The 72,089-nt window shown below is 35.2% G+C and overlaps 3 protein-coding genes and 1 non-coding gene across 4 annotated transcripts; 3 read left to right on the top strand and 1 right to left on the bottom strand.

The window, feature by feature from the left end:
• Positions 1 to 17,719: 17,719 nt before the first annotated feature.
• On the top strand, positions 17,720 to 17,827 carry LOC148561930 (small nucleolar RNA R71). Its single transcript, XR_015887375.1, has one exon. It is a non-coding gene; the product is annotated as a small nucleolar RNA R71 (small nucleolar RNA).
• Positions 17,828 to 29,482: 11,655 nt separating this feature from the next.
• LOC110264036 (uncharacterized) lies at positions 29,483 to 30,885 on the bottom strand. Its single transcript, XM_088491943.1, has 4 exons — positions 30,820 to 30,885; positions 30,591 to 30,701; positions 29,997 to 30,090; positions 29,483 to 29,514 (listed from the first exon to the last, which is right to left on the bottom strand). The coding sequence occupies exons 1-4, from the start codon at positions 30,883 to 30,885 to the stop codon at positions 29,483 to 29,485; spliced, it is 303 nt and encodes a 100-aa protein (XP_088348069.1).
• A 24,353-nt stretch (positions 30,886 to 55,238) lies between these two features.
• LOC107604640 (uncharacterized) lies at positions 55,239 to 55,947 on the top strand. Its single transcript, XM_016306271.3, has one exon. The coding sequence runs from the start codon at positions 55,324 to 55,326 to the stop codon at positions 55,816 to 55,818; it is 495 nt and encodes a 164-aa protein (XP_016161757.1). The 5' UTR covers positions 55,239 to 55,323; the 3' UTR covers positions 55,819 to 55,947.
• Positions 55,948 to 58,055: 2,108 nt separating this feature from the next.
• LOC148561929 (uncharacterized) lies at positions 58,056 to 59,023 on the top strand. The gene is made up of 2 exons (XM_088490805.1): positions 58,056 to 58,508; positions 58,883 to 59,023. The coding sequence occupies exons 1-2, from the start codon at positions 58,056 to 58,058 to the stop codon at positions 59,021 to 59,023; spliced, it is 594 nt and encodes a 197-aa protein (XP_088346931.1).
• Positions 59,024 to 72,089: the final 13,066 nt, after the last annotated feature.

Genomic DNA, 72,089 nt, shown 5'->3' with positions numbered 1-72,089 from the left:
AAGAGGTCAGGCTGGACAGCTTAGCAATTTCTCCAACTTCTTGTATTCCTTCCACTTTTGCATGCTTCCTTTCCATCCTCTGAGCCAATCCTGCCCTGTAATCTCTGAAATCACTTAACACGCATATCAAGGCATCTAATGGTAATAAGAGAGGATTTAAACATAGGAAAATTAAGGCCAAAGAAACATGTTTTCAATCAAAGCACATAATTAGGAAGGCAAATGTAAAACCATGCAAATAGTATGAATAAGTGGGTGAAGAGTTGATAAAAATCACTCAATTGAGCACAAGATAAACCATGAAATAGTAATTTATCAACCTCCACACACTTAAACATTAGCATGTCCTCATAATAAGCTCAAGAGAAGCTATAAAGAAGTGAAGAGGAATGATAGAGAGTATGCAATGCAACCTATCTATGTGAATGTAACTACATGCAAAATGCTTTTACTTACTTGGTTAAGAGTAAATAGGTTCTTCCAGACAAACATAAGTTAGATTCCACTAATTTAAATCATACAATAAAAGACAAGTAAACTTGTAAGAAAACAGCTTATGAAAGCAAGGAACATAGAATCAAGCATTGAACCCTTACTGGTAGTGTATATCACTCTAACTCTCAAGTGTCTAGGGTAATTCACTCTACTCTTCTCTAGTCATGCTTTCTAAACTTTGTTCTTCATCTAACCAATCAACAAATATTTAATGTACCAATGCAAACATCATGAGGTCTTTTTAGGGTTGTAATGGGGCTGAGGTAAAGGTAAGGATATATGTATGGCCAAGTGAGCTTTATAAAGTGAATCTTTGATTAGTCTAAAATCTCACCTAACATATACATACTTTATACAATTTTAAAATACTAGGTAGCTACCCAAATTTTTCCCACTTTTGTATTACATGCTCATGTATCAAACTTATTTTTGAATTTTTGTCCCATGTGCATTGATTCTTTTTATTTTGCATTTGGGATAATATTATTTTTCTTCTTTTCTTCTCTTTTTTTGTATCCCCTTATTTAATTACTTAATATATATTTTTCTTCTCTTTTTTTTTTCTCTTTTTAATGTACATGGTAATTTAATTATTTTGATTTCACATGAGCATGCTTCCCAAATTTTCAAATAATTTAATTCCCTACTTTTTCAGGTCATCCCATGTTCCCATAAAATTTTTCACACTTAAATTATACACAATCCCTATCTTAAACTAACTAAAGATTCAATTGGGATATTTAATTATTTTTTTGCTTAAGGCTAGTGATGTGGTTATAGAACAGAATAAATGGGGATAAAAATGATCAAAAGTGGCTAACAATGGTGATGTAAAAGGTAGGCTTATTTGGGATAAGTGAGCTAATAACAAATAATGGCCTCAATCATATGCACGCATGTAAATATATTAAATATTAGACATATAGAATGGAACAAAATCTAGATTGCAGTTATAGAGAAGTGAACACACAAGAATAAATATTATGGTTAAATAATGTAACCATATAAATAAGCTCAAAATCTCATAGGTTGTGTGTTCTTTGGCTCAAAAATCATGTTCCAAATACAACTTCAAACAAATTTAACACATAAAATTTTTTTTATTTTTAATTTAAATTAGTGAAATACTATAAAAATTTCTTGAAAAAGAAAATATTACTTCAACCAAGTAGTAAATAAATGCATAAAATCAAATAAACATGCAATTAAACATGCAAATGCAACAATGAACTAACAAATAAAGTAAAATATTGGTGTTTGAGAAGAGAATAACTAACCCATGGAGATCGGTATCGACTTCCCCACACTTAAAGATTGCACCGTCCTCGGTGCATGCTAAGATGTACAAGTGGACGGGTCTCTCCAACTGATGCTTTTCTCCAAGGATTGTGCTGATGGACTTGTTTGTCTCCCTATGTAAACGTCTTCCGGTTCCTTTCCGGGTGGCCATCCTGAAAGAAAAAAGGGAAGAAAAGTAACCCAGAAGTAAAGATAAGAAAATAAATGAAGTATGGGTGGGTTAATGCCAATTGATAAGGGTCTCATTTACATGAAAGCTTCAACATGTACGTGAAAAAATAATAGAAGCACATGGCATACCAATGGTGCAGAATTTGCAACAATGGGGAAAAGAGTGGGGAAGGAGAGATAATATAAATTTATGTCAATGCAAAAGTAATACAGATATAAAAGATTGACATTGATTTAAATAATATTACCCAATCAGAATAAAACAAGTCACTAAGCACCCAAAATAATTCAAGAGAAGATGCAACAGTTAAATAAGAAAATTTTAACACCAAAGGAAAAATAATGAATTTAGAAAAGAAAATAAAGATATGCACAAAGTTAAGATGCAATGAATGAAATATGCAAATAAATTAAGTAAAATAAAATGAAAGATAAGAAGAATGGAAAAGGAAAGAAGGGAAGAAGAAGTAAGTAAAAAAGAAGGGAGGAAAAATTAGGATTGGGGAAGAAAAGATAAGATTTTTTGCGCTAATTTGGATAAGCTGTGCGGCGCAGGCGACGCGGACGCGTGAGTGACGCGTTCGCGCGGATAGCGCTTTCATGAAGTGACGCGGACGCGTGGGTCACGCTTTCACGTGGAGTGATTTGTGCCATTAGCGCGAGGGCAGCCTCGCGGTCGCGCAACTCTCTGTTTTAAATGTATTTTGCCAAAAATTTGGGTGACGCGGTCGCGTCGTTGACGCAATCGCGTGGATGGCCTTTTTTTGAAAACGACGCGGCCGCGTGGGGAACGCGTTCGCGTAGGAGGGCTTGGGCATCCAGCACGAGTCCGGCCCCATTCCAGCCCAACATTCTGCCATCCACCCCTTTTTACGTCGATTTTGGAGAACGCGTTCGCGTGGGTGACGCGGACGCGTGTGAGGCATTTTCCCGTATGACGCGGACGCATCAGCGACGCGGTTGCGTGGAGCAATTTGTGCCAAAGGCATGCCTCCAGCCACGCTTTCACATGACTCTTTGTTCAATTTCTTTTCTTCCCAATGCACTGGTGATGCGGACGCGTCGGCGACGCTGTCGCGTCGCGTGCGAAATTTTTTTTTATTTTTAAATCATATAGTATGCAGAATGCAATGCTAATATGAATGTTATGCAAAACTCCAGGTTCAATACAATAAAATAAAATAAAACTCGAAAACGAATAAAACTAAATAAAAATAAAAAAAGGAACGATCATACCATGGTGGGTTGTCTCCCACCTAGCACTTTTAGTTAAAGTCCTTAAGTTGGACATTTGGTGAGCTCCCTATTATGGTGGCTTATGCTTGTATTCATCCAGGAACTGCCACCAATGCTTGGACTTTCAATGGCCTCCGGGGTCCCAAACTAGGCGCAGAAAGCCTTCAAGCAAGTTAAAGCAAGTGACAAGGCCCCAAGAGTGTTGATTGCCAGAATGAATTCTGGGGTCCCAAACCTTGCTTTTGCACCCGTCTTCTTGTTGAGCAATATTGTTCCATCCGGGTGGCAGGCAATCTGAATTCTCACTAAGGTGGCCAAACAACTTCCTAGACCCATTCAGTTAAGCTCTACACCAACCTTTGCGTGTAAACTTAAAACTTCCAACCATAATGAACCTTGCAGGACAAAATTTACCACTGACCATCTTCCTCTTACTCTTAATGCCACAAAGAGCTCTAAGCTGACCATCCGTCTCTAGTAGCCCATATTCAAGTGGAATTAAAAAGCTAAGGGATATGAATTTTACCCACTTGAATGTTGTGAAGAATGATGGCAACTTAGGGGGAGGGTTTCTAATGAACTTGCAAGCTCCACTCCTTTGTGTTCTTCTTTGACAACTACCACCTCTTTGCAAGCTTCTTCAATATCAACCTCTTCCTCTTGATAGCTTTCTTCCAATTCAATCTCTTCTTTATTGTTTACCAAGGGCATGGGAGGTTGTGCTTCTTCTTCCTTAATCTCCATCTCTTGACCAACCTCTTCCAAGTCTTCAACTATGATATGCCTTGGAGGTTGTACACCCTCCTCAACATCAAATGCTACCGTCTTGGAAGGAGGTTCTATGTCTTGACTTTCCCATGGAGGTTCAGCATCTCCTAAGTCTTCAACCAATTCTTCTTCTTCGATAATTACAGCTTCCTCCACTTGTTCCAGCACAAAAGTATGTTCCTCATTGTCCATTGGAGTTTCTAGTGTCTCTTTTATGCTACGCTCTTTTATTGATTCTCCACATGTAGCCATGGGAGCACTTTGAGTGTCTGAGCGTTGGGAAGCTAATCGACTTATCGCTTGATTTAGTTGATATAGAGTTGCATGAAATTGATCTACTATTTTCTTGAGACGATCCGTTGATTCTTGTTCCGCTTGGGTATCATAAGTAGGACCATAAGGCTCTTGGATTGATGGATATGGATATGGTGCATATGGAGGTGGTGGTTCTTGAGAGTAATTGGGTTGGAATTGGGGTGGTTCTATATATGGTTCACATGGTTCATAAGGTGGTTGGTATGGTGGATGAGGGTTAGGATCATATGAGGGTGTTTGGTGGTAAGGGGCTTGTGAGTATGGTGGTCCAAAATGATGTTGAGGAGGTGGGTCATAGGTATATGATGGGGGTCCACCATATCTATCGTCTTGGTATGCACCTCGGAATGGCTCTTGACTATAGCAGTTAGGTGGGTGTTGGTTGTCACGGAAGGGTCCACCATAACTGTTGTTTTGACATGCATTGTGGAATGGTCGTGGTCTATGGAGGGTGTTGTTACCTAAAGGGTTGATCAGATCCTCGTGGCTCCTTCCATCTCTGATTGTTTTGACCTTGATGCATGTTCCTGTTATAATTTCCATTCCTTGCAACAGCATTGGAACCAAACTCAAAGCGAGAGGGGTGAGAACTCATAATAGTAAATAAAAATTAAAAACGAAAATAAAACAAATTTTAAATTAAAAGGTTATTGAAATTTAAATTTTTGAATTTGAAAATTAAATTTTAAAATTTAAAAATTAAATTTTTAAATTTAAAATTTGAAATTTAAATATTGAATTTTGAAATTTGATTTTTGAAATAAGATAAGATAAGATTTTGAAAAAGATATGATTTTTTTTTGAAAAAGATTTGAATTTTGAAATTTAAATTTTGAAATTTTAAATTTTGAAATTTGAAATTTTAATTTTAAATTTTTAAATTTGAACTTTGAAAATTGAAATTTGAAATTTGAGTTTTAAATTTTTGAATTTTTGAATTTAATGAGAAAAGAGAAAAACAATAAAATGACACCAAACTTAAAATTTTTAGATCAAAACGAAGAAAACAACTAAGAACAACTTGAAGGTCAAGATGAACACGAAGAACAAATTTTAAAAAAAAAATTTAATAACTAAATAAAACCAATAACCTCTTAATTTATGAAAAAGCAAAAATAAAAACCAAAAATAAAAATAAACAAGCAGAAAGTAAATATTTACAATAACCAATAATAAGGCACACGTTTGCAATTCCCTAGCAACGGCGCCATTTTGATGAGAGAACTTTTGCATGGTCTAGAAATTCGCAAATAAAGCCTCATTGCAGGTATAGCTTCTAAACCAACAAAAGTCCTTTCATACAAACATTTTGGTTGTCACAAGTAATAAACCCCTAAATAAATTGATAACCGAAGTATTTAAACCTCGGGTCGTCTTCTCAAGGAACTGCAGGGAAGTATGTTCTTATTATTGGTTATGAAGATTGTAAATTGGGGTTTTGAAAGTAGGGAGCAAGTAATTTAAATTGCAATTAAAATAAGTAAATGACTGTAAAATAAATAAATAACTGTAAAACACACTTTTGGTAAGGTATGAAAAATTGGAAGTCCTATCCTAGTTATCCTTATCAATGGAGATGAGAATTGAATCTTAATCCCACTTAGTTAGCCTTTACTAAAGCAAGGGAAGATCAAGTGGATTAATTAGTCTGACCTTCAGGTTCAAGTCAATTCCTAAGAAAGGACCAGAATTATTAAAGTTCAATTCAATTAGCAAAGATAACAATTATCGATCACGTTGAGTTTGATAACTCCTGAGTTACTGATTTCTTAACCAAGACCAAAAGGGGAAAAGTAAATCTACTAGAATAAAAATGTCTTTAGATTGGAAGCAATAGTAACATAAATAAAAGAGAGCAGTAATAAACTAAAATACCTCAAATAACATTAATTAAAAGAATCATCTGTAACATAGAAAAGTTCATAAGTTAAATTGGGAAGATAATAAATTAAAAGAAAAATTGAACCTGATAAAAAGAAACAATCCTGAAAGCAAAGAAATCCTAAATCCTAATCCTAAGAACTACATCTAAAACTAAAAATTATGAATTGTGAGCTGGTTATTATGAATGAATGGATTTTCCCACCTTATAGCCTCTAATATGTGTTTTCTGGGCCCCAAATTGGGTCGAAAAAAGCCCAGAAATTGCTGGAGAAGAAAACTGCCACGCTGATTTTTGAAACTGCGACGCGTCCGCGTGGAGCGCGCGTTCGCGTCATCTAGCGTCAGGGAAACTATGACATATTATATATCAAATCGAAGCCTCAGACGTTAGCTTTCAAACGCAATTGGAACCGCGTCGTTTGGATCTCTGTAGCTAAAGTTATAGCTATTTGAGTGTGAAGAGGTCAGGCTGGACAGCTTAGCAATTTCTCCAACTTCTTGTATTCCTTCCACTTTTGCATGCTTCCTTTCCATCCTCTGAGCCAATCCTGCCCTGTAATCTCTGAAATCACTTAACACGCATATCAAGGCATCTAATGGTAATAAGAGAGGATTTAAACATAGGAAAATTAAGGCCAAAGAAACATGTTTTCAATCAAAGCACATAATTAGGAAGGCAAATGTAAAACCATGCAAATAGTATGAATAAGTGGGTGAAGAGTTGATAAAAATCACTCAATTGAGCACAAGATAAACCATGAAATAGTAATTTATCAACCTCCATACACTTAAACATTAGCATGTCCTCATAATAAGCTCAAGAGAAGCTATAAAGAAGTGAAGAGGAATGATAGAGAGTATGCAATGCAACCTATCTATGTGAATGCAACTACATGCAAAATGCTTTTACTTACTTGGTTAAGAGTAAATAGGTTCTTCCAGACAAACATAAGTTAGATTCCACTAATTTAAATCATACAATAAAAGACAAGTAAACTTGTAAGAAAACAGCTTATGAAAGCAAGGAACATAGAATCAAGCATTGAACCCTTACTGGTAGTGTATATCACTCTAACTCTCAAGTGTCTAGGGTAATTCACTCTACTCTTCTCTAGTCATGCTTTCTAAACTTTGTTCTTCATCTAACCAATCAACAAATATTTAATGTACCAATGCAAACATCATGAGGTCTTTTTAGGGTTGTAATGGGGCTGAGGTAAAGGTAAGGATATATGTATGGCCAAGTGAGCTTTATAAAGTGAATCTTTGATTAGTCTAAAATCTCACCTAACATATACATACTTTATACAATTTTAAAATACTAGGTAGCTACCCAAATTTTTCCCACTTTTGTATTACATGCTCATGTATCAAACTTATTTTTGAATTTTTGTCCCATGTGCATTGATTCTTTTTATTTTGCATTTGGGATAATATTATTTTTCTTCTTTTCTTCTCTTTTTTTATATTCCCTTATTTAATTACTTAATATATATTTTTCTTCTCTTTTTTTTTTCTCTTTTTAATGCACATGGTAATTTAATTATTTTGATTTCACATGAGCATGCTTCCCAAATTTTCAAATAATTTAATTCCCTACTTTTTCAGGTCATCCCATGTTCCCATAAAATTTTTCACACTTAAATTATACACAATCCCTATCTTAAACTAACTAAAGATTCAATTGGGATATTTAATTATTTTTTTGCTTAAGGCTAGTGATGTGGTTATAGAACAGAATAAATGGGGATAAAAATGCTCAAAAGTGGCTAACAATGGTGATGTAAAAGGTAGGCTTATTTGGGATAAGTGAGCTAATAACAAATAATGGCCTCAATCATATGCACGCATGTAAATATATTAAATATTAGACATATAGAATGGAACAAAATCTAGATTGCAGTTATAGAGAAGTGAACACACAAGAATAAATATTATGGTTAAATAATGTAACCATATAAATAAGCTCAAAATCTCATAGGTTGTGTGTTCTTTGGCTCAAAAATCATGTTCCAAATACAACTTCAAACAAATTTAACACATAAAATTTTTTTTATTTTTAATTTAAATTAGTGAAATACTATAAAAATTTCTTGAAAAAGAAAATATTACTTCAACCAAGTAGTAAATAAATGCATAAAATCAAATAAACATGCAATTAAACATGCAAATGCAACAATGAACTAACAAATAAAGTAAAATATTGGTGTTTGAGAAGAGAATAACTAACCCATGGAGATCGGTATCGACTTCCCCACACTTAAAGATTGCACCGTCCTCGGTGCATGCTAAGATGTACAAGTGGACGGGTCTCTCCAACTGATGCTTTTCTCCAAGGATTGTGCTGATGGACTTGTTTGTCTCCCTATGTAAACGTCTTCCGGTTCCTTTCCGGGTGGCCATCCTGAAAGAAAAAGGGAAGAAAAGTAACCCAGAAGTAAAGATAAGAAAATAAATGAAGTATGGGTGGGTTAATGCCAATTGATAAGGGTCTCATTTACATGGAAGCTTCAACATGTACGTGAAAAAATAATAGAAGCACATGGCATACCAATGGTGCAGAATTTGCAACAATGGGGAAAAGAGTGGGGAAGGAGAGATAATAAATAAATGACTGTAATTTAAAATAAGTAAATGACTGTAAAATAAATAAATAACTGTAAAACACACTTTTGGCAAGGTATGAAAAATTGGAAGTCCTATCCTAGTTATCCTTATCAATGGAGATGAGAATTGAATCTTAATCCCACTTAGTTAGCCTTTACTAAAGCAAGGGAAGATCAAGTGGATTAATTAGTCTGACCTTCAGGTTCTAGTCAATTCCTAAGAAAGGACCGGAATTATTGAAGTTCAATTCAATTAGCAAAGATAACAATTATCGATCACGTTGAGTTTGATAACTCCTGAGTTACTGATTTTTTAACCAAGACCAAAAGGGGAAAAGTAAATCTACTGGAATAAAAATGTCTTCAGATTGGAAGCAACAGTAACATAAATAAAAGAGAGCAGTAATAAACTGAAATATCTCAAATAAAATTAATTAAAAGAATCATCTGTAACATAGAAAAGTTCATAAGTTAAATTGGGAAGATAATAAATTAAAAAGAAAATTGAACCTGATAAAAAGAAACAATCCTGAAAGCAAAGAAATCCTAAATCCTAATCCTAAGAGAGAGGAGAGAACCTCTCTCTCTAAGAACTACATCTAAAACTTAAAATTATGAATTGTGAGCTGGTTATTATGAATGAATGGATTCTCCCACTTTATGCCTCTAATATGTGTTTTCTGGGCCGCAAATTGGGTCGAAAACAGCCCAAAAATCGCTGGAGAAGAAAACTGCCACGCTGATTTTTGGAAATGCGACGCGTCCGCGTGGAGCGCGTGTTCGCGTCACCTAGCGTCAGGGAAACTATGGCATATTATATATCAAATCGAAACCCCAGATATTAGCTTTCCAACGCAACTGGAACCGCATCGTTTGGACCTCTGTAGCTAAAGTTATAGCCGTTTGAGTGCGAAGAGGTCAGGCTGAACAGCTTAGCAATTTCTCTAACTTCTTGTATTCCTTCCACTTTTGCATGCTTCCTTTCCATCCTCTGAGCCATTCCTGCCCTGTAATCTTTGAAATCACTTAACACGCATATCAAGGCATCTAATGGTAATAAGAGAGGATTTAAACATAGGGAACTTAAGGCCAAAGAAACATGTTTTCAATCAAAGCACATAATTAGGAAGGCAAATGTAAAACCATGCCAATTGTATGAATAAGTGGGTGAAGAGTTGATAAAAACCACTCAATTGAGCACATGATAAACCATGAAATAGTGATTTATCATTGGACCAAGTCCTCATGGACATATGTGTGGAAGGACCTCAATGGAAAGTTGACTCAAGAGGCAAACCGGTTCAATTGAGAAGACCGGACCTTAAGCCTGTAGCTAGAGGATGGTTGGAGTTCATTCAACGCTCAATTATTCCTACTAGCAACCGGTCTGAAGTTACTGTAGACCGGGCCATCATGATCCATAGTATCATGATTGGGGAGGAAGTGGAAGTTCATGAGATTATACTTCAAGAATTCTACAAGGTGGCTGACAAGTCCTCCACTTCGGCAAGGTTAGCCTTTCCTCACCTCATTTGTCACCTCTGCAATTCAGCTGGAATTGACATAGAGGGAGACATCCTCATTGATGACGACAAGCCCATCACCAAGAAAAGGATGGAGCAAACAAGAGATCATGGACCTCAACAAGAGTATGAGGAAATTCCTCACCATGAAATTCCTGGGATGCCTCAAGGGATGCACTTCCCTCCACAAAACTATTGGGAGCAAATCAACACTTTCCTAGGAGAATTAAGTTCCAACATGGGACAACTAAGGATGGAGCACCAAGAGCACTCCATCATCCTCTATGAGATTAGAGAAGATCAAAGAGCTATGAGGGAGGAGCAACAAAGACAAGGAAGAGACATAGAGAAGCTCAAGAACACCATTGGTTCTTCAAGAGGAAGAAGACGCCACCCTCACTAAGGTGGATCCGTTCCTTAATCTCCTTGTTCTTATTCTTTTGTTTTTCGTTTACTGTGCTTTATGTTTATTTATGTTTGTGTCTTTATTACATGATCATTAGTGTTTAAGTGTCTATGTCTTAAAGCTATGAATGTCCTATGAATCCATTACCTCTCTTAAATAAAAACTGTTCTAAAAACAAAAGAACAAGAAGTACATGGTTTTGAATTCATCCTTGAAATTAGTTTAATTATTTTGATGTGGTGACAATACTTTTTGTTTTCTGAATGAATGCTTGAACAGTGCATATGTCTTTTGAATTTGTTGTTTATGAATGTTAAAATTGTTGGCTCTTGAAGAATAATGAAAAAAGGAGAAATGTTATTTGATAATCTGAAAAATCATATAATTGATTCTTGAAGCAAGAAAAAGCAGTGAAGAACAAAGCTTGCAGAAAAAAAAAGAAAAAAGAAAGAAAAAAATTGGCAAAAAAAATTTTAAATTATAAAGAAAAAGAAAAAGAAAAAGCAAGCTGGTGCACGAAATTGTGATGTCCAGGCTCAAACAATCCCTGGTAATGGCTCCAAAGCTTGGTGCTCTGATTTTAATTCATAATTTGTCACAACTTCGATACAACTAACCAGCAAGTGCACTGGGTCGTCCAAGTAATACCTTACGTGAGTAAGGGTCGAATCCCACGGAGATTGTTGGTATGAAGCAAGCTATGGTCACCTTGTAAATCTCAGTCAGGCAGATATAAAGTGATAATGGTGCTTTCGAATATTATATTAAAATAGAGATAGAGATACTTATGTAAATCATTGGTAGGAATTTCAGATAAGCGAATGGAGATGCTTTTCGTTCCTCTGAACCTCTGCTTTCCTACTATCTTCATCCCATCTGTCTTACTCCTTTCCACGGCTGGCTGTATGCAAGGGCATCACCGTTGTCAGTGGCTACATCCCCTCCTCTCAGTGAATAATATGCTCACGCACCCTGTCACGGCACGGCTATTCATCTGTCGGTTCCCGATCATGCTGGAATAGGATTCACCCTCCTTTTGCGTTTGTCACTAACGCCCAGCACTCGCGAGTTTGAAGCTCGTCACAGTCATTCAATCATTGAATCCTACTCAGAATACCACAGACAAGGTTTAGACCTTCCGGATTCTCTTGAATGCCGCCATCATTCTAGCTTTCGCCACGAAGATTCTGGTTAGGAGATCTAAGAGATACTCATTCTAGCTTATTTCATGTAGAACAGAAGTGTTTGTCAGGCACGCGTTCATAAGGGAGAAGGATGATGAGCGTCACACATAATCATCACCTTCATCACGTTCTTGGGTGCGAATGGATATCTTAGAAGAGAAATAAGAAGAATTGAATAGAAAACAGTAGTACTTTGCATTAATCTTTGAGGAACAGCAGAGCTCCACACCTTAATCTATGGAGTGTAGAAACTCTACCGTTGAAAATACATAAGTGAAGGTCCAGGCATGGCCGAGATGGCCAGCCCCCTAAAACGTGATCAATAGTCTCCTAAGATGAACAATGGATTAAAACTGAGACCAAAGATTGTCAAAAAGACTAGTAAAAGGTCCTATTTATAATAAACTAGTCACTAGGGTTTACATGAGTAAGTAATTGATGCATAAATCCACTTCCTGGGCCCACTTGGTGTGTGTTTGGGCTGAGCTTAAGTGTAACACGTGCAGAGGCCATTTGTGGAGTTGAACGCCAGTTTCTGTGCCAGTTTGGGCGTTCAACTCTGGTTTTGGATCCTTTTCTGGCGCTCGACGCCAGATTTGGGCAGAAGGCTGGCGTTGAACGCCAGTTTACGTCATCAATTCTTGGCCAAAGTATGGACTATTATATATTGCTGGAAAGCCCTGGATGTCTACTTTCCAACGCAATTGGAAGCGCGCCATTTCGAGTTCTATAGCTCCAGAAAATCCACTTTGAGTGCAGGGAGGTCAGAATCCAATAGCATCAGTAGTCCTTTTTCAACCTCTGAATCTGATTTCTGCTCAAGTCCCTCAATTTCAGCCAGAAAATACCTGAAATCACAGAAAAACACACAAACTCATAGTAAAGTCCAGAAATGTGAATTTAACATAAAAACTAATGAAAACATCCCTAAAAGTGACTAGATCCTACTAAAAACATACTAAAAACAATGCCAAAAAGCGTATAAATTATCCGCTCATCACAACACCAAACTTAAATTGTTGCTTGTCCCCAAGCAACTGAAAATCAAATAGGATAAAAAGAAGAGAATATACTATAAATTCCAAACTATCAATGAAACATAGCTGTAATCATATGAACGGGACTTATAGCTTTTTGCCTCTTGAATAGTTTTGGCATCTCACTTTATCCATTGAGGTTCAGAATGATTGGCATCTATAGGAACTTCAGATTTCGAATAGTGTTATTGACTCTCCTAGTTCAGTATGATGATTCTTGAACACAGCTTCTTTATGAGTCTTGGCCGTGGCCCTAAGCACTTTGTTTTCCAGTATTACCACCGGATACATAAATGCCACAGACACATAATTGGGTGAACCTTTTCAGATTGTGACTCAGCTTTGCTAAAGTCCCCAATTAGAGGTGTCCAGGGTTCTTAAGCACACTCTTTGTTTTTGCTTTGGACCTTGACTTTAACCGCTCAGTCTCAAGTTTTCACTTGACACCTACGCGCCACAAGCACATGGTTAGGGACAGCTTGGTTTAGCCGCTTAGACCAGGATTTTATTCCTTTAGGCCCTCCTATCCACTGATGCTCAAAGCCTTGGGATCCTTTTTATTTGCCCTTGCCTTTTGGTTTTAAGGGTTATTGGCTTTTTCTGCTTGCTTTTTCTTTTTCTTTCTATTTTTTTTTTCGCCTATTTTTTTTTTCTTTCTCTTTTTTTTTTTCCTGCAAGCTTTGTTTTTTTGCTGCTTTTTCTTGCTTCAAGAATCATTTTTATGATTTTTCAGATTATCAAATAACATGTCTCCTAGTCATCATTCTTTCAAGAGCCAACATATTTAACATTCTTAAACAACAACTTCAAAAGACATATGCACTGTTCAAGCATACAATCAGAAAACAAGAAGCATTGTCACCACATCAATATAATTAAGCTAAGTTCAAGGATAAATTCGAAACTCATGTACTTCTTGTTCTTTTGAATTAAAACATTTTTCATTTAAGAGAGGTGATGGATTCATAGGACATTCATATCTTTAAGACAAAGTTACTAACTACTAATGATCATGTAGTGAAGACACAAACATAGATAGGCACATAACATAGAAAACGAAAAACAGAAGAAAGAAGAACAAGGAATGAATCCACCTTAGTGATGGTGGCGTTTCCTTCTTGAGGAACCAATGATGTCCTTGAGCTCTTCTATGTCTCTTCCTTGTCTTTGTTGCTCCTCCCTCATTGCTTTTTGATCTTCTCTTATTTCATGAAGCATGATGGAGTGCTCTTGATGTTCCACCCTTAGTTGTCCCATATTGGAACTTAATTCTTCTAGGGAGGTGTTGATGTGCTCCCAATAGTTTTGTGGAGTAAAGTGCATTTGAGGCATTTCCGAAATCTCATGGTGATGAGCTTCATACGCCTCTTGAGCTCCATGAGTGGGCTCTCTTGCTTGCTCCATCTTTTTCTTAGTGATGGGCTTTTCCTCTTTAATGAGGATATCTCCTTCTATGTCAATCCCAGCTGAATTGCATAGGTGGCAAATGAGGTGAGGAAAGGCTAACCTTGCCATGGTGGAGGACTTGTCAGCCACCTTGTAGAGTTCTTGAGGTATAATCTCATGAACTTCCACCTCTTCTCCAATCATGATGCTATGGATCATGATGGCCCGGTCTATAGTAACTTCAGACCGGTTGCTAGTGGGAATGATTGAGCATTGAATAAACTCCAACCATCCTCTAGCTATAGGCTTGAGGTCCAATCTTCTTAGTTGAACCGGCTTGCCTTTGGAGTCAATCTTCCATTGAGCTCCTTCTACACATATGTCCATAAGGACTTGGTCCAACCTTTGATCAAAGTTGACTCTCCTTGTGTAGGGGCGTGCGTTTTCTTCCATGTATGGCAAGTTGAACGCCAACCTCACATTCTCCGGACTAAAATCTAAGTATTTCCCCCGAACCATTGTAACATAGTTCTTTGGATCCGGGTTCTTACTTTGATCATGGTTCTTGGTGATCCATGCATTGGCATAGAACTCTTGAACCATTAGGATGCCGACTTGTTGGATGGGATTTGTTAGAACTTCCCAACCTCTTCTTTGAATTTCATGTCGGATCTCCGGATACTCATTTCTTTTGAGTTTAAAAGGGACCTCAGGGATCACCTTCTTCTTGGCCACAACATCATAGAAGTGGTTTTGATGGGCTTTAGAGATGAATCTTTCTATCTCCCATGACTCGGATGTGGAAGCTTTTGTCTTCCCTTTCCCTCTTCTAGAGGATTCTCCGGTCTTGGGTGCCATCAATGGTAATGGAAAAACAAAAAAGCTATGCTTTTACCACACCAAACTTAGAATATTGCTCGCCCTCGAGCAATAAACAAAAGAATAGAAGAAGAAGAAGAAATATGGAGAGGGAGAGGGAGATGTGGTTTCGGCCAAGAGAAGTGTAGAGGGGTGTGTTGTGTGAATTTGAAGAAGAATGGATGGCTTTATATAGGGAAGGGAGGGGGGGTTAAGGTTCGGCCATATGGGTGGGTTTGGGTGGGAAATTGGTTTTGAATTTTGAAGGTAGGTGGAGTTTATGAGGTAGGTTTATGGGGAAGAGGAGATGGATGTGAGTGGTGAAGGTTTAGTGGGGAAGAGAGATTGAGGTGATTGGTGAGGGGTTTTTAGGGAAGAGTGTTTGTGGGGTTGTGTGAAAGAGAGTGGTGAGAAGAAATGAGTGGAGGTAGTGGGGATCCTGTGGGGTCCACAGATCCTGAGTGGATCCTGTGGGGTCCACAGATCCTGAGGTGTTCAAGGATTTACATCCCTGCACCCATTAGGCATGTAAAAATGCCTTTGTACCCAACTCTGGGCGTTCAGCGCCAGGTTGGTGGCCATTTTGGGCGTTCAGCCCATCTGTGTGCCATTTCTGGCGTTGAATGCCAGAACCATGCTCTGTTCTGGCGCTGAACGCCAGACAGATGCTCCTCCAGGGTGTAGTTTTTCTTCTGCTGTTCTTGATTCCGTTTTCAATTTTTATATTTTATTTTGTGACTCCACATGATCATGAACCTAAGAAAACATGAAAAATAATAAAAACAAGAATTAGATAATCATTGGGTTGCCTCCCAACAAGCGCTTCTTTAATGTCAATAGCTTGACAGTGGGCTCTCATGGAGCCTCACAGATGTGCAGAGCTTTGTTGAGACTCTCCAACACCAAACTTAGAGTTTGGATATGGGAGTTCAACACCAAACTTAGAGTTTGGTTGTGGCCTCCCAACACCAAACTTAGAGTTTGACTGTGGGGGCTCTGGTTGACTCTGCTGGGAGAGAAGCTTTTCCTGCTTCCTCTCCATGGTTGCAGAGGGGGATCCTTGAGTTTTGAATACAAGGGAGTTCTCATTCCATTGAAGGAATATTTCACCTCTGTCAACATCAATCACAGCTCTTGCTGTGGCCAGGAAAGGTCTTCCTAGGATGATGGATTCATCCTCTTCCTTTCTAGTATCCAGGACTATGAAATCAGCAGGGATGTAAAGGCCCTCAACCTTTACTAATACATCTTCTACTTGTCCATAAGCCTGTTTTCTTGAGCTGTCTGCCATCTCTAGTGAGATTTTAGCAGCTTGCACCCCATAGATTCCCAGTTTCTCTATTACAGAGAGGGGCATGAGGTTTATCCCTGAACCAAGGTCACACAGAGCCTTAAAGATCATGGTGCCTATGGTACAAGGGATTATGAACTTTCCAGGATCCTGTCTCTTCTGAGGCAATGTCAGTTGATCCAGATCACTTAGTTCATTGATGAACAAGGGAGGTTCAACTTCCCAAGTATCAATGCCAAACAATTTAGCATTCAGCTTCATGATTGCACCAAGAAACTTGGCAGTTTGCTCTTCAGTAACATCCTCATTCTCTTCAGAAGAGGAATACTCATCAGAGCTCATGAAGGGCATAAGGAGGTTCAATGGAATCTCTATGGTCTCTAGATGAGTCTCAGATTCCTTTGGTTCCTCAGAGGGAAGCTCCTTATTGACCACTGGACGTCCCAGGAGGTCTTCCTCCTTGGGATTCACGTCCTCTCCTTTCCTCACAGGTTCGGCCATGGCGCTTATGTCAATGGCCTTGCACTCTCCTTTTGGGTTCTCTTCTGTATTGCTTGGGAGAGTACTAGGAGGGATTTCAGTGATCCTTTTACTCAGCTGGCCCACTTGTGCTTCCAAATTTCTAATGGAAGACCTTGTTTCATTCATGAAACTTACAGTGGCCTTAGATAGATCAGAGACTAGATTTGCTAAATTAGAAGCATTTTGTTCAGAGTTCTCTGTCTGTTGCTGAGTTGATGATGGAAAAGGTTTGCTATTGCTAAACCTGTTTCTTCCCCCATTATTAAAGCCTTGTTGAGGCTTTTGATCCTTCCATGAGAAATTTGGATGATTTCTCCATGATGAGTTATAGGTGTTTCCATAAGGTTCACCTAAGTAATTTACCTCTGCTATTGCAGGGTTCTCAGGATCATAGGCTTCTTCTTCAGAAGATGCCTCTTGAGTACTGTTGGATGCAACTTGCATTCCATGCAGACTCTGAGAAATCATATTGACTTGCTGAGTCAATATTTTGTTCTGAGCCAGTATGGCATTCAGAGTATCAACTTCAATAACTCCCTTCTTCATAGGCCTCCCATTGCTTACAGGATTCCTTTCAGAAGTGTACATGAACTGGTTATTAGCAACCATGTCAATGAGTTCTTGAGTTTCTGCAGGCGTTTTCTTTAGGTGAATGGATCCACCTGCAGAGGTGTCCAGTGACATCTTTGATAGCTCAGATAAACCATCATAGAATATATCCAGGATGGTTCATTCTGAAAGCATGTCAGAAGGACACTTTTTGGTCAACTGTTTGTATCTTTCCCAAGCTTCATAGAGGGATTCACCTTCTTTCTGTCTGAAGGTTTGAACATCAGCTCTAAGCTTGCTCAGCTTTTGAGGAGGAAAGTACTTGGATAAGAAAGCCGTGACCAGCTTATCCCAAGAGTTCAGGCTGTCTTTGGGTTGAGAATCCAACCATAATCTAGCTCTGTCTCTTACAGCAAAAGGGAAAAGCATGAGCCTGTAGACTTCAGGATCTACTCCATTAGTCTTAACAGTATCACATATCTGCAAGAATTTAGTTAAGAACTGAAAAGGATCTTCCAATGAAAGTCCATGAAACTTGCAGTTCTGCTGCATTAGAGAAACTAATTGAGGTTTCAGCTCAAAGTTGTTTGCTCCAATGGCAGGAATGGAGATGCTTCTTCCATGTAAATTGGAATTAGGTGCAGTAAAGTCACCAAGCATCTTCCTTACATTATCATTATTTTCGGCTGCCATCTCCTCTGCCTGTTCAAAAATTTCTGAAAGATTATCTCTGGATTGTTGTATTTTAGCTTCTCTTAATTTTCTCTTCAGAGTCCTTTCAGGTTCTGGATCTGCTTCCACAAGAATGTTCTTATCCTTGCTCCTGCTCATATGACAAAGAAGAAGGCACAGAAAAATAATAATAATAATAGAGATCCTTTATACCACAGTATAGGGATCCTTTTGTGAGTGGAAGAAAAGGGGGAGACAAAGAATGTAATATAAAGGAAGAAACACAACTGTGAGAATGGAAGAGATGTGAGATGAGATGTTAGGATATGAATGAATAAATAGAATAGGATGGGGGAGGTATAATTTTCGAAAATTATTTTTGAAAAGGAGTGAGTGATTTTTGAAAAATGGTTTTTGAAAAATGTTAGAAATTTTCGAAAAATTTTTAAAATTTAAAAATAAAGATAATTAGTTAATAAAAAAAAAGAAATTTTTGAAAAAGAGGGGAGATATTTTCGAAAATTAGAGAGAGAGAGTTAGTTAGGTAGTTTTGAAAAAGTTAAGAAATAAACAAAAAGTTAGTTAGTTAGTTGAAACAATTTTTGAAAAGATAAGAAGTTAGGAAGCTAGAAAAGATATTTTGAAAAGATATTTTTGAAAAAGATAAGATAAGAAGATATTTTTGAAAAGATATGATTGAAATTAGTTTTGAAAAAGATTTTATTTTTAAAATTTCAATTAATGACTTGGTTCATAAGAAATCACAAGATATGATTCTAGAACTTAAAGTTTGCATCTTTCTTAACAAGCAAGTAACAAACTTCAAATTTTTAAATCAAAACATTAATTGATTATGTTATTTTCGAAAATTTGATATAAAAATAAGAAAAATATTTTTGAAAAATATTTTTGGAATTTTCGAAAATAACTAAGAATTTTGAAAAAGATTTGAATTTTGAAAAAGATCTGAAAAAGATAAGATTTTCAAATTGAAAATTTGATTTGACTCATGAGAAACAATTTGATTTTAAAAATTTTTGAAAAAGTCAATCCAAATTTTCGAATTTGATGAGAGAAAAAGGGAAAGATATTTTTTTGATTTTTGAAATTTTTATGAAAAACATGAAAAATATGCAATGCATGAAATTTTTAGATCAAAACAATGAATGCATGCAAGAATGCTATGAATGTCAAGATGAACACCAAGAACACTATGAAGAACATGATGAACATCAAGAACATATTTTTGAAAAATTTTTAATGCAAAGAAAACATGCAAGACACCAAACTTAGAATTCTTTAATGCTTAGACACTAAGAATTCAAAAATGCATATGATAAACATGAAAAGACACAAAACAAAAAATCATCAAGATCAAACAAGAAGACTTACCAAGAACAACTTGAAGATCATGAAGAACACTATGAATGCATGAAATTTTCGAAAAATGCTAGATGCATATGCAAGTGACACCAAACTTATGATATGACTCAAGACTCAAACAAGAAACAGAAAAATATTTTTGATTTTTATGATTTTCTAATTTTTTTTCGGATTTTTTTTTTCGAAAATTAATTGAAAAAGAAAAAAATAAGGATTCCAAAATTTTTAACATGAATTCCAGGAATCTTGCCATGTTAGTCTAAAGCTTCAGTCCAAGAATTAGACATGGCTCACTAGCCAGCCAAGCTTTCAATGAAAGCTCCAGTCCAAAACACTAGACATGGCCAATGGCCAGCCAAGCTTCAGCAGATATGGATACTTTTCAAGTATAGAACAACTAAATGTGTGAGAATCTCTTCTTTTGTGATGGTAAGTTGAAACCCCAGTCCAAAAGATTAGACATGGCTTACAGCCAGCCAGGATTCAACAAATCATCATGAAACACTAGAATTCATTCTTAAAAATTTTGAATAAAATTTTTTTGAAAACTTTTTTTTTTTCGAAAACAATTGAGAAAATTTTAGAAATATTTTTGAAAAATTTTTGAAAATAAAATAAAAAGAAAATTACCTAATCTGAGCAACAAGATGAACCGTCAGTTGTCCAAACTCAAACAATCCCCGGCAATGGCGCCAAAAACTTGGTGCTGTTGCCGGATCAAAAGGGAATCTGGCACTGATGTTACCGGACCAAAAGCTTGCCGAGAACTCAAACAATCCCCGGCAACGGCGCCAAAAACTTGGTGCACAAAATTGTGATGTCCAGGCTCAAACAATCCCTGGTAATGGCTCCAAAGCTTGGTGCTCTGATTTTAATTCATAATTTGTCACAACTTCGATACAACTAACCAGCAAGTGCACTGGGTCGTCCAAGTAATACCTTACGTGAGTAAGGGTCGAATCCCACGGAGATTGTTGGTATGAAGCAAGCTATGGTCACCTTGTAAATCTCAGTCAGGCAGATATAAAGTGATAATGGTGTTTTCGAATATTATATTAAAATAGAGATAGAGATACTTATGTAAATCATTGGTAAGAATTTCAGATAAGCGAATGGAGATGCTTTTCGTTCCTCTGAACCTCTGCTTTCCTACTATCTTCATCCCATCTGTCTTACTCCTTTCCATGGCTGGCTGTATGCAAGGGCATCACCGTTGTCAGTGGCTACATCCCCTCCTCTCAGTGAATAATATGCTCACGCACCCTGTCACGGCACGGCTATTCATCTGTCGGTTCCCGATCATGCTGGAATAGGATTCACCCTCCTTTTGCGTCTGTCACTAACGCCCAGCACTCGCGAGTTTGAAGCTCGTCACAGTCATTCAATCATTGAATCCTACTCAGAATACCACAGACAAGGTTTAGACCTTCCGGATTCTCTTGAATGCCGCCATCATTCTAGCTTTCGCCACGAAGATTCTGGTTAGGAGATCTAAGAGATACTCATTCTAGCTTATTTCATGTAGAACAGAAGTGTTTGTCAGGCACGCGTTCATAAGGGAGAAGGATGATGAGCGTCACACATAATCATCACCTTCATCACGTTCTTGGGTGCGAATGGATATCTTAGAAGAGAAATAAGAAGAATTGAATAGAAAACAGTAGTACTTTGCATTAATCTTTGAGGAACAGCAGAGCTCCACACCTTAATCTATGGAGTGTAGAAACTCTACCGTTGAAAATACATAAGTGAAGGTCCAGGCATGGCCGAGATGGCCAGCCCCCTAAAACGTGATCAATAGTCTCCTAAGATGAACAATGGATTAAAACTGAGACCAAAGATTGTCAAAAAGACTAGTAAAATGTCCTATTTATAATAAACTAGTCACTAGGGTTTACATGAGTAAGTAATTGATGCATAAATCCACTTCCTGGGCCCACTTGGTGTGTGTTTGGGCTGAGCTTAAGTGTAGCACGTGCAGAGGCCATTTGTGGAGTTGAACGCCAGTTTCTGTGCCAGTTTGGGCGTTCAACTCTGGTTTTGGATCCTTTTCTGGCGCTGGATGCCAGATTTGGGCAGAAGGCTGGCGTTGAACGCCAGTTTACGTCATCAATTCTTGGCCAAAGTATGGACTATTATATATTGCTGGAAAGCCCTGGATATCTACTTTCCAACGCAATTGGAAGCGCGCCATTTCGAGTTCTGTAGCTCCAGAAAATCCACTTTGAGTGCAGGGAGGTCAGAATCCAACAGCATCAGTAGTCCTTTTTCAACCTCTGAATCTGATTTCTGCTCAAGTCCCTCAATTTCAGCCAGAAAATACCTGAAATCATAGAAAAACACACAAACTCATAGTAAAGTCCAGAAATGTGAATTTAACATAAAAACTAATGAAAACATCCCTAAAAGTGACTAGATCCTACTAAAAACATACTAAAAATAATGCCAAAAAGCGTATAAATTATCCACTCATCACAAGCAGAAAAAGTCAATAGCCCTTAAAACCAAAAGGCAAGGATAATAAAAAAGGATCCAAGGCTTTGAGCATCAATGGATAGGAGGGCCCAAAGGAATAAAATCCTGGCCTAAGCGGCTAAACCAAGCTGTCCCTAACCATGTGCTTGTGGCATGAAGGTGTCAAGTGAAAACTTGAGACTGAGCGGTTATAGTCAAGGTCCAAAGAAAAAAAAAGAGTGTGCTTAAGAACCCTAGACACCTCTAACTGGGAACTCTAGCAAAGCTGAGTCACAAACTGAAAAGGTTCACCCAGTTATGTGTCTGTGGCATTTATGTATCCGGTGGTAATACTGGAAAACAAAGTGCTTAGGGCCACGGCCAAGACTCAGAAAGTAGTTGTGTTCAAGAATCAACATACTGAACTAGGAGAATCAATAACACTATCTGAATTCTGAGTTCCTATAGATGCCAATCATTCTGAACGTCAAAGGATAAAGTGAGATGCCAAAACTGTTCAGAGGCAAAAAGCTACTAGTCCCGCTCATCTGATTGGAGCTAAGTTTCATTGATATTTTGGAATTTATAGTATATTCTCTTCTTTTTATCCTATTTGATTTTTAGTTGCTTGGGGACAAGCAACAGTTTAAGTTTGGTGTTGTGATGAGCGGATAATTTATACGCTTTTTGGCATTGTTTTTACATAGTTTTTAGTATGATTTAGTTAGTTTTTAATAAATTTTTATTAGTTTTTAAATAAAAATTACATTTCTGGACTTTACTATGAGTTTGTGTGTTTTTTTTGTGATTTCAGGTAATTTCTGGCTGAAATTGAGGGACTTGAGCAAAAATCAGATTCAGAGGCTAAAGAAGGACTGCAGATGCTGTTGGATTCTGATCTTCCTGCACTCGAAATAGATTTTCTGGAGCTACAGAAACTCAAATGGTGTGCTCTCAATTGCGTTGAAAAGTAGACATCCAGGGCTTTCCATCAATATATAATAGTCCATACTTTGCATGAGTTTTGATGACGCAAACTGGCGTTCAAACGCCAACTCCCTACCCTATTCTGGAGTTAAACGCCAGAAACAGGTTACAAACCAGAGTTAAACGCCAGAAACAGGCTACAAACTGGCGTTCAACTACAAAAGAGTCTCTACACATGAAATCTCAATGCTCAGCCCAAGCACACACCAAGTGGGCCCGGAAGTGGACTTCTCCATCATTTACTTATCTTATGTAACCCTAGTCACTAGTCTAGTATAAAAATTACTTTTAGTGATTTATTTTATATCTTTTGTTCATCTTTAGATCATTGTGTACACGTTTAGAGAGGCTGGCCATTTGGCCATGCCTAGACCTTGTTCTTATGTATTTTCAACGGTAGAGTTTTTACACACCATAGATTAAGGTGTGAAGCTCTGCTGTTCTTCATGAATTAATGCAAAGTACTATTATTTTTCTATTCAACTCAAGCCTATTTCTTCTCTAAGATATTCATTCGCACACAAGAACATGATGAATGTGATGATTATGTGACGCTCATCACCATTCTCACCTATGAACGCGTGCCTGACAAACACTTCCGTTCTACATGAAAACAAGCTTGAATGCATATCTCTTAGCCTCCTGATCTACGATCAGAGTCTTCGTGGTATAGGCTAGAATTATTGGCGGCCATTCTTGAGATCCGGAAAGTCTAAACCTTGTCTGTGGTATTCCGAGTAGGATCTGGGAAGGGATGGCTGTGATGAGCTTCAAACTCGCGAGTGCTGGGCGTAGTGACAGACGCAAAAGGATTAATGGATCCTATTCCAGCATGATCAAGAACCGACAGATGATTAGCCGTGCGGTGACAGCGCATTTGGACAATTTTCACTGAGAGGACGGGATGTAGCCATTGACAACGGTGATGCCCAACATAAAGCTTGCCATGGAAAGGAGTATGAATGATTGGATGAAGACAGTAGGAAAGCAGGGGTTCAGAAGGAATAAAAGTATCTCCATACGCTTATCTGAAATTCCTACCAATGAATTACATAAGTATTTCTATCCTATTTTATATTTTAATTATCAAATCTCCATAACCATTTGAATCCGCCTGACTGAGATTTACAAGATGACCATAGCTTGCTTCAAGCCGACAATCTCCGTGGGATCGACCCTTACTCACGTAAGGTTTATTACTTGGATGACCCAGTGCACTTGCTGGTTTGTTGTGCGAAGTTGTGACAAAGAACTAAGATTATGAACGTGCGTATGAAGTTTTTGGCACCGTTACCAAGGAATGAACAATCACGATTTCGTGCACCAGTGTATCATATTGAAAAAGATCAATGCATTGTGGAGTACGAGTGGGTACCGCATGAATGTCAGTGCTAGTGGAATGTGAAAATGGAAAATGAGTTTCATAGAAAGTTACATTTCTAGATATGAAAATTTACTTTGATTTTAAATCAATAAGTTGAAAACCTTTTGTTCCTAATTTAAAACTGAGAAAAGTTATTTTTTCTGACTCTTGGGTCTAATTTTGTTCTTAAATTTGTTAATGTGGAGGCCTATGCAAGAGAACCAAATACTCTTAAATATGAAAAATCAGGTAAATTACCATACAAAAGCTTATAAAGACTAGCATTATCTAGTTTAGTGCTGGACATCCTATTAATTAGGTGAATAGCGTGAGAAACTATGTATTGCCAAAAACAATGTGGAATTCTTGATTGAAATAGTAGTGCTCTAGCAACACCTAAAATGTGCTGGTGTTTTCGCTCTACAATCCCGTTTTGCTTTGGTGTTTCTACACAAGAGGTTTGATGTAAAATGCCAGTTGATGCAAAAAAAGATTTTAAAGTGAATTCTGACCCATTGTCAGTCCTTATACACTTAACTTGTTTTTCAAATTGTACTCTGACAAAATTCACAAAATTAATAACCAATTGTGATGCCTCGGATTTATTTTTCATAAAAAAAAATCTAAGTAAATCTGCTCTTACCATCCACCACAGTAAAAAAATACCTATGTCCTTTATTAGAAGGGACAGAAATAGTACCCTAGATATCCATATAAATTAAGTCAAAATAGTCTTTTATTTCAGTGGTACTAAGATCAAAAGATAATTTCTTTTGTTTTGCAAAATAACTTGAGCCACAAGGAAGTTTTGAATCAATACAATCTATAAAAGGATAATACTTCTTTAGTAAAATCAATTTATGCACGGGTATGTGTCCTAATCTAAGATGCCAAATGTTGTTGTGCTCATTTATGTGAGCTGTTATGGGATGAGTAGTAGTCGTAGTTGCTGCCAATGAATCTTGCTTTGTTGGAAAAGGGAAAAAGTCAGAGAATTCTGGTTCTCTACTCATTGTACATAACCCTTCTATACACTCAGCAATGCCAATCATCTTTGATATGGATCAATCCTATATCTCACAACACTTATCATTGATTAACAGTTGAACATGTAAGTTTGAGGTTAATTTTGACACAGCGATCAGTTTGAAATCAAAAGAAAGAATGTATAAAATATTTTTGAGAAAAAAGTTTTTACAGAATATGATTGTGCTAATAATGGTGCTAACAGTTTTGGTCCCATTTGGCAATATCACATTGATTGGAGCAATATTTTGAACGCTTGCAAAATCTTTTAAGTCAATGACCCATAGTGCAGATTTTGGAGTGATAATACTCATAATTCTTGCATTAAAATGTAATGCAATGGTTTTACTTGGAGTGGAGGTCTGAATAAAATTAGTCAAAATTTGATTTGCATTATGAGGTTGTTGCTGCACACTTTTGTCTTTGATCAACTCTAACAAAGCAAATCTTTGCTCTGGAGTGAACCCATATCTTGATATTTTAGTGTTCTCTTGAATACAATTAAGCTGGGATTGTTTGTTACTGAGTATATCATCATGCCCCCAGTGATCATGTGATTGATGGTGGTGTTATGTTGCTACCGTTGATAGAAATGGGAGGAGTACACATGCTTCTTATAGCACACATCTTTTGTGTGGCCTTGCTTGTTATGATGAAAGCATGCCAATATAACTCCATGACCTCTATTACCTGATTTGTAATCTTGTTTTGTGTTTTTGTTTTGTGTTTGGCAGCTCTGTACTTTCATGCCGTGTTAGTGACATGCAAAGTTTGTTCTTTTAGAAATTTTACTTTGAGGTTACTTCTAAAATTGTATAGTTTGTATGGAAAAAAAATTTTAGGAAAAGAAAATTTAAAATTGGTAAACATGTGAATGGTTGCTTGAATTATAGCTTGTTTTAGGGTTTAAGAAAGTTTGTAATGAGAGTTTCAGTTTGTAAATTTTTGTGAAAAAATAGTAGAAAAAATTGTACTTTTCTAAAAATTTTGCTTTCAGTAGTGTTGTTGTTGAGTGAATTAGAGAGTTAGTATGCATTAGTTGATCTAAGTATTTAGTGCTAGTGGAGTTAATGTTATTTGAATAGAAGTTTCAAGTTTGTATGTAATTTGATTGATCCAATTATTGTGGTTTTTCTGTGGGTGTAGTTTAATATATAAATTTGTTGAAGTGGTTTAGTCAACTGAAGTTTTATGTGCCATAATAGATCCAATTGGTATGATTTTGCAGTTGTTCTTCTTAAGAGTTTGATGTTGTGATTGTTGGCGCTGGCATCATTAGTTTGACCATTGCTCGTCAGTTCTTGACCTCTTCCGACCTGTTCGTTGCCATCGTTGACAAAGCTCTCCCTTGTTCTGGTTTCATTAGCGCAGGTTTTTCTTTTCTTTTCTTCTCTTAGATTTCAGCTAAGCTAAAAATATATGTTGAAATTTCACCTTAAGGGTTTTTGAATTCTAAATAAGCTTATTAGAACTTAAAAAAATTTAAGCATAAATGAATCGAGTTAAATTATGATTCATGACATGGAGCAATGTTGTTGTTGTCATTACAAGAAAATAAGCTTTCTGCCACGCTTTTAAAGCGTGCCGAAAAGGGCTAAAAAGCGTGCCGATAGCTTTTCGCCACACTTTTTGAGCTATCGGCACGCTTTTGAAAGGGTCACGTCCGCCAGCGTGCCGATTGCTCTATCGCCACGCTTGTGAATCTATCGGCACGCTTTTTTTTGGCCACGCTTTCAACTCTTGCCACGCTTAAAAGCGTGGCCATAGGTGTTAATCTATCGGTACGATATAAAAACGTACCGAAAAGTTCACATAACGCCACACTTTTCGAGCGTGCCAAGAAAGTTAGTTTTGGCTACGCTTTGAAAGCGTGCCGATAGAGCACATACAGCCACGCTTTTAAAGCGTAGCTTTCCCACTAAAGCCTTTTGCCACGCTTTCAAAGCGTGGCCTATTCCTTTGTCAAATTAAAAAAAAAAGAGAAAATTAGAATGCATAATAATAATTAAAAAAATTACAGTTCTATAATAATAATTAAAAAGAGAAAATTAGAAGGCATAAGAATTGATTTTTTATTAATTTACATGAATTATTTACATGCTATAATAATAATTTAAATTAAAACTGAAATGTTCCCAAATATATGAAGGATGGAAAACCAAAAAGTGATATACATCAGAACTATGATTAACAAAAAGTTGATGTAGGAAGAACTCCTGCTACCATTTGCTTTAAAACTCTTCGTCTTCACTGGCCGCAGCTTCTTTCTTATCATATTTTTCATCAGCCCTCTTCATGCTCTCCTTCTCCTTCTCCCTTTTCTCCTCCTGCTTCAGCAACATTATAACTTTCCATAGCTTTCTTATATTCTGCTTTAAGCTTAGCAACTTTATCGGAATAAGGCTTCTTCTCCTGAACCACACATCAAGACACTTGAATCAACATCACATTGACAAACACATCATAAGAGAAAGATAAGCTTTATAGACTTGCACATTATATATTGTACTTTTATTATTTACTATTTCAATTTTCATTTCCACATGCAGAAAATAGAATTTTAAAAATTACCATTAGTTATATTCAAAACACCAGCAGCGCTTGTGTTAAGTACTGGTTGCAGAAGAGGTCCAATCACCATTGCTGGGTTAATTGTTTTTTTTTTTTTTGCAAATTTTCAAGCAGCATCTTCAGCCAATGTCTTTGAAAGCACATACCAGTACCATGACTGAAAAAAAAGGAAAATGGGAAACAAAATTGGTGGTACCAAAGTCTCAAATTTACAAGGGATTGAGCTTATTCATATGAATCAAAATTAAATCAGCAACACATAAAGCTAATTCCACTCCTACTAATTTGGCCTAATTAGGCGAATATGATAACAATTGTAGGGACATGGCACATATCTTCGACTCCTTACAAAGTCAACCCATAAACACTTCACTCCCAAAATAATCTAATGTGAAACGTCTAGAATTAACACCTAGTATTTCTCCAACAAACAAATTAATCCATAGAATTAAGAGCTATATAGTTATATATACTACAAACAAGCCAATCACAACTTTTTCTCAATCAGATAAGAATTACTAAGATTAAATTTAATCACAAAATAGTAGTGTGAGTCACATATTGAAACAATTACAATTCGGTATTAATAGTGTCTAATGAACAATTCAATTACTAGGTGGAGTAATCATTATTAAGATGGTACCTTTCGCTACCTAACTTTTCATAATATACCATCAGAAATCAATGCTGCCAGACCCCAAATCTCATCTGGTTCAAGCCACCGTTAGCGTTTATGAGGATATAGCCGTTGGTCTTTGAGATAGGAGGGTACTTGAGTCATACTCTTATGATTTCTTGGCAGTTCTATGCATTGAGTGAAATTGTCACTGTTGGGTTTAGACCAGATGCCTGACTCCTGAATGAAAATGCAAACTTTATAAATGAAAAAGAATAGACATCTCTAAACACAACATATACTACAGAGGGGATTTAAGACTTACTTCGGCCATGGCAATCTCGCTACCAATTACTCCTGTGTCTACCATCTTTAGAGTTCATTCAGCATCACCTTCTCCATCCCTATAACCATAATCAATGGAGCTTCGGTCCATTATTAATCTAGAAACGGAGCCAGATAGTTCCTGATAAAAGGGTAAAATAATTTGCTTAGTAATATAACTTATCCAAACACCACACCATCCTCAGATGGATAAAAATTGAAGTGATTTAAGGAGACTCAAATCAAATCATGAACTATCAACTATATAGTTCTTAATAAAAGCAGGGATAAACAAGCAACTCTAGCTAAGCCTAACTCTCATGAAACAAAAACAGCAGCAGAATAGGTTCTTAATAAAAGTAGGGATAAACAGGGAAACCATCAGGAATATTGGAGAAGCTTTAGCTATATGCTGAATGATCAATATAAGGTGTACAAAGAGGGAGGTTATGTGCCCCTAGCAGGTGAGGATAAAAATCTTACCATTAGTGACATGATGAGTTCCCATGGGGATGCATCTTGTTCAAAGGTGGTTCAGCAGCATCCTTCAAACACCTCATTTTTCATAAGTTAGATTATGTTTGCTACCTAGGTGGAGTAACAAATTGAATGAGATTAAAGAGAGAGCAGAGAATATATTCAAAAGAAGAAGTATGCAAAGGAAAGCAACTGAATACATTAAACCAAAAAAAGAAGGGAAACAGAAGTGAGGATCAAGAAACAAACAAACAATATCTTCAAACTTAGGCAACAAATGTCAGAACAGAACAGAACGGAACAGAACTGAATTGTCATAATTATCAGACAAAGTCTTCCCTAAAGCAAAGAAATCCAGTGTTCAAATCACTAACATTTTAGTTAAAGCTTGCTTTAAGTCACAATCCATTTCCACTGCAACTAACCAAATTTCAGTTTTTATGAGACATTTTAAAGCAACAAAATAGTCAAAAAAAATAGCTTAACAGAAATTACATTGGCTACAGCATACTTAAGCAGCAGTGATAGGCACTGCTCGAGCAAAGCACAAGCACAAGCTACGCTAAGAACCTTAGGCATTTAAGAGAGCTCACCTTCCTTATTACATTCAGGGTCTTCGGGAATCATCAATTCATTATTAGGGTCATCTGGTAAGTCTTGGAGCCTATCCTCAAACCAGCTTTGTATCTGAAATCTCCCCGAAAATAAAGGATTAATAAAGAAAGAAACGACATCAGAAACAAAAATTCATCAGCTAAGAAAATGTGTGAACCTCAGTCCATCTAACTGCAGGTTTCCCGGCATGGCCAGCAGAGCGGCTGCACTTACTTAAATAACAGAAGCAATTTATATTGTTGCAAAAAAATATACAATTGAATTGGTTTAGATCGATTTGTGATCTCTACTTTTTCTTTATTGAGAATTAGTTTGAGATTCTACTTCTATGTCATTCTCTCTTTCACTTTATATCTTTTTGGTGATTAATCTACTCTAACCAAGAGCACTCAATCATTATGAATGGGATCGAAGAATAACATGCCAAGGGATTAGAGGAGTTTTATGCCTACAACTACTCAAAGGATAATCTAAGTTTACACTACTTGAAACTTGCATCACCAAGCATGAAGGTTCTGAAAGCAGACTGAGAAACCAAAATGACGAGTTCAGTATATACAAGAGATACGTACTGATGTAGAAATTGTCTTCTTGCCATTGGTGAAAAGAATAAGGCATTTATAGTCAATTGCTTCACCAGCTGCAGCCATTTTATTCCTCACAGCTTTAGACTTACAAGGATGCTAAAGGCACACCAAGAACATGAAAAGGAGGCATAATGAACTAAATTCAGTTTGCAGAAATATAAAACCAAAAACATTTGATCAACCAAGAAGCCAACACTAACACACACATACACACATCGTTTAAGTGTAACCCAAATAGAGCCCGTCTCGGTGCTGCGCTCGAACATGATGGTGAGTTCATTGAGAAACGGATCTAGCTGTAGAAGAACGTAGTAAAAAAAATCAAAATAGCAGGGGTTAGACTTCAAACAAACAGATGTTAATTCTTGAAAAATATTGCATATTCATCAAGATAACTTGCCGATTTTTCCAGCATATTCCGCATTCATTTTTTTTAAATAATAACGATAACAAAAAATGAAGGGAGAAAATCTTTACCTTCACAACACCTCCAGTTTTTCTTCCAGCCAAGACATCCATTAGCGTGGTTTTTCCAGCCCCGCTTACTCCAACCAATGTTGTCAACACTCCAGGCCTAAAAGCTCCAGTAACATTAACAAGCAGCTGCAGCCTTTCTTCTTGTATCCCTTGTTGTTTCAATTCCTGAAGAAATAATTGATATCTTTTAGCCTGCCAGAACAGAACCAAATGTCAAGTTTAGAAAAAAAAAACCCTAAACCAAATATCAGATTAGAACAAAAAATATAAATTTAGAAAAATCAGAAAAAAATGAAGAACCAAGAAAATCAAAACAAAAAATCAAATTCAAAAACAAATAATCAGATCAAGAAAAATTTTGACAGATAATTTACCACGGTGCTGCGAACGCTGAACGTGGCTGACGGAGGTGCGACGAGTGACGGAGATGGAGACGGCGGCGCGACGACTTCAGAGAGGGAGACGGCAACGCGGCGGGTGCTGAACCATGGAGGGAGGAGTGACGATTGAGGGTTTGCGAGAGAGAGTGAGCGTCGACGGAGGGTTTGCGATAGTGAGCGCCAAGGGAGGCCTTACCAGAGTGAGTCACCGCCGAAGGAGGGATACGTGTTTACAGGAAAGACGGAAGGAGCGCCGACGCAGGGAACACCGGCAGAGGTGGCACCTACGAAGGGGTTGCTAGAGAGGGTTGGAACGAGGTTGACCAACGAGTGTTATTGGGGGAGACAGTGAGGGCACCGGCGATGAGCTCTATGTTAGGTGAAGAGCGCCGCCGCCGTTAGGTGAAGAGCGCCGCCGCCGTTAGGGTTTTCGCTTTTAAGGCATTGTTTCAAAGAAGAGGAGGGTGTGTTTCGAAGAAAGGAAGAAGTGTTGTTAGGGGGTTTGTTGTGTAAACTGTTTGTTTCGAATTAAGAGGGGGTGGAAGTTTTTTTTTTTTTGGAACTCTGTGGCCACGCTTATAAAGCGTGCCGAAAGGTTTAGAGGAAACGGCCACGCTTTAAAAATGTAACGATAACGAAATTATTTTGTCACGCTTCAAAAGCGTGCCAATTTCCCTCTATGGCCACGCTTTTTAAGCGTGGCGATAAAAAAGCGTGGCCAAATTTTAAATAAGTGGCCACCCTCATAAAAGCGTGCCGATTTCTCTCTATGGCCACACTTTTTAAGCGTGGCAAAAAAAGCGTGGCCAAATCACAAATTAGTGGCTACCCTCGCAAAAGCGTGCCCATAAATCACTTTTCGGCACGCTTTAAAAGCGTGGCAAGAAAAAAGGGTGCCGACAGGCCTTTTTTCTTGTAGTGTGTTTTGTTTCATTAATGAATTGTGTTGAATTATGATTCATGGCATGGAGCAATGTTGTTGTGATTTGGTTCATTTAGCCAAACCTGTCTAGTGAGTAAGGCTTTATATCCACTGCTTTAATTTTAATGTACTTGAATTATTGGGCGTGTTTCAATTGGTGGAATGGTTTCTACATATCTTTTATGGTTTGAAACAGGAAATCATCACTTTGTGTATCTTTAAAGTTGTTCTTTGATTATTTTTTTTAAGAGGAGTGTTAGGGGTCAGCAACTAACCATCAAATAGCCATCAATGATAATTTTAATGGTGTGAAATTTCATCCAATGACTTACTTTTCTTTACTGGTTACATGCTGACCAAAATTTAATAAAGTTGCTGCCCTAGACTTTTCCTTTTTTCAATTGTCTTGCTCCAATTTCTTCTGTCATTTGAAACATGTGTTCATAGTGTTCATTAAATGCTTAACAGACATACTTTTTGGCATTTACATTTGTGACTAATATTTATCAATTATCATATTGAAAGAACTTTTTTGAAATTTTAACTTATCAATCACTTTTTAGACACTATGTTATGAAATCGATTAGTGAATGTAATATAGGATCTGTATTTTTTATATGTATATTTTCAGATAAAAAGTTAGAAAACTTTTTTTATGTTGTATTTTGGTTAGTTGTAGAATCTTTTCCCTCTTTTTTTTGTAATTTGAGCTAATTCTAAGGCAGGAATATATTTGGATTCACACAAAACTCCTGAGAGTGATATATGGAATCTAACTTGGAGAGGCCATCAATTGTGGAAGATGCTGCAGAAAACCTAAAAGAACAAGACATGAATCCTACGGTGGAGTTGGGTTGAAAAAAAAAAAACAAATGTTGTACTTGTGTATTTACCAATTTCTTTTTGTTCGTGATACTCTTAACCAAGTATTTGATTTAGTTCGAAGCTGCGTAAGAGAACTCATTATAACAGATATTGAAATTGTTATGTATGCTCCAACTATTATCATATCCTTTAAATATTTTTGAAAAGGTGAAAACCTAATTTTATAAACCAGTTTAAAAAACTAGTTTAACCAAACTACAATGAAACTGAATTAAAACCGTTTTAAATAAACCAATTTTATAAGTAAAATAACTAAAATGATCAACAATTTTTATAAACACTTGGTATCTATATATATGTTGTTTATTTCTTTCCTTCCTAATTGGTATAAACACTTGCATATGTATATGTTGTTTTAATGGTATTGTGATTAGAACACGTTATTATATATGTATAGTATCGGTAGATTACTATCCCTATTAGTTGTTAATAATTTAATTTTGAGACATTTTAAGAAAATGTGTCTTTTTGTCTATTTATATTTGACTCTAACTTGTTTATAGTGGGATAAAGTTTTACAAGATAAAGGCAATTTTTAACACAATGATAAAACACAAAATCTTTAATTTCATATGAAAATATATATATATATTTTTTAAGTCTATGAAAAAAATATATATTTTATTTACTTATGTGTATTTGTTATTTGACTTGATAATTTAGTAAGTATATATATCTGAAAATTATTTAATTGACAATTAAAACACCTTTCTATACATATGCAATATATATTACCTTATTCTCTCTATATATTAGTTTAATTAAATTTAAATATTTAAATATTATTAGTATGTGTTATATATTTTTTAAATGTCATATAAATTTAAGAAAACCAAAAAAAGAAATTTGTTTTAGATATAAAAAAAGACAACTTAAAAAAAATTAATATGAAAAAAGATAACTCCAAATAAACTTAGATAATTATTATTTTAGGTATATGGAAAAACGAAAAAAATTTATACAAGTGTTGTTTTAGATATATAAAGGAAAAGTATATGGAACCAAAATATAACCAACCAAAAAGTAAATAAAACTGTTTAATTAAAATCACTTTTTGAATAATATGTTTGAAAACCGCTTCTGAAATTACGGAGCACAAACTAAAATCCGATTTTTCATGGAACCTAAACACATTTTGGCTGATTTTTGGCTGATATGTTTTTGGTTCCCTAATTGTTCTCACGTATAAAAAGGTAACTTAAAAAAATATAGATAAATATTGCTTTATATATTAAAAAATATAACTCATAAAAAGTATTGTAATAAAGTTTTACTAATGTGTTGTATTTAGGTCTTTTAAAACAATTCATACATGAAATTTTTTTTTTAATAGAAAAGACAATGTTTTTTAAAGATGGTCACGAGAAGAGTTCTTTTTTATATAAAAACGGTTGTCTTAAATCAAAGATAATAACTGTATAGTTAACTCCTAAAAAATAGGGCAAATCACTATATTAAGCTAAGGGGAGCAAAAAATTACACAAATCTGCCAAACTAAAAATTATTTCATGAATCAACCAATGCATGTTTATATATAGTTCGAATCAACTAAATTCAAACTTGATCTACACATAATTCGAATCATGTTGCTTCGAATTATACACAAAACTCACGAGTTAAATATCAATTTGGCCCCTGAAATTCAGTCCGATACTCAGAATGACCCCCACAATTTCGTTGGCCTAAATTAGAACCCCCAAATTTGTAATTGTGGCTCTAGCTTGCCCCTGCGATCATTTTCGTTAGCAGAATGCTGATCTAATATAATTACATGACATGGTGGACACTACTTAAACGACGCCGCATTGGTTTCGCGCTTAAATCTTTTGGAAACCACGTCGTTTCAGTTTTTTGTGGGTTAAAAATCTCTTTTTTTTCCACTAGGACGATCATAAGTTACAAAATATCAAGAAAACTCTTACACTACGTGGTTTCCAAAGGGTTTGGGCGCGAAACCAATGCGCCGTCGTTTAAGTAGTGTCCACCATGTCATGCAATTGCGCTAGATCAGCATTCCGGTGACGGAGATGATCGCAGGGGTAAGTTGGAGCCACAATTACAAATTTGAGGGTTCTAATTGAGACCAACGAAATTATGGGGTCATTCTGAACATTTGGTCAAATTTCAGGGGCCAAATTAAGATTTAACTCCAAAACTCACACACACACTAATTCGAATCAACCTGATTCGAATTACACATATACAATAATTCGAATCAGGGTGATTCGAATTACACCCTGATTTATTAAAAAAATTAATAATTTATTAAAAAATTTATTAAAAAAATAATAATTTAAAATTAAAAATATATATATTTTATTTCATGCATTAAAAAAAAGCTAACAAAATATTTACTTACGAGACTTTTTTAAAATATTAATGAGCTATCAATTCGAATTCCATACAATACTCTTTTGTCCATTTTTAATAGCTCATGAATATTTTTTAATAAATTTTTTTAAATTATATGGTGAGATATTACATGATTCGAATTACGCATGGGAAGTTCAATCACTCTGATTCAAATTATATGGTGAGCAATTCGAATTTTATACAATACTCTCCTGCCAATTCTTGATAGCTCATGAATATTTTTTAATAAATTTATTTTAATCATACCACAAAAAATATTTTATTCTATGCAAAATAATTTAAAAAATGGCTTAAAAGATGTTAGGAGTACTATAAAAATTTGTAATGACTTAGAACATTAAAGAAATACTCTACATAGTCGATAATAATTTAGAAATTAAAGAAAATATATTTTTATCATGTATTTACCTAAATCACTAGAATATTACAAACTTTTATAGTACTTATAACATTTTTTAAGCCATTTTTTAGATAATTTTGTATAGAATAAAATATATTTTTTAATTATTTTAGATGGAATAAAATATTTTCTTTAATTTCTAAATTATTATTGACTATGTAGAGTATTTTATTTAAAATTTGTGTACATGCATGTATTTACCTAAGTCATTAGAACATTACAAATTTTTATAGTACTCCTAACATTTTTTAATCAATTTTTTAAATTATTTGCATAGAATAAAATATTTTTTTGTGGTATAGTTAAAATAAATTTATTAAAAAATATTCATGAGCTATCAAGAATAGGCAGAAGAGTATTGTATAGAATTCGAATTGCTCACCATATAATTCAAATCAGAGTGATTGAACTTCCCCATGCGTAATTTGAATAATGTAATATCTCACCATATAATTTAAAAAAATTTATTAAAAAATATTCATGAACTATTAAAAATGGACAAAAGAGTATTGTATGGAATTCGAATTGATAACTCATTAATATTTTAAAGAAGTCTCGTAATTAAATATTTTGTTAGCTTTTTTTAATATATGAAATAAAATATATATATTTTAATTTTAAATTATTAATTTTTTTAATAAATGAGGGTGTAATTCGAATCAACCTGATTCGAATTATTGTATGTGTGTAATTCGAATCAGGTTGATTCGAATTACTGTGTGTGAGTTTTGTGTATAATTCAAAGCAACATGATTCGAATTATGTGTAGATCAAGTTCGAATCTAGTTGATTCGAACTGATAGAGTATGCAGAGAAGATAAATGTAAGGGTCATATAGAGAAGGATATTTGTGTGTAAGCTAAGCACTAAGCACGTGTGAAAATATGCTAAGCTAGGCTGTTAGATGCAGTTACATTCCCTCTGAGTCAGTTAGTTCCCCCTTTTTGTTCTGTATGAGCTGGCAAAAATAGTTGCTCTACAACTAACTTAGTTAGTCTATATAACCTGCAATTGTAGCTTGCACTGATTGAACATAATAGAATCACATGCTTTCCACTCTAATTCAGTTTCAGTCTCACTCATTCTCTTCTTCACACTCTCAATATCTCTCTCAGTTCTCTCTTCTTCTCAAGATTACTTCACAAGTTTCTGATATCCTTTCATGGTATCAGAGCTTGGTCCAATGGCTACCAGCAAAAATTCTGCACCAGCACACTCAGCTCAAACGGCGAGTGTTCCAGTGACACCGATCTATATGAAGCTTGACAACAACAATTTTCTGCAGTGGAAGGATCAGGTTGAGGCAATGATTGAAGGCAACGACCTCCTTGATCACATTACAGGAGCCAGGATTCTACGACAGCTATTTGACAATGGAGAACTCAATCCAGGATACCAGAAATGGAAAAAACAGGATGCTCTCTTGAAATCCTGGTTGCTATCTTCCATGACCACACCATACACAACTCGAATGGTTGGGTGTACATACACGTTTCAGATTTGGAACAGGTTAGAAAGTCATTTTTCGTCACAAATCAAGGCTAGAGTAATACAATTGAGAAATCAGTTTAGCAGTACAAGAATAGGTGCTTCAGTGAATGATTATGTTTTAAAGATCAAAAGCACAATTGATGCATTAACATCAGTGGGAGAACTTGTAACTGAAAGTGAACATGTAAATGCAACTCTCCATGGCTTAACTGAAGATTATGCACCTATCCTGACTTCCATTCTGACAAGATCCCAAGGAATTACAGTTGGTGAGTTAGAAATAGTGCTTTTTGCACATGAAAGCATGTTAGAGAGGTTCAGAAAGCCAGAATTTGATCACCTATTGCAAGCAGATGTTGCTCAGTCCAGCCACACAAATAAATTTGATCAGGATATGTATCAAGCCAATCTTGCACCAAGAGGAGGATACAGAAGAAGCTTTCGTGGCAGAGCAGGTTTCAGAACTCTAGAAATCCAAGAAGTCAACAAGGCTATGGCAGAACTCAGTCTTCACATCAAGAAAGGGGACAACAGCCTCAATTTAACAGGTCAGGAACTCAGAATTATGAAGGTTTTGGCAGAACTCAGTACCAAAATTATGAAAGAATGCAAGAAAGGCCTCAATGCCAGTTATGCAACAAATATGGACACACAGCACGGCTTTGCTGGTACAGATATGATGATGATAATGAGCCTTACACACAACCTCATCACAGAGATGATTATGCACAAAGACAGCAGCAGGATGAGCAACCAAAAGCCAACTTCAGCAGTGTGTTGGCTAATCCTGCAACCATTCATGATTCAGTTTGGTATCCAGACTCTGGAGCTACACACCACATGACTGCAAATCCAGAAATCATGGCTGAAAAAGAAAATTATGCAGGCACGGAACAAGTGGTAGTTAGAAATGGTACAGGTTTGGCTATTAATTGTGTTGGAAAGACCCTCTTCAAAACTGATTTGAGCTCTAAGAATTTAATAATGCAAAAACTGTTATTGGTTCCAGATATAACTAAAAACCTACTTAGTGTTTACCAATTTTGCTGTGATAATAAGATGTTTTTTGAATTCCACTCACATGGTTGCTTTGTTAAATCTCAGGCCACAAATGAGGTCATTCTTCAAGGAGATGTTGTCAGAAGAATGTATAGGCTATTGAACTTTCACTCAGTTAACCCACCTTCTGCCTTCACTGGTTCCCTGGAGGCAGCAACAAATAAATACACACTTTGGCATGTTAGACTTGGGCATGCTTCAGAAGCAGTAGTGTCTAAAATTCTAAAGCTGTGTAATCTCCCATTTTCGCCAAATAAGTCAATATGCAGTTCCTGCTGCATTGGCAAATCACATACTTTACCCTTTCCTAAAGCTACAACTGTGTATAATGCTCCACTAGAACTTGTATATTCTGATATCTGGGGGCCAGCTCCCCTACCTGATTCTAATGGAAATCATTACTTTGTGAACTTTATTGATGCATTTTCTCAATTCACATGGTTATATCTCATAAGAAATAGAGCTCAATTAAAATCAGTTTTCTTGCATTTTCAACATATGGCTGAGTTACAATTAAATGCCAAACTAAAGTGTATTCAAAGTGATAATGCTACAGAATATGTGAGTCTCCCTAAGTTACTGCATGAACAAGGAATTATACACAGATTTTCTTGTCCCCACATACATCAGCAGAATGGCACAGCTAAAAGGAAGCATAGGCATGTTGTGGAGATGGGCCTTACAATGCTTGCTGCAGCCTCCTTACCCATCAGATTCTGGAGTGACGCTTTCACAACAGCAGTGAAGATCATCAATGTCCTTCCTACACCAGTGCTAGATGGAGTCTCACCAACTGAAAAACTGTTTGCAAGACAACCAAATTATGAGGATCTAAAGGTGTTTGGCTGTTCATGTTTTTCACACCTAAGGCCATTCAATAAAAACAAGTTACAATTCAGGTCTTCAGAATGTGTATTCATTGGATATGCCACCTCTCATAAGGGATATAAGTGCTTGACAAGTTCAGGAAAGGTAGTCATCAGCCGCAATGTAGTCTTTGATGAAGAAAAATTTTCCTTCAAAGACTCCCAATCTGCCTTCAACAACCAAAGCTCACCAACTCAGCCCCCACCTTATTACCCATCATAAGCTATCCTCAGCTCTTCTAAATCTTGGCTTCTCGCCAACAAAGTCAGATGTCTCAGTGTTTGTCCAACAATCAGAAACGTCACTCACCTATGTCCTCATCTATGTTGATGACATAATTGTAACTGGAAACTGTCCAACAATTCTCACTGCAATTACTCAAAGACTCAACTCAGCCTTTGCTTTAAAGGACATGGGAGAGCTGCACTACTTCCTAGGCATCCAAGTGACCAGGACTGAGGATGGAGGCCTGATGATGTCTCAAGGTAAATATGTGCAGGACCTGCTTGCAAAAGCTAGCATGAATGACTGCAAGCCATGTGCAACACCACTACCTTCAACTCTTAAGATTCAGGCCACTGGAGGTGCTGTGTTTGACAACCCTCAACTCTATTGTTCTATAGTGGGAAGCTTGCAATATCTCACTGTAACAAGGCCGGACCTGGCCTATAGTGTAAACAAGGTTGCACAGTTTATGCAATCTCCTCTAGAGGCACACTGGAAACTAGTTAAAAGAGTACTGCGGTATGTGCAAGGTACAGCTGCATATGGCCTTAAAATTCATAAGGATCCATCCCTAAAGATCACAGCTTATTATGACTCAGACTGGGCTGGTGATCCAAATGACAGAAAGTCAGTTGGTGGTTTCTGTGTCTTCATGGGAAGGAATTTAGTATCTTGGTAGTCAAAGAAGCAAGAAGTGGTAGCTAGGTCAAGCACTGAGGCTGAGTACAGAGCACTGGCATACCTTGTGGCAGAACTAATATGGATAAAAGGTCTAATAGGAGAGCTAAAGTGGTCAATTCCAGAAGCACCTATGGCATACTGTGATAATCAGAGTGTTGTACTCCTAGCAGCAAATCCAATTTTACATTCAAAAACAAAACACTTCGAAATAGACCTACACTTTGTAAGAGACCATGTCACAAGTAAAGTGGTTCAAGTATGTCATGCTCCGAGTTCAGTCCAAGTAGCAGACACCCTCACCAAAGCTCTCCCCTCTGCAGTGTTCATTCAGCTTCGAGACAAGCTTAAAGTGCAAAAGGTGGAAAATTCGGCAAATTCAAAATGGCAGGTCATGATAGAGTATGCAGAGAAGATAAATGTAAGGGTCATATAGAGAAGTATATGTGTGTGTAAGCTAAGCACTAAGCACGTGTGAAAATATGCTAAGCTAGGCTGTTAGATGCAGTTACATTCCCTCCCTCTGAGTCAGTTAGTTCCCCCTTTCTGTTCTGTATGAGGTGGCAAAAGTAGTTGCTCTACAACTAACTTAGTTAGTCTATATAACCTGCAATTGTAGCTTGCACTGATTGAACATAACAGAATCACATGCTTTCCACTCTAATTCAGTTTCAGTCTCACTCATTCTCTTCTTCAAACTCTCAATATCTCTCTTAGTTATCTCTTCTTCTCAAGATTACTTCACAAGTTTCTAATATCCTTTCACGAACTACATATAAACATGCATTGGTTGATTCATAAACCAGATTTTGATTTGACGGATTTACATAAAAATTTCTTCTCCTTAACTTATTTTAATGTTTTACCCAAAATATTACGTTTTACCATAATAAAGTGTTGCCTTTGATAAAAAATAACACTTTTCTTTTCTACATTTTGTATTTGAATTTGTGTACTTAAAAAAACAAGTACATAACTTAAGCTCGATGAATGATGAGTACCTTCGGAAATATCTGCCAGATAATGATTTGTTTGCCATCCAAAATATCTACTTTCTTAATGATTCATCATATATATTTCATATATCTTGAATTGCATTGGTCTCAATATATATATATATATATATATATATATATATATATATATATATATATATATATATCCAAAATATCATGCATGAGCATGCATGATGATGTTGTGTGGCATTTAAATAAATTGCCGAGTGGATTATCCATAGCTGAGGCCAGTGTTTATTTGCCAGGTGAATTCATTCCATTTTCATAGTTGATTCTGATGAAGGATATTTCCATCACAAACATAAATATCTTTGTTTTGCTTTTAATCAAAGGCTCTTTCACTTTACACCCATGTTGAAAACCAAAAGATCTTTTTGTGGATCCCAACACGGAATCATGAACGTTTCCCACTTATTATAAGCATGATCATATTTATTTAATTTCAAGTATATGAAAGCAGAATTTATTCAAATTTCAGACTAGCATAGTCAATTCAGTGAGAGGTTAATTGGACAATTAAAAGTACACTCTTCAACTGGAATCTCATTATTCTTAAAAATTTTCACATGTGAAGTGTACGTATATGATTAACAGCATATTAATATGAATGAAATAAGAGAATGAAGTCACTAAAAATAATTATCAACCATGCTAGTTGTAATAAATCTTTTTCTTTTAAAATTAGAAGTGCGATTCAAATTCAAAATTTTTATTTAAAAAAAGAAAAATTATACTATTTAAATTCTAGCTCATTTTTCTATAAATAAATATAAAACTAATAAGGTAACATATTTTTTTGGATGTCTCAATAAGGTAGTACGTAAATACATAAGCATCTGAGTTATTTAATTTTTTTCTTAAATTTCTTTTTTAATTTCTACTTTATATATCAAAGTTTAAATATCATTTTAATCTTTATATATATATATATATATATATATATATATATATATATATATATATATATATATATATAAAGAGAGAGAGAGAGAGAGAACTATCACGCCACATATATATAGATTCTTTAATTTCTTTCTTTTTTTTTCCCTTCTTATTTTTTTTCTTTTTATTTTATTTTACTTAGTGTATAGGAAGATATGGTCACTATTTTTGGGTTCTTACTATACCTTTTTCTGAAATAAAATAAATAAATAAAGATTCCCTCCTGTTTTAAAAGGTTTGTTTCAATTTTATCCATTTCTATTTTTTACATTTTGAAAAAGTACAAAAAAAAAATTAAAAAGATTTTATTAAAAATCATTTATTAAATTAATTATTATATATATTATTTTATATTTAAATACGCAATCTATACAACTAATTAACAAGTGGCTAATTATTTTCATTGTAAGCATGTGACATTAGCAAAGAATAGATATATAATCATATGAAAAGAATTACTAGAAATATGTTTATTATCATTGAATTTATCTACAAATATGCTCAACGATAATTAAATTTGATAGTAATAACAAAATAAATTTGTCTTTTTTTTTTTAATTACTGTCAGATTAATCTGATAGCAACAAATGAAGTATTGGTCTCTAAAATTCAATAATAAATATTTTTTGTCAAAATTTTTTCTACAAAATTTATCTGACAATAAATTCAACAGTTTTGAGTGAGTTTTTGACTTTTTGTAGTGTTAATTCTTAAAAAAAAATTATTTCTTATATCAGTTATAAAAATTAAATATAAATTATAAGCTATATATGATATTGTTACAAAATTAAACTTTTGTTGCTCTAAAATAATGTTATTCTGATAAGTCATGCAGATATCCTCAAGTATATCTCGAACTAGGGTGGTTCATTTCTATGATTAGAGATGAATATTCATGGATATGGAGGATAAGCCCCACTAAATATGTCACATAGTATCTGGTAATAAGAAAGGCATCATGGCCTGTTTTTTTTTCTTGGTTCTGTTTATGTAATATTTATTCCATAGAATTTTCTTACTAAATAGTCCTATTTTTCTACCTCCACTATGAAGCAATAACCTGCGAGAAGTTTCATTATTATTCCAAACACTCCAACCACATGCATGCGTGTTGACAACATCAGCCACCACTAAGCCCTTCTTTTCTGCAACCACACTTCCAATTAGCCTCCGTTAATTTACCACTTTCTTTTTATTTATTTTTTTTTATAAAGATATCATCCGCTATCTTATTAAATGATACTAATAATTTTAATATAATTAAATTTGTTAAAAGTGTCTTAATACCTAAAACTTATATAGAGGGTTCATAAATTAATTATAAGTATCAGATTGAAATATAAATATAGATAAAAATAATCTCGAGTTTTGATTCTTAAACTTTTTAACATTCATTAAAATAGTTTTTAATTTTAAAAATAACTAAATTGGTCAATAAATTTATAAACCTGAATTTCTGTTCATCATTAATTTAATTGTCTTTAATAAAATACTGATATAAATATTACTAACAATAAAATAATATGACTAAGACTTTATATGATTAAATAAATATTTTAAATTGATCAATTAAATTCATTTTAATTAATCTCTTCAATTAACTAATTAAGAGAAGACGAATCTTTTTCAAAGGCTAGAAACTATTTTTAACGAGTGGTGAGAATTTTAGAAAACTAAACTGAACATTATCTCGATATAAATGTTAACGCCTTTTGTTGGTATATAAATTTTTTATCGTTATATTAATTTTACCGTCCCCCAACCAAAAACAAAGAAGCTTTAGACTTTCAGTCCAGGTTCTTTGAACATTATTTCTGCTCCTGAATTTGCTACTTAGCCATCAAAATTAATTAACATGAAGGTGTGAAGGGTGGCAAAATTGTCAATTATTTTACGAGTGCTTGTTGTTAAAGGCATGGCAGTGACCAATCTGGTACTAGATTTTCTCCATTGGACCACCACTTGCATAGCCAAGAATGACACAAGGCCAAACTGATGATCATGATCTTCATCAAATTAAATTAAAGGACGGGATAGATAGGGAGTGACAACGACGTACGCTATTATATATTATATGTTTCAATCCCACGAGATTGTCCTAAATTCCTACTAGTTCCCTTCACTTGTTTCCATATACGAATTAAAAACTAGAAAGTATCTTTGTCTACAAAAGGAGATAGAGAAAGAGTATTGTCTTTCATTTTGAATCTCTTTCTTTAATTTTTAGAGTTCTAATTTAATTTCTTCTGTTTTATACAAATTAAAGGGGCAACTATTGACCACTTATTACTGATATTCAATTCAATTTCACTTTCATTATTAATACCATGATTGATAATTAGACAGAGTTACAAGTAAATTTTTCTATTTATAGAAAAATTTAGACAGTTAAATTTAGTTTTAAACTTTTAGTATCAATCAATCCGACGAGTTTAAAATAATATGGATTCCTTTAGCTTTTTTTTTTTTTTGAGAGAAATGCTTTTTTAGTAAATAAAAATGAAAAATATTCTGCATTTAGATATTTTTATAAAAGTATTGGAGTCAGAAGTAGTTAACTAGTTAGATATAAGGAAAAATATATAAGTATTTTTTATATAAAATTACAATTATATATGGTGATGCATTAAGAAAAAAACTATTCTTTGAAAAATTAAAATATATCATTGTTTGAGAAATGTTAAGAGGTTAATATTTGTTTATCAATATTAATCAATGCTTTTAACTAATACCTTATTTTTATATTATATATTAGGAGTTAGAATTTTTTTTTTACTAAAGATATAGAGACTTAAATTCGCGACCTCTTAAGTGAGTATGAGGAGACTATGCTATTTAAGTTATAACTCATTGACTAGGAGTTAGAATTTAATATTTAGAATTTAAAATTATTTAATATTTAGGATATATAGATTGTTGACCAAAATGATAAATTTTATTAGTAGTGTAGCATTATTTTTTAATTGTTTTTACTATATATTTACTTATTGGTATAAAATAAAATAATTAGATAAATTTTAATTTAAATTTAAATGATAGTTTATTTAAAAATATTTTAATTTAATAATAATATGCAACATCTCTAACACATATTTTAGATATATATACACACATATATGTGGGTGTAATATAAATAGTGGTGTAAATTTTCTTTTGAAATAAAATATATTTTTACACCTATTAATTAAATAATAACCACAATATAATTTAATCTCATTCTTAGAACAGTGTAATAGAAAATTTTCATAATGATTTATCTAGTGGTTAGGATTTTATATTTCTATATGAATATATATTTGCCTTTCTAAAAAACTATGGAGATAAATTTATAATCTTAATCATTTTTGCAGATTTTTTCTCTCTTCAACGGATTCTATGTCTCTATCTACTTCTCAAAAATGCAAGAAAACTATTTATTTTTTGTTTCTGTTTTTAAAGAAACCCAAACAAATAACTCAAAAATTAAAAAAGTGTTTTTTTTTTTTTAAAAAGTATTTATTTTATCCTAAAAACACAAACAACCGAATTTTATGTCTCTAAATTTAATAAGCATTTATAAAGTTATTTACAATAGACACTTATCATAGAAAATCTTAAAAAGAAAAGCTTAAATATGGGCTTTTTTTTTTTAATGTGCTGTAAAACTTTACTATCTATATCAAGTTGCCAACTGTGGTTAATGCAAAGTAAAATCAAACTTTGTTACTTTAATATTAATTAATGCTAATATTAATGTCGATGAAAGATAAGTTAGTGGTACATATCAGATTAATCCTACGGCACCTTTTGAAATGCACCTGGCTTGCTTTAACAACTACTGAAATACCAGTAAGCAATATATGCTTCTTGCAATTGAATAATGAAACTAAAAGAAGTGTTATGAAACTGTACATGAGATTACAATAATGTTTGCCAGTTGTGACATAAGCAACTACGTTTGTTCATCCGTTATGATTGATGCAATGCTCTTATTAAACAAAAACACGCTTATAGAAAGTTATACGAAAACTCATATGATATACCAAAAGAAAGAGAAGGAAAATTTTAAAACATGCGAGTTCCAACTTGTTGCCGACCGTAATCAAGTATAGATTTTGATGGCAACATCATAGAACACACAGTCAATGCTGCACATGATTTAGTCAACCACAACAAAATCCAAAGTGCACAAGTGGTTTGTCTTTAATGGGTCCCACCCTCTTCTTTCATAAAAAAATTCTATATATATATAACAAGAACTCAATTGAGAATTTATATTTAGAGAACAGTCTCACTATTTACGATTAAATTTAATTAAATTGATCTAAATTTAATAAAAATCAGTTTTATAAGTGAAAATATATGAGATACGCCAATGAGTAATAGCTCAAATGGCATAGACTTTCCATACTCAATTAAGAGGTTGCGGGTTCGAGTTTTTTATCTTTTTAAATTTGTCAATGAGTAATAGCTCAAATAGCATAGTCTCCCCATACTCAATTAAGAGGTTGCGGATTCGAGTCTCCTATCTTTGGTAAAAAAAAAAAAAAGAAAATATATGAGATACATTTTAACTTTTCACTAACGCACATTCAACGCTCTTTAGTGTTAATGTTTTTTTTTGCGTGTTTTATTTTTATTGTTTTTATTACTGTGTTTTTTATTTTTTCTCCTTTTTTTAATAGTTTTGCAGCATGTATTTTTTTATTTAATTTTCTTCCTTTTAAAAAAAAGGAGAAGATGAACAAGAAAAAAATAAAAAAGAGGAGGAAGAGGAGAGAATTTTAAATTATGAAAAATTTATTAAAAAATAGTATTAAAATTTTTGATCGCGACACAAAAATTTTTTAATTTTGACATTAAAATTTTTTAATCGTAACACAGATTCTTGTTAAAATAGTGAAATAAAAATTGTGAGAATGAAAAATAAGAGAAGTTTTGAATTATACAATTTTTATAAAAAAAATAGTACCAAAATTTTTAAACAAAAGTTATCAAAAAATAGTACTGGAAATTTTTAACCGCGATATGTAAATTTTTTAATTTTGACACCGAAATCTCTTAATCATGATATAAGTTTTTATTAAAATGGTGAAACAAGAATTATAAGAAGATTTTAATCGTGATACATAAATTTTTCAATTTTGACAATGAAATTTCTTAACCGTGACAAATTTTTGTTAAGAGGATGAAACAAAAAGAAGAAGAAAAAATGATGATGATGATGATGATGATGATGATGATGATGATGATGATGATGATGATGATGATGATGATGATGATGATGATGATGATGATGATGATGATGATGAAAAAAGATGATGATGATAATGATGATGAGAACGTCGATGATGAGAGCACCAAAATTTTTTAATTGTGGCATAGAAATTTTTAATTTTGATGAATCATTAACTAATTGTGTGATACAATACTTAATTAGAATTGATTAGAGATTTTGCTTTGTTGTAGAGCTTTTTCGAAAGAAAAATACTAGATTCAAGCATTTTTTAAATCAATTTTTTAACTAGATTTTTACGTGCTTCTTCTTTTTCGTACACAGACAGGTAGACACTTCTTCTCGTCATCATCTTCTTCTTTTACACGCTTCTTTCTTTAACGTCGTTATCGCGTGGTCGCTGCCGCCATGCACCACTGTCTTGTTGTTGTTAATGATGATGATGTTGTTATTATTGTTGTTTAATTTTTTCTCTTTTTTCTCTCCTCCTCATTCTCTTTTATTATCATCATCGTCATTCTCGTCATCTTCATCTTCTTTTTGGACACATAGCACATAAATTTTAGTGTACAACATAAAAATTTTAGTGTATAGCACAAAAATTTTGATATGCATCACATAAATTTTTGAAGTACTAGGAGGAGGAGGAGGAGTAAAAAAAATGATGATGACGACGACGACGACGACGACGACGTCGATGATGAGAGCACCAAAATTTTTTAATTGTGGCATATAAATTTTTAATTTTGATGAATCATTAACTAATTGTGTGATACAATACTTAATTAGAATTGATTAGAGATTTTGCTTTGTTGTAGAGCTTTTTCGAAAGAAAAATACTAGACGTTTAAGCATTTTTTAAATCAAATTTTTAACTAGGTTTTCGCGTGCTTCTTCTTTTTCATACACAGGCAGGTAGACACTTCTTCTCGTCATCATCTTCTTCTTTTGCACGCTTCTTTCTTTAACGTCGTTATCGCGTGGTCGCTGCCACCACCACTATCTTGTTGTTGTTGTTAATGATGATGATGTTGTTATTGTTGTTGATTTTTTCTCTTTTTTCTCTCCTCCTCGTCCTCTTTTATTATCATCATCGTCATTGTCATCCTCGTCATCTTCATCTTCTTCTTTTTGGACGCATAGCACGTAAAGTTTAGTGTACAACATAAAAATTTTGGTGTATAACACAAAAGTTTTGATGTGCATCACATAAATTTTTGAAGTACTACATATTATGAGGAATGTTAGGGGCCAGCAATTTTAGTGTTTTGTAACCATCAATTGGTCATCAATAGTATTTTTAATGGTGTGAGATTACATCTAATGGTGGGAGATCACTCACTTTTGTTTTGATGGTTAAGTGATGGCCAAAAACCACAAAAGTTGCTGGTCCCCTAGACTTTTCCTATTCAGAATATTGACTCATCCAACTAACAAAATACATTCGTAATAAAAATTTGTGTACTATGTACAAAAATTTGTATATTGTACTAATAAAATACGCATAACACATAAATTTCGGTATATAGCACAAAAATTTTTGTACATAACAAAAAAATTTTAATGTGCAGCACAAATTTTTAGAGGACTACGTACCTAAAATATTGACTCTCCCAACTAATAAAATATATTCGCAACAAAAATTTATGTGTTAAATCAATAAATTTGTGTTATGTATAAAATTTTTTATGATATATTTTAAAATTTTGTATGCTGCAAAAAGTACGAAATAAAAAAAGTGGCTATCTATATACATTTTTTTTTAATTAAATTTGTATTAATTTAATTTGATTTGATTATAAAAATATCTGTACATGTAACATCACTCATGGTAAATAATATCGTAATTAATTCTTGATTTTGAACGTTTGTTAATTAACGTATAAATGACCAAATAAGAAGCATCGTAAGCCAAAAGAAGTTAGAGATAACACACTGTCACGGCCTTGGACACACTCCAACGCTACCGTGCCGGCACTCGGACTTACTCAATCTCTTGAGCTAAGACCAAGTCAGCCTAACCCTCAATACTTAGCAAGAAAGCTAAGAATACAAGAGAACACAAGAGAAAGGAAGCTTTGGTGGAAGAACACTTTATTGCTCAAGTGTGGTTACAAATGATTCACACCCAAACTCTAACTCTCATCCCTATTTATAGCCATCCACCTCCTCAATGGATGGTTAGGATTAAATCTAATCAACGGTCCAGATTAATCATCCAGAACCTTCTTTACAAATATCTATCCTACCACAACTCTCTAAATGTTTCTAGATTATTCCATATCACTCTTTATACTTCTATATACATCTACACTCTTCTAGAATACTCTATGACCTTCCAGAGTCTTCTAGAACCTTCTAGGGTATTCCGGGACCTTCTAGGACATTCTAGAACGTTCCGGAACCATCTAGAGTATTCTCAAACACTCCAGAAAACTATTCAAACACTGTTAAATCTAACCTTCTAAAATTTTCCGTGACATTCTCCCCCACCTAATGCGCAGACGTCCTCGTCGCGTTCTGTTCATGATAGCGCTCTAGGTGTTCTTGAAATTGCCACAGATCTTCGCGAGTTTCCCAGCTAGCTTCAGTTATCGGGAGCCCTTTCCACTTGATCAAGTATTGGATACTTGGTGGTACTCCTCTTTGTCGCACGACGCGATTAGCTAGGATCTCTTCGATTTCTTTGTCAAAAGATCTAATCACCACAGGCGGAGCACGACTCGAGTTACCTCTACTCGGTTCGTCTTGGTCCGCATGATATGGTTTAAGCATACTCACATGGAAGACCGAGTGGATCTTCATAGAGGGAGGGAGTTGTACTTTATAAGCAACCTCCCCAACACGTCCAATGATCTCAAATGGTCCTTCGTATTTGCGGATTAAACCCTTATGAACCTTGCGAAAGGCTTTGAATTGTTGTGGAAGAAGTTTGATCATTACCTTGTCTCCCACTTGATAGCTTGCATGCCTCCTCTTCTTATCTGACCATTTCTTCATCCTCTTGGCAGCTTTGTCGAGGTAAGAACGAGTGGCATCTGCTTGTTCTTCCCATGACTTAATCATATGATAAGCTTCAGGGCTCTTCCCTAAGTAAGAGGAAGAAAGAGAGTGAGGTGTAAGCGGCTGTTGTCCAGTCACAATCTCGAACGGACTCTTCCCTGTAGACTCACTCCTTTGCAAATTGTATGAGAACTGAGCAATGTCGAGGAGTTTTGTCCAATCCTTCTGATTAGCGCTCACAAAATGCCTTAAGTAACACTCAAGTAAGGCATTCACTCTCTCAGTCTGCCCATCGGTTTGAGGATGGAAGCTTGTTGAGAAATGAAGCTCCGACCCAAGGAGTTTGAACAGCTCTGTCCATAGTCGTCCTGTGAAGCGTGGATCTTGATCACTAATGATGCTCTTAGGCAATCCCCAGTACTTCACCACATTCTTGAAGAATAGTCGTGCTGCTTCCTCTGCAGTGCAGTCAGTAGGGGCAGGTATAAAGGTAGCATACTTCGAAAATCGATCCACTACCACGAGAATAGATCCAAACCCCTCGGACTTCGGTAAGGCAGAGATGAAATCTAGAGAGACACTTTCCCACGGTCGCTCTGATGGAGGCAGAGGTTCCAACAACCCACTTGGTGTCTTGTTTTCAATCTTATCTTGTTGGCACACAAGACAAGTCTTCACATAGCTCTCCACTTCAGCTCTCATTTGAGGCCAATAATAAGAAGATTCAATGAGTGCTAAGGTCCTTCGCTGACCTTGGTGACCAGCCCACTTGGTGTCGTGGCATTCTCTTACCAACTTCCTTCTCAGATTGTCCCATTTAGGAACGTATAGTCTTCTCCCTTTTGTGTAGAGAAGGTCGTTTTCTAACCAAAATCTTTTGGTCTTACCTTCTCTAGCCAACTCCACCAACTTCTTGGCTAGTGGGTCGTGATGCAACCCTTCCTTGATGGTATGCACAATATCTCCTTCAACCATAGAAATGGCCGACATCCTGTATGGTTTTGAGATAGGCGGTTTCGCTCCTAATTCCAATTCAATGTTGTCATCCATCTTTCTTCTAGGTGGTAACTGCTTTGGCAACTCGAGAGGTATCACATCCTTATTTTCTTCAAGGACTTCCTTGATTTTAGGGGGAGCATCTTCTCCTTTGGCTGTTGACTCCTCTTGTAGTAAAGCCAAATATGTAATCTCTCCCTTCTTGAACCCTTTCTTGAGTTGCATAGCGGAGAGTATCGGTGGTCCTCCAACTTTAGAGACTGTAGGGACCATGCACGGAGACCCTTTCTCCATGACGCATACTACGTCGTAGTATGGCATAGGTATTATATTTGCCTTCCTTTGTAAATCGAGCCCGATGACTATTTTAAAATCGTCCATGGGTGCTACTGAGAAATCCACAAGGCCCTTCCAAGAACCAAGAGTCATCTCAACCCCTTTTGCTACTCCCTTAAGGGGTTCACCCTTGGTATTCACGGGTTTGAACCAACCATTCTTTTCGGTGATCTTCAACCCAAGCCTCCTTGCTTCATCAGGCGTGATGAAGTTGTGTGTAGCACCAGTGTCGATCATAGCCATGACAAGTTTTTCATTGACAAAGGCTTTGACATACATCAAGCCTTTCTTTTCTGCAGTACTTGCCTCTTTGGTCTTCACAGCATTTATGTGTTGGATAGATCCAACACACTCAGTTACTTGAGTTTGAACTTCTCGTTCCTCAGCAATAGATGCCAAAGTCCCTAGCTTGGGACAATCCTTCATTTGGTGCGGTCCCTTGCACACGAAGCATCCTCCTTTGGGCACGAAAGCCTTCTTTTTTTCTTCGTACTCTTTCTTTGAAGAGTATTTTCCTTCTTTCTTGGTTGAGAAGCTCTTCCCCTTGTCTCCCCCACCTTTAGCAGAACTAGGCTTGGAGGAAGACTTAGGTTTAGAGTCTCCCCTATGATACTCAGTGAGTGATTCGGTCACCACGATGGCCTCATCAACATCCTTAACATTCCTTCTTTGTAGTTCTTGCTTTGCCCAAGGTTGGAGTCCATCAATGAAGAAGAACAATGCATCCTCTGATGCTAAGTTGGGGATTTGAAGCGTGAGAGTAGTAAACTCCTTTACGTAGTCGCTAATCGTACTCTTGTGCTTCAACTCCCTCAACTTCTTCCTTGCTTCATAAACCACATTCTCAGGGAAGAATTGTCTTTTCAATTCCCTTTTGAAATCTTCCCATTTGGCTATGTTGCAAGTGCCCTTTTTCATATCTACGCACTTTCTCCTCCACCACAAAGTAGCATTATCAGAAAGGTAGAGAGCTGCAGTGCGTACCTTTATTGCTTCTTCGACCACCCCTTGGCCTTCGAAGTACCTCTCCATTTTCCATAGGAAGTTCTCCACCTCGCGAGCGTCCCTTACGCCCTTGAACTCCTTTGGCTTGGGGAGATCAATCTTTGTCGTCTCCCTTATAATGGTTGGTCGAGATTTCGCCTCCTCGAACCAAACTCGAACTTCCTCAAATAGCTTTAAGGAATTCTCAAGCTTCTCTTCAATTTGGAGCATGCTTTCTTTGAAAGCATCTAGTTCTCCTAATACGTGAGCCTCGAGGGTCTCCTTGTCATGTTCTATCCTTTGGAAGCGCTCATCCATAGAGGATAGAACATTTTCCAACATAGAAACTCTTTCTTCTAAGAAGTTAGAGTCCTTACCTCTAGGCTCACTTGAAGAACGGACCTTCTTGCCTCCCCATTGAGAAAGAATAGTATCCCTTCCCCTTTGAGACTCAACATGCTCCATGGTGATACTAGAAGCCATTCCCACAAGCGACTTGTGCTCCCTCTCGAACCTTGCTCGGATACCAAATTGTCACGGCCTTGGACACACTCCAACGCTACCGTGCCGGCACTCGGACTTACTCAACCTCTTGAGCTAAGACCAAGTCAGCCTAACCCTCAATACTTAGCAAGAAAGCTAAGAATACAAGAGAACACAAGAGAAAGGAAGCTTTGGTGGAAGAACACTTTATTGCTCAAGTGTGGTTACAAATGATTCACACCCAAACTCTAACTCTCATCCCTATTTATAGCCATCCACCTCCTCAATGGATGGTTAGGATTAAATCTAATCAACGGTCCAGATTAATCATCCAGAACCTTCTTTACAAATATCTATCCTACCACAACTCTCTAAATGTTTCTAGATTATTCCATATCACTCTTTATACTTCTATATACATCTACACTCTTCTAGAATACTCTATGACCTTCCAGAGTCTTCTAGAACCTTCTAGGGTATTCCGGGACCTTCTAGGACATTCTAGAACGTTCCGGAACCATCTAGAGTATTCTCAAACACTCCAAAAAACTATTCAAACACTGTTAAATCTAACCTTCTAAAATTTTCCGTGACAACACACTCACTTAATTATATCAGTATTACATAAAAGAGTATTATATTCGGGTGTTGCAAAAAGAATGTATTTTTCCGTTCCGTAGTGATAGTAGTGGGTCCTGACCCGTCCATTGTGTCATTGACTTGAACTCACCCGGTTGACCCACGCAAAACTTAAATCAGAATCATAGTTGAATAAATATTAATTTCGTATCTTATAAAAAAAATTTCAAACATTCACAGGATTTTTAACTAAACAAAATTAAAATGATATAGTACCGATTAATCATTCACTTTGTGAAGTTTTCATATTGTTGTCATTCAAAACAATATTTTTTAGATGAAGAGCATGAACCATCAAATTTATGAAAATAAAGTCGTTTTTGATGAAGAATGACTAATGTATCACAAAATAATTAGGTCACAATTTTACCACTTTTTGACCCAATTTTATCATCAATATTAGTTAATTTTTTTAAAATAATTTATTTGTCTCAAATTTTATATTTAATCATAAAATATTTACCTTAAATTTTAATTTATAAATTTTAGATCTTAACTTTTTTACAAAATAAAAATTTTTAAAATTAAAATTAACTAATATTAACTAAAATTTAATTTTGATGCAATATCGGTGTAAAACCATTTTATACATGCATCTAATTATATATATAATTTTATATTAGTAAAATAACTACTTTTTATATTAACTATATAAATAGTTATTTAAGAAAACGATTGTAATTGTACGGTTGTATAAAATATTTTATATTATCAATGCATCAAAATTAAACTATTAACTAACTAAAAATTAATTTCCAAAATAACATAATTCTTGAAAAAATTCATAATCAATTCTACGATGTATGTGAGTTAGTATTTAATTTTTGTCTAATTTATCTTTTATAACAAAATTTAAATATTTAAAATTATTTATTTATATATTTTAAATTAAATATTAATTTTTATTTTTTTTTAATAACAAAGTAGACACTACTTTTAAGTAATATAGTAATCATTTAAAATTATGGAAAAGTCTAGAGAGCCAGCAACTTTTGTATTTTCTGACCCGCACTTAATCATCAAAACAAAAGTGAGTAATCTCCCACCATTAGATGTAATCTCACATCATTAAAAATACTATTGATAACTAATTGATGATTACAAAACACCAAAATTACTACTCCCTACCATTCCTCTAAAATTATTCGCATCCCGAAAAGACAAAAACAAAGGGCACTCTTGTAATATTCCACCCCTACGAGGGTATTTCTCAGAACCACTTGCTTTAAATACTGCACTCTTCAGAGCTCTTAATCTTACATTCACAGAAGTGCCATATATACTCAACCATACCATACCTTATCATAAATCACCAAAACCAAAATCAAATTGGAAAGAAAGAAAGGCATGGGGAATTGCTTGGTGGTTCAAGAAAACGTAGTGAAGATCATGAAAACAGATGGGAAAGTACTTGAATACAAAGCACCAATCAAAGTTGAGCAAGTTCTGGTAGATTTCTCCGGCCATGCAGTATCTGATTCACTCCTCCGCCATCTTCAGCCAAACACCAAACTGCTCGGCGGAAGCTTGTACCACCTAGTTCCTCCACCGCTGCCGCCGCAGCAACCCTCGACACCAAAATCTAGCAAGAAGGTGAGATTTGCAGAACCAGAAGTGCAAGATGTTCAAGAAAGTAAAGTGGTTACAATTAAGGTAGTTATTAGCAAGCAACAACTGAGGGATATGATGCAAAAGGGAGTGGTTTCGGTTGATAAGATGTTATCTATGGTTCACCGTGAAAATCAGGGAGCAACCGATGATGATGATGAAGAAGAAGGTAATCGAGATTTTTGTGATAACGCGTGGAAACCACCGTTAGAAAGCATAACAGAAGTAAACTAGCAAGTAGCAGTAGTGTTTATGTGTTTCTAACTTGCATGGTATACAGCGTAACATTACACAAACATGTAATAGATTTAGAGACGGAACAAAACAAAACAGAAAAACTATAATTGACTCTTCTTCGGGTTATTCTATCGATTCTGCCTGAGTAACTTTAAATTCAATCGTAATACAACTGAAGCAACGCAGATCAGTTAAATTATTACATCTAACAAGCACGATCACTTTGTAAAGCTGGTGTGTTAGTACTTGTTTGACACGATATTCTTATTCCTTGTCAAGTTGATTGACACACTAAAATACTTGTTTGTACATCAATTTTTTAATGGTGGAGCTTTAAAAGTTTTTTTTTTTTAAGTGAAGTTAACCGCTAACATTCATTAGATATACTTTTTTTTTTCATAGTATATTTTATGAGATCAAAATTTGCTATTATCTCGTGCATATAAGTAGTCAAATATCTCACCAAAAGTATTATTACTACTTAAGCCAATCCTAATAGCTGGTATAACATTTAATTAACACTCATTATATATTATTAATTGGACAACCCACACAATATATTAAATGAAATTATCTTGTTTGAAATATATTTTTTTTTTAATTTAAAGAGCTTTGATTTTCTTTTTTTCTTTTCGGACTCTTAATTTCGTTCTTATTCAATCTTTTATTATTCAATTATGCTAAGTTTGAAAAATTAATTCATGTGATGAACAAACATAATTTTGTTTAATGAATTTGATTTGGTCTGCAGAAAAATAATTGATTAATCAATTAGAACCTATGGAACAAATATACAAGCCCACATGAACTAAGTAAATGAAACAAGAAGTGTTGGCCCAACACAAACTCATTTGGTGATCACATTCAGAATCCATACACTTCAACCTAAGTCACCAACATCCACACTCCAAAAAACTTAAAATCCAAGTTCAATTTAACTTAATCCTTCTTGGCTTCCACCGAAAGCCAAATCTTCTCTCCTCTCTCCTCTCACTTCGGTCACGTCATTCACAAGGAAGAAAGAAAGAAACAAAAAATGCAGAAGCTATGGTGGGTTGAAGAACAAAAGGCTTGTTTTCAATTCCAAGCAAGAAGAAAGAGCTACAACAAAAAAGTTAGTGACACTTCGGTCAGAATTCATCAAAAAACATCTTCCCTCATTTGTGCTGCACCAAGAAACCAAGAAGAAATCCACAAAGTCTCAAGCACAAATCAAGCAACCATGGAGAAATCAAAGTCGAATCTGAATAGCAAAAGATCCACAGTCCAAATCCAAATTTGGAGCCAAAGCAAAGCTCTACGGTCAAGATTGAAGAAGATTGAAGAAAAAAGGATGAGAGAGAATGGGTAAATTGCATGCAATAGATTTGGATCTCTCTCTCATCACTGACGAAGCCGCTGCAAGTTCTATGAAGGAGAAGAAGACAATATGGACCTTGAACTAGCTTCAACCTTGGAAGCTTCACTCTTCTATAATAAGGGTGAACGACCAAGGGTTGAAAACAAGAAAGTAAGAACAAAGCACATAGTTCGGTTCTCATAACTTCCTAAACTTGTTGAGTTCTTCTCCTTCATGTTGTTCATTAGTATTTTCTTTTTCTTAGTTTAATCTGTCTGAGTCTCATTGAAAAAAGCAAATGTGGTGAGGTTTGTAAGAAAAAGCAAATGAGAGGTAAAAGGCAGTGAGTAAAAAGCCATAAGATGTCTCAGATTTTTTTTGTACATCTTTCTATTTTGTTTCATGATCCTGTGAGAATTTTCTTGCAAGTTGGGTTAGCACTTGGTTGTTGAAAGTTAGGTTGAATCCTAGTCAAATTCATATTAGGTTAGAATCTGAATTTGTCCCAAATAAGATTGGGTAGATCCTAGGAAAAACATTAGTGTATGTAATATGTTGAAAGAGTTAGTGAAGTTCTATCATAATTGTGATGGAGACTGGATGTAGGCTACATTGCACTAAGTAGTTGAACCATGATACATCTGGGTTTTACTCCTTTTTCTCTACTTTACTTCTGTTTCTGTTACTCAGGAGACAAAAAGAAAGTGTCTCTCAACTCAATACGAGACAAAAGTAAAAATATCTCCTAAGTTTCTTTGAAAAAACAAAAAGTAATATTTAGCAGAAAAGGAGGCTAAGATTCAACCCCCCTTCTCTTAGCCACTGATAACCATCAATTGGTATCAGAGCTTGGTCTCAAAGAGATCAAGCTTTGCAGTTTGGAGAAAAGATCCTGATGGCAAACAACAATGGTTCCAATATGGTGGCCTACACTCTGATAGAAGGTGAATCCAACAACAGACCTCCGTTCTTTAATGGAAAGAACTACAGCTATTGGAAGGAGAGAATGAAGATCTTTGTTCAATTAGTAGATTACAACATTTGGAAGATCATCTTGGATGGTCCCCAAGTTCCAACCAAAACAAGAGCAGATGGTGTAGTCATTCCTAAGACTGAGGCCGAATGGAATGATGAAGATAAAAAAAAGATAAAGCTCCACGCCAAAGCTATCAATATGCTTAACTTTGCTATCAGTTTCGAGGAATACCGAAAGGTATCAAAATGTAAAATAGCAAAGAAAATCTGGGACAAGCTCCAAATCACCCATGAAGGGACTACCCAAGTCAAGAGAACCAGAATAGACATGCTGAGTAAAGAGTACGAAATGTTCTCTATGAAGAAAGGAGAATCTATTGACGAAATATTTGAAAGATTCAACGTCATCATCAATGGCTTAGATGCTATGGGGATTACTCACCTTGAACCTATGTTAGTAAGAAAAGTTCTGAGAAGTCTCACTAAAGAGTGGGAAACTAAGACTATAGTTATAGCTGAGAGCAGTGGCATTGATCAAATGACATATAATGATTTGAGAGAAAATTTACTTACTTTTGAAACCACTTACTTGAAAAATAACACAAAGAAGAAAGGAATTACTCTCAAATCATTCACTGAGTCCCTGGTTGATGAATCCAGTGATAATTTATCGGATGAGGAGTTTGTTCTTTTTGCTAAGAAATTCAGGAAATGATGAATTTTAAAGAAAGATGCAAGGAAGGCGGTTCAAGAAGACCAAAAAGGGACTTAAGTAAGATCATCTGCCACAACTGCAAAGAGGTTGGACACTATAAGTTTGACTGTCCAAAGCTGGAGAAAGAAGAAAAGACCAAGAAAGAAAAGAAGAAGGGGCTCATGGCCTCTTGAAAAAATATGGAAAATGATTCAGACGTGGAGGAAGAATCTGAGAACAAATCTCAAACCTGTCTCATAGCCGGTCAAACTGATGAGGTAATTTTCATTGAACCTTCTACTAAGACCTTCATCTTATGATCGATCATCTGACTAAGAAACTAAGATGCTTCTTAAATAAAAATCATGAACTTGAATCTCAAAATGACATCCTAAAGGAAGAAAATGATTTTCTCAAAGATAAATTAAGAGAATCCGAAACCGCTATTGATCTGTTGAAAAAAACAAGTGGCTAAAGGCAGAACTTAAGGGCTATGAGAAACAACATTCTGTGATTGCATACTTGAACTGTTTTGAAGAAAATGAAAGGTTGCACAAAGGTAAAAAGCTTAAAAGAAGATCTGGCCAGCTTTGCTCAAAGTTTTGAAATTTTAAATAAACTCTTGACTAGTCAAAAACTTCTTTATAAATAGGCTAGATTGGGTCTTCATCAAAAATCTAAAACTACTTTTGAAATATCACCTTTTGCAAATATGGCTTCTACTTCAGGTAACATAAAAGTTTCAAAACCCAACTAATAAAAAAAAAACAGCAACCAAAAAGGTTTTGTCATTTATGCAATCAGGATGGGCATTTTCCTATTCAATGTTTCATATGTGAAAAAATGATTGGAGACAAAGTGTACAAAATAGTTGGCAACTATAATGGTCTTGGCCAAAGGAGCTGGTTTAACATTCAAGGATCCAAAAAGATTTGGATACCTAATGTTACTTGAGATTTTTGCGTAGGTGTGCCTAGCATCTAAAAGAAAGGACAACATGTGGTAGTTGGACAGCGGATGCTCTAGGCATATGACCAGAAAATCTACATTCTTCATCGAGTTAGACGAGTATGATAGAGGGTTTGTAACTTTCGGTGGTAATGGTAAAGGAAAGATAGTGGCCATAGGTATAGTAGGTCAAAATTTCTCATCTTTCATAAATGACGTTTTTCTTGTTAACGGATTGAAACACAACATACTAAGCATTAGTCAATTATGTGATCTTGGATATTTGGTTATATTTAGAAAATTGGACTGCTTAGTTATTTGTGAAAAATCCAGTGTAGTTTTGTTTGAGGCAAAAAGATATAACAATGTGTATGGACTCACTCTAGAGGATTTAAAAGATCAAAATGTGACATGTTTTACCTCAATAAAATCTGAAAAACGAGTATCACCAACTTGCTTATTCGAAACTTTAACTATTTATTATTGAGCTTGTAACCGTATTAGCGCACTATTGAATTTTTGGAAAAATTTTTACTTTATAAAAGAATTTGCGAGGGCAACTAATTAAACATACACAAGCCATAATAAGGAATTAAGTAAAACATACACAAGGCCAACATTATATATAAACATAACATATATCATAGATCATACATACAATAACTAAAGAACATAAAGAGACACAAACACAACACATACACAATCACAGAAAACAGAATTCATGGAAGCTATGCTCAAACAATCATGATGCATGTCTATCCCTAATGCAGGTAATGAGCTCATCTGTCGGTTTCGACCCGCTCCTGATGTAACTCAGCAACCTTTGTCTGAGTTTGGTTTCCAGTGCCATAACCTCTGTAAGCAACCTCTGTCTTACAGGTGCGACTCTCTTGAGCCGATGTATACAAACATAACCTCTGTAAGCAACCTCGGTCTTACAAGTGAGGCTCTCTCTAGCCAATGTATGTATCGATAACCTCTATAAGCAACCTCTGTCTTACAAGTGCGACTATCCCCTGGATTGACCGATGTATCTCTGGAAAGTAAATTTCGGTGGACTCACCACCATATCTCTGCTCGTTTTCAGTAGGTACACAATCATCTCAGCTCGTTCTTAGTGCCAAACAATATCTCTGCTTATCTTCTTTTCTTTTCGTTATTTCTTTCTTTTCTTTTCTGTGCTCTGCCCTCCTATGGCAGGAATTTCTTTAGATTCTTTTAATCTTTGCTCTCTGCTCTTCTGTGGTAGAGGTTTCTTTAATATTTTTTTTTCTTTTCTTTTCTTTCTTCTTCTTTTCTTTCCTATCATTTCATAATATAAATTATTTTCGTATTATTCCCTCGTGTAACACTCTAACTACCAAAGCTCACGCTTCCGGCTGCGCGACTGATAGATCGGACATTACGACGACTCTTATACTATTTAATACTAAAATATGAGCCTGTTTAAAACTTTAAACCGCAACACCGCTCCAAAGATACTTTCGTTCGATAATGTACTTCCATACATACCATACAACTTACAAAACTCTCAAAGAGTACATACATATACATATACATATATAAATATTATTACAAGCATTAGCCAATACAATTCCTATCCCTCTTACAGAATATATAAAGATAAAGGCGAGGGAACAATAAACCATAACTAAAGCAATACAAAACATCACAACAACTAGATAAACTCTTCGTAACTTCTGCGTCCATATCCTGAAAGGGGAAAAATTGTAGGGGGTTGAGAACATCATCCTCGAAAGGGTTCTTAGTAGAGGATTTTTTGGGAATTACTATAATAGTATACGTGAAGTTAAACCGTACCAGTGATTAATAACCGTCTTATGCCTCTTTTCAAAAACAACGGTTTACAATAAAAGAGAAATCTAAAATCTTTTCTGAAAGAGGAATGGTTCAATTCTTGAAAACTCAAAAGCCTTTCAAAACGGTTTATCTATGCTGAACCAATTAGCCTTTCATACTTTTCCAAACCAGAAACACAAAACCAAAAACCAACCATCGGCCCATTCTCATTTCAACCATGGCCCTAGGCCCAAACAACCCAACCAACAACCAATCACCACACTCCAACAGATTCCCAGTCACAAACACAAATAGGAAGTTCAAGCACAAACAAACATTTACAGCAAGTAGAACAAATAGCAGTTAATCACAAGTAATCACAAAGGCAAACCAAGTACAATATGCACACCCAAACAATGTCACATAGATGCATATGATGCATGCCTGTCCTAGTGGCTGATGATATCATCTGTCGGTTATAAAGCCAGCCCGACAAGTCCTGGTAGCTAACCATTGGACTGTCCCTCTGTCGTGCATCCCCAACTCGAGTTATTTCTCGATCATCATCATGATCATAATCATAATCCATATCCAACACCCTCACTGGTGTATATTCACGGGGATGAGCTCATCCGGGACTTTCACAGTGGTGGCTAGCCCCTGCTACTACCCAGGGAAACCCGTATCTCAGATAGTGGAAGTGCAAAATCACAATTATCAATATTTCAGCATATATGCATTCATTCTCAGCCATGAATCAATATTTATCTCAGCCATTCCGGCTTAAATTCATAATTCATAGTCAGCCATCCGACTCATAACATATTTCGTAATCAGCCATGATTCATTATCATACACAGCCATTCTGACTCATAACAAAATAACACTTCCACTATTCAACATCATCAAATTCATAAAATCGGCATTTAAGCCATAAATCAGTTTTCTCAATTCAATTTACTCTGAAATCAAATTTCAGCTCCTTTCAGCCTTGGGTTTAAGGATCTCATTTCTCAAATCATCTCAAGCTCATAAGCCACATTTTACTCAAAGTAAGTTCCCCTTTTAAAAACAATGCCACTCTCGGAATCCTCTTTCCAAAATTTCCATAACCATGGCAAGTTAAAGATTTATTTTGAAATATTCAAAATCATCCATCCAATAATGGGATTTTATTACAAAGGTTTCTCGGCAGAGTCTCAAGTCCTTAGGGGAGAATAACATAACTCATTTCCTCAAAATTCACTTAAAATCTTTAAAACCTTGGCTTCCTGATTTGAGTAAGGAAAATAGGATCTAAGCCAAACCGAGTCATGTAATCAATTACTCCTTTCAAAGCCGTTTACTTTACTTAAGCAAAACCGGCGTCAACCCCATGATAAATTCTAAAGCGTTTTAAACTGCTCAAAATTGTTTTAGTCTTGCAAAAATTCAAAATTCAAAGAGTACTTAAAACTTTTCTCAAAACGTTTTAAAATGAAACTTGTCAATAGACGTTCAAGTTCTTTCAAAGTCACTAAAACTCCTCTAATTGAAACCCTCCAGTCAAATCCAAAGACTTAGCCCTTTTTACATTTAAAACATCTTTAAAACATAAGTTTCATCTAAATAACTTTCTCCCAAAGAGATTCAAAGCTTTTCTTAAGAAACATGACTAAATCACAATTTTCTCTTTAATAATTCATATCAAAAGCATGAATCATCCTTTTCTTGATAATTCAAATAAAATAGTAGAAGTCTTTAACTCATAATTTTTCCAGACAACATTTCAATAAAGTCCCGGATTCTACCGGAATTTTGGCAGCACCTCCCCTAAAACTTGGACTTTGCCACCCGGTTCGGGTCCCAACTAAACCATTCCACAATCCTTTTCAATAGTCCAGATCCAAAAATCAGTTCAAAAGCAAGCTAAATCCAACAGTCACCTCATTTTCATATTTCAAGGAAACCGTTTCAAAAATCAATTCATTATCAGCCGATAAAACTCATTTCCAAAGCTTTAAAGAAATGGTTCAGCAATAATTTATTTATCAAAACCAAGTCAATTAAAGTTATCCAGGCTGAATCCAAAAGTGTATTCTATTTTCACATTATCAAGAAAATTAACTCAACCTAAATCAATCCTCAATGGATTAAACTCGATCTCAAATCTTCAAAAGAATCAAGTTGAAAAACATTCCGTTTTACAAAGCCGCACAACAATCCAACCAAATAAACATTCATAATCGATCGAGACAAACAAATAATACATAAGGCTGATACAATCACCAAATACACATTGCCTCACATCAGTATCCATATGTAATAATTCCAATACATAAAATATAGTTTTCGAAAAGCGCCCCTACCTCAACATGTTGAAACTATAATCCAAACGCCTCTCAGAAATCCTTTTGCCTCGACCCAAACTCAACGGCAGCTTCAAAGCACAGCCCCACACATTTTTGCGGCAGCATAAACAGCTCTAAATTACAACAAGAAACCTCAGTTACTAAATTCTAAGAACAATAATATCGTAAAGACTTTAATACACATACGAGACACTAACACAGGGCTTTCGAAACATAATTACTTACCGAATTAACACAATGAGGCAGTTGCAATTACGAACCGACCCGGCAACAGCTCCGGTAGCGGCCTGAAGCTCCGGTGAGTCAACTATAATAACCACGCAGCATCAAAACCTTCTCGAAATCCAAAAAGAATAGAAACCTCAATTAAAACCCTTACCGACAAAATTTTCCGGCGACGGTAGCAAGGTCTCAAGCGGCAGAAACGGCCAGAAGCTCCAGTGTGGTTCCGGAGGCCACAACAACTTCTTCAGCAGCCGTTCACGACGGGCGACAACCACTGCACCAGCTGGTTGGACGGTAGTAGCTTCTGACGGCAATGGAAGCTCCGGCGGCGTCGCGGCTGGCTTTCCCACTTTCTCTCCCGTCGGGTTCTTCTCAGGCGACGGCGGCGTACTCCATTAATGGCGCCAGGGCACGACGGCGATGCTGGGTTGAGACGAAACGACGATGGCGAAGGCACGGACAGCGGCGGCGGCGCGACGCTCCTCGCGAAGCCTTCCTCCCTCCTCGCGCGCATGCCCTCCCGTCAGACTCTTCCTCTCTCGCCTCAGTTCCGATCTGTGACAGAGGCGACCCCGTGAGCAACAGTGGCGGCCCCAACTGGGTAGGGCGCGGTGGCTGAACGGCTCCCCACGTGTAGCAGCTCAGCGTCTCCTTACCTCAGCGGCAGTGGCGAGACCCAGTGGTGCCGGCGGACAGCCTCCTTCCTCCCTTCTCTCTTCCGTTTCTCTCTTTTCATTTGGTTCAGGAACCATGTGTGTGTGTTAGGATAGGGCTGCGCAGTTGTGTTGCAAGCTAGCTGAAGGGAAGAAGAAAGGGTGGCGGCTGCTGGGTTTTGAGAATTAGGGTTCCATTATTTTAAAAACTAGGGTTAGGAGCAATTCAGTAATTTCAAATAAAATTGGGAATAATATAGTAATTGAAACCCAAATTAAATCCAACACTAATTACATATAGAAAAATACTATTTTGCTCATCAATTTTACAAATTATTTTCAATAAAATGTTCAAATTCAAAACTAGAAATAATATACTTAATTTCTTCATTTTTCCAAAATAGCAGTATTAATATTTAAAATATTACTTATTTAATTCAAATCATATAAAATCCTTATTATTTCACAACCACCAATTTTAAAATTCAAATATAGAAAATAATCCAATAATTATAAAATTGAATGATAAATCCCAATTTATTTCAAATTCAATTAACCAAAACTTGCTCTAATTTTCTTTAATAAAGAAATTTCAGAAAATTAAAGCTACAGAAATACTGAATTTGAAATTAGCTCATGATAGCCCTTTTTCAAAAGCTCTGGGTCTTACACCTCGCCTTTGCCTAAGTGTCTTATAGAAAAGAATTATAAAGTTCTTTAATTAAGTCTGTGTTATCTAAAGCTTTTAATATCACTCTGCTTGCTTACTTTCTCATTTATAATACACATTATGATATTCTTATAAGATAATATCTTTGATAAATACTAATTATAATAATAATAATTTATTTTAATATAAATGAGTAATTTTAAAGAAGTATTTAAAATAATATTTATAATCTTCTTTTAAAACTTATTTTAGAAAACCTTATTTTTAAACTTTTATTAATTACTTTTTAAATCACAAACTTTTTAATATTCTATTTTTAACCTCAATATTTTATAAAATTATATTTGAACCCTCGCTTGTTTTCATATTAATAAAAATAACCTGAACTTTTATAAAATACTCATTTTATTCCTGAACTTTACTTATTACCCAAAGTACCCGAAAACTTATATAATTTTAAATTTTACCTTGATTTTTATATACAAATACAATGTTACCCTTCAAAAATAAAACTTAATTACTAATCTTCCCCTTATACCAAAACTGAAACCCTTAGCCCTTTCCTTTCAAAATATTACTTGTATTTTAATCTGTTTTCGAGTTTTTCGCTTATCGATTTTTCACAGTTTTTCCTCCCTTCCAAGCGTACGCATTACTTTCCGAATTCAAATAAAGGGCGCGCTGCCCTGTTTCCTTCTCTCTACTCCACTCTTCTTTCTTTCTTTCTTTCTTTCTTTCTTTCTTTCTTTCTTCTTCAATTTTCCGTTTTCCACCATTACTCACTTACATGTCTCCATTTCTTTACCTTTCTCTTTTTAAAATTTTCCTTCTCCACTTCTCTCTCTTTCTACTTTTCTTTTGCTTGTTACATGTGATTACCTTTTTTGTTATTAATTGCATTTATTTCTATTATTTGTAGTTAGTTCTTTTTCCTTATTTTCTAAATTTGTTGTTTTAACATTGGTGTTGAATTTTCTTACTTAACTGTTGAGAATTTTTTGGATAGTTTTGGTGTTTCGTGACTTGTTTGATATTGTTTGATATTGTTGGGTGATGAAATTTTTAGGTCAATGCTTAATCTTTTATGACACTTTCATTCTTTGTGCATTGATATGAACTCACATTGTCTTTCATGACCCACTCTCTCTTATTCATTATTTGCAATTCTTGCACCACACACAAGATTAGTGATTTAGTCCCTTCTAACTCATTAACCTTTGTTTTTTGTGGTACATTATCATTAAGTTAGGATGGGACCGAATTCTCTCATGCTTATAACTAATCTTTTTTGTGTCAATTCTTGTTTGAACTTGATGCTTCCATGTGCTCTCTCACGCCATTTACTTATGCTTTGACTTTGGTCTTGTATCAAGTGTTAGTTGATATGCCCTTCGCTTATATTGCTTTCTCACTTACATGTTGTAGCTACCATGTAGTTGAGAACCTCACTCTTATTCGGCATTAGCCCCCACCTATGTTCTGTTTGCTTTGAGATGTTTGTTTTTTAGGCTTAATCTTCCGTCTTTTTCTCCCCTTTCAGGCTGGCCACCAAGAAGAGAAGGGAAAAGCTTCTAAATGGGGCGAACAACAAGTCCCTCCGCACAATCGTTTGAAGAAGCTCATCAGTTGTGAAAACCCACTTTGGAGGAGTCCGACTCTCCGGAGCCCATTTTTGATTTTGGAAAATAAAGCAATCAAGAGGTGGACATAGAGGCGCCCCTGTCACACCATCCTTAGGCCATTGAATGTGGCGATTCCGAACCCACCTTGCTCATCTTTGAATGCACCGATGACGGTGCAATCTTTAAGTGTGGGGAGGTCAAGGACCGACTTCCGTGGGTAATGACTTCCTTTTCCAACACCAATTATTAATCTTCTTTGTTAGTTAGTTGTTGCATTGCATGATAGATTGCATGATAGTTAGAGTTTGTACATATTCTACCCATTTTTATGTTAGGACTACTTGGTTAGAGTGATGATCTTTCTTCCAAGAAACTGTTTTTAAGGCATTTCACTAATTTGAATTAAAATTTTTTGTTGAACTTGCTTGAAGAAATTAATTTTGGAACATGATTTTAGAACTAGAACACACAAGCCTAGTGAGATTTTTGAGCCTATTTCATTGGTTGTATCCTATCAACAATATTTTGTTTTGGTGTGTGTTGTTCTCTCTAAGATTGTGATCTTTGTCTTGCTTGATTCTATATTTCCATTGTTTGATGTATGAATGCATTTATGTAATTGAGGCCTTCATTTCACTAGAGCTCACATACTCAAATGGCCTTACCCTTGTTATCAATCTTTTGCAAACTAATGTTGAGCCTATTTAACCCCATTTGTTGTTTATTTTAGCACATCACTAACTCTAAGCGAAAAACAATGAATGTCCTTAATTTGAATCTTTGGTTAGCTTAGACTAGTGAGAGTGTGCATGAATTAAGTGTGGAAAAATTGGATTTGAGAACATTTGGTTTGAAAATTGGATATTTTATATTTTTTGTTAAAATGTGAAAAATAGTTTGGGCGCATATTCATGCATTCAATACTTTAATCATATGCAGTAATCTCTTGTGTATATATATTCTCTACCATACACACACACACACACACTATATATATATATATATATATATATATATATAAGAGAAGAACAACAAAAAGGAAAGAAAAAAAAAAGAGAAAAAAAAAGCAATAAAAAGGGGACAAAATACCCTAAAGTAAGTAATGATGGCAATGCATATGAATTGTGTTTAAAAGAGGGATGCATGAATATGTGGGAAAGATAGTCAATGGGTAGTTAGGTTTTTGCATTTGGATTACATGGATTGTCTTAGGTTAGGTGGAAAGTTTAGGTTAATCGAGGATTCAGATTTTAGTCCACTTGGTCAAATATAATCCTACCTTGACCCTAACCCCATTACAACCCATGAAAAGACCTCTTGATATTTGTATCCACGCATTGATCATATATTAATTAGTAGAAGAAGAGCAAGCCTTAGAAAGCAAGATTAGTAGAGAATTGAGAGAATCGACCCTCAAACACTAGAGAGATTAGAGTGCAAACACTTCCGGTGAGAGTTCGATGCTCAATCTCTTGTTCCCGACTTTCATGAGCTCTCTTCTTGCAAGTCTATTCGTACTTCATTTTGAGATTCAAATTATTGGAATTCATGAATCATCATACTATCTTAGTCATACTTGTTCATATATATATTTTTGGAGGTTGATTTACTTTTAACCAAGTAGGTAGAAGCATTTTGCATATAGTTGCATTCATGTAGATAGGTCGCATCTCACAAGTCTTACCATTCCCCTTCACCCCTTATGGTTTTCTTGAGCTTAGCATGAGGACATGCTAATGTTTAAGTGTGGGAAGATTGATAAACCACTATTTTATTGTTTATTTTAGATTGAATTGAGTGGATTTTGTCAACTATTTTCACACTTATTCATATAAATTGCATGATTTTGTGAATCCTTCCTAATTTGTACTTAAGAATGAAAACATGCTTCCTAGGCCTTAAAATTGCTAATTTTTAACCCTCTCTTATTACCATTCGATGCCGTGATATGTTTGTCAAGTGATTTCAGGGTTATAGGGCAAGAATGGATTAGAGGATGGAAAGAAAGCATGCAAAAGTGGAAGGAACACAAATAATTAAAGATTTGAGAAGCTGGTCCCAACGCGTACGCGTGCGCGTGACCAGGAGCATCGTCCACCGACGCATATGCGTGACCTTGTGCAAAGTTCGACGACGTGTACGTGTGGATGACGCGTACGCGTGACAAGCGTCACGTGCCTCATTAAAGGAAAAATGCTGGGGCGATTTCTGAGCTGGTTTTTAGACCAGTTTCAAGCCCAAACAGAAGATAAGAGGCTAGGAGTGAAGCAGGATAGGGGGAAGACACACATTAGCCTCTCCTCTCTCTAGGTTTTCGGGTTCTTATTTTAATTTCTTCTTAGATCTAGATTTTAATCTTCTTTCAATTTAGTTTTCCTTTACTTTTATTTGTTCTAGTACCTTAGTTTATCCAACTTCTCTTGTTAATATCTTTATTTTGCCAATTTTAGTTCATGAACTCTTTTGTCAATTTCAATTCCCTTTTAATACAATTTTATATTTTCATGTCTTTTGATGTTTGCCTTAGTTGCTATTATTGACTTCTTTTTTGTGTTAGTTATGGCTTTTATTAATTCTTGTAATTTATGATGTTTACTTTTATTGCACTCTAAGTGTTTGATGAAATATTTCTTTTAGCTATGAATTAGATTTTTCTATTCTTGGCTTGGGTTGGTAACTTGGATGACCTTGAGTTACTAATGTCCAAGTGATTGATAATTTATTTCCATTGACTCTAGTCTCTCACTAAATTAATTAGTGAGCTGGCTAAGACTTATGGACTAGGATTAATGAAGTTTATTTGACTTTTCTCTAATATTGGGGATGACTAAGTGGGGTTAATCCTTGTAATTATCATATTGTGGTTGGTGACAAGGATAGTGAACCTTAACCATCAACCCTTGCCAAGACCTTTTTACCATTTGAGTTTTCTGTACTTTCTTGCAATTTACATTTCTTGTTCATCATCCCCAAAACCCCAAAAATATACACTTCATAGACAATAATTGATCACTCAATTGTAATTCCTAGGAAGAATGACCCGGGATTAATACTCCCGGATATTTTTTATTTGTATCGTGACAACCTTTTTAAACTTTGATTGGTGCATATATTGTTGGTTTGGACTATGCTTGCAATGAATTTCCTTTGAAAAATTCTAGACCGACATTTATCTTTTATCACTGATTTCTTGGAGATTAAATCTATGGAAGCACCAAGCTTAAAGCCTCATGTTGAGAAATTTCTTCAAGGGATTCAGTTTTGGACTTGGTGTGAGCTTCTTGAAGCATTGAAACAATGTACCATATTCATTAGGATTGTTAGCTATCAATGTACATTTGGATTATGGATCATAAAATTTGATGTATTTATGAATTTTGTCTCTTTTAATTTCTATATTTTGATATAGATATTGTGAATAATTAGTAAAAAATCTATAATTAGAAAACCAGTAACAGTGACTGATTTAGCAACCGATTTTAGATTTTTAAGTTAGACATCAGTGTCCGATTTTATTAGCAACTGAGAAGTTGGTCTCTATTTAGCGACCGATTTTCTCAGCGACCAATTTAGCGACAAAAAAGTGGTCGCCATTTAGTGACCGATTTTATTAGTGACCAATATCGTTTGGTACTAGTTTGGTAGCATTGGTTGAAAATCAGTTGCTAATATCGGCGATAACGGTTAGAGACGGAAGTTGGTCGCTATTTTCAAATTAGCGACCAAGGTTTTAGCGACCACCAGAATCGGTCGCTAAATCGATCGCTAAATCGATCGCAAAGGGTTTAGCGACCGATTTTTGCTATTCTGATAATTTCTTGTAGTGTCCGATCAATGTTAGCTCATTGCCTCTTAATCATTCGCTTGTCGACCAACCTCAACCGACCTAGGAGCCAACAGGCCAACTATCCAGCTGTCGACCAATGTTGCTTGACCCCGACAAACCAATCAACTAGCATCGACCGACCTCAATAGATCAAACAAGGTGGGTTTTATTGAAAACATTTCCTATTCCACCCTATTTCTCTCTCACTCTCTCTATTGTAATGAGGATTCCTCTTTCCCTTCTTATTATCACTTTTCTCCCTCTTCTCTCACTCTAACATTTAATTTTTAGAGATAAAAAACTTTAATAAAATTTAAAATCTAAAAAATATTGCATCAAAATTATTCTTTTATTTATACATTATTTCTCTAATTTAATAAATTTTTAATTGTTTATAGAATTATTTTCTCATTCTTTCTCCTCAACATCCTACTTCATTATCATCATCGTCATAGTCATACTCGTCTTTATGTTAAGCAAAACTAACGAGCACATCAATTTTGATGCACAACACGAAAATATTGGTGCATAGAATAGAAATTTTTAAAGAATCACATGTCCAAAATTTTGATACCCAACTAATAAAATACGCATCACAAAAAATTCTTTATGCATAGAACAGAAATTTTGGTGCACAATATAAAAATTTTGGTTCCGAATACATAAATTTTTGAAGAACTATATACCTAGAACATTAACAGCCAACCAACAAAAAAGTACAGTACAAAAATTTTTGTGCACAACACAAAATTTTGAAAAACCATATATCCATAACATTGACACCTAAATAAGAAAATATGCACAGCACATAAATTTTAGGTGCACAACATAGACATTTTTGAACAACCGCATGTCTAGAACATTGATTCACTCAACTAAAAAAATATATTTACAACAAAAATTTATGTACTGTATACAAAAATTTATGTGCTACGTGCAAAAGTCTCTATCCTTGGTAGGCGAAATTGTGATTACACTTCTCACAACTCCGCACAACTAACCAGCAAGTGTACTGGGTCGTCCAAGTAATACCTTACGTGAGTAAGGGTCGATCTCACGGAGATTGTCGGCTTGAAGCAAGCTATGATTATTTTGTAAATCTTAGTCAGGAGATTAATGATAAGAGTGATTATACTTATGAAAAATAAATAACATAAAATAAACA

This window comes from Arachis ipaensis, chromosome B6, assembly GCF_059453495.1.
Source record: "Arachis ipaensis isolate K30076 ecotype BB chromosome B6, ASM5945349v1, whole genome shotgun sequence".
NCBI classification, from domain to species: Eukaryota; Viridiplantae; Streptophyta; class Magnoliopsida; order Fabales; family Fabaceae; genus Arachis; species Arachis ipaensis.
Note: the sequence above shows the minus strand (reverse complement) of the source record. Positions and strands in the feature narration are given on the sequence as shown.

Bases quoted from the DNA above. Each gene is read 5' to 3' on its own strand.
- LOC107604640 (XM_016306271.3), top strand. From the start codon at position 55,324: ATGGGGAATTGCTTGGTGGTTCAAGAAAACGTAGTGAAGATCATGAAA.
- LOC110264036 (XM_088491943.1), bottom strand. From the start codon at position 30,885: ATGAACTCACCATCATGTTCGAGCGCAGCACCGAGACGGGCTCTATTT. The intron at 30,702-30,819 runs GTGTGTATGTGT...GTGTGCCTTTAG, and splicing joins TTGGGTTACACTTAAACGAT to CATCCTTGTAAGTCTAAAGC. The intron at 29,515-29,996 runs GTGAGCTCTCTT...TACTCCACCTAG, and splicing joins CCCTGAATGTAATAAGGAAG to GTAGCAAACATAATCTAACT.
- LOC148561929 (XM_088490805.1), top strand. From the start codon at position 58,056: ATGGCAAACAACAATGGTTCCAATATGGTGGCCTACACTCTGATAGAA. The intron at 58,509-58,882 runs TCTATTGACGAA...AAGGAAGGCGGT, and splicing joins TCTCTATGAAGAAAGGAGAA to TCAAGAAGACCAAAAAGGGA.